Source organism: Dendropsophus ebraccatus, chromosome 5 (assembly GCF_027789765.1).
Source record: "Dendropsophus ebraccatus isolate aDenEbr1 chromosome 5, aDenEbr1.pat, whole genome shotgun sequence".
Taxonomy (NCBI): domain Eukaryota; kingdom Metazoa; phylum Chordata; class Amphibia; order Anura; family Hylidae; genus Dendropsophus; species Dendropsophus ebraccatus.
Window position 1 is genome coordinate 71,860,651 of NC_091458.1, and position 72,089 is coordinate 71,932,739.

The following is a 72,089-nucleotide window of genomic DNA, read 5'->3' on the forward strand; positions in this document are numbered from 1 at the left end:
CAACAGTCCGGGTCACAACAAACGGGCAGTAAAAGTACAAAATCACAATCCGAAGGCAAAGTCAATATACAGGCAGTATGGTCAGGGGCAGGCAGCAAACAAGAATGGTCAGAAAGGCAAAGCAGGGTCAGAATCAACAGAGCAAGAATAGAAACACAGAACCAGGCAGAGACAAGCTCAATATCCGGCAATGAGAGCACAGACTGGGTTAGTTATATAGGAGGCCAGGATTCTGGTCCAGAATGTAATTGGACCATCCCCCTGATCTCCAAGCACAGACACCTGAGAACAAGACAGATCCACTGGCAGGATGACCTGTCAGTCACAGCAGAACCCAAACACAGATTAACCATGACATGGCCAGACAGAATTCAGCAGGTGAAGTCGGGTGTGTCTCCCAACAAAGGTGAGCATATAAACCAGTGTTCACACACTGCAAACAAAACACAGAAACAGGATACAAGAAAATCAGTGCCTTCTCGGCCGAACAGCACGAGCCGAGGGGCGCATAATGCTCTGCAGAGATACCATCCTGACAGTATGTTCTGGCGTCGCTATGGGAGTTCAGAGGGGGGCCTGCAGCCCGGGATTACGGCAATTAGCGGCCACGGTCCTATTGCCATGCCCGCTAATTAGCCATTTAAATGCAGTTGTCAAAGCTGACAGCTGCATTTAAATGGCTGCTGTAATCCATACCTCGTGGTATAGTGGGGGAAAAGCCCCCCACCCCCCCCCCCCCCCCCGCACGCACACAAAGCAATCGCAGAGAAGTGGTCCTTCCATCTGAGTCGCGCAGGGGTCTGCGCCGTAATGGCCCTGATTCCATTTCGGCGATATATTGTTCTTGGCTGCAGCAAGCCAGGGCAATAGATTGCCTATCTATTTGATCTATGCAGTATATCTATACTGCATAGATCTCAATGAGAGATTAAAGTAGTGATGGTAGAAGTCCCCCAGGGGGACTTCTAGTTAGTGTGTAAGAAGAAAAAAAATGTTTTTGTTTTAATAACAAAAAATCCCCTCCCCTAATAAAATTTGAATCACCCCTCCCCTTTTTCCAATTTTATAAAAATAAATAAACATATTTGGTATCATCGCATGCATTATCGCCCAAACTTTTAAATTATCACATTCCTGATCTCGCACGGTAAACAGCAAAGTGCAAAAAAAAAATCCTAAGTGCATAATTGCGCATTTTTGGTCCCATGAAATCCAGAAAAATTGTAATAAAAAGGGATCAAACATTTGCATATCCATTCACTCTCCAAACATCGCAGTCAAGATGGTGGCTGCACCTGTTATCTTACAGTACTGTCACTTGGCGGGAGGAAAGGATTATCCATAACCTGTCTGTGGTTGCTGTGGGTGAAGTTAACACAATGTTCCGGCTCAGTGGAGTCCCTGCTTTAGTCGAATTACTGAGTAGTCGGTTCATGTAAATCTTTACTGCACTGTAAAACTAAAGTGACAAAAATATTATAAAAAAGATTTGAGTCCCCATCAAACATCTTCCAACCCTTCTCTAACAATATATTAAATCCCTTCCATTTCCATTCTGTGGCCTGTCCCATCTATTGAGGCACCAGCACTATCTCCCATATAAATAACTTATTTGGCTCCCTCTTCATTTATTTCACTCTCTCAAACATTCACATGCACACTAAACACAGCAAGGTAACCCAGGGGCGTAACTAGAAATGGCTGGGCCCCATAGCAAGCTTTTGATTGGGCCCCCCCCCCCCTCCTCGACCAACCACTATGCCATCAAAATAAAGCTGTAGTTTTGCAATAGCTGGAGAGCCAAGGTTCCCTATTCCTGCCCTACAGTATATGGTCCCCTCTGTGTAGTCCTCTTAGATGACCCCTCTGTATAGTCCACCCCCAGTGTAGTTCCCCTTATAGGTGCCCCCTAGTCCCCTTCATAGATGGCCCCTCTGTGTAGTTCCCCTTTAAGATGGCCCACATTCCCCATAAAGGTAGCCCCCAGTGTTGTCCATCCCCGTACCGCATATAGGTAGCCCCCAGTGTTGTCCATCCCCGCCCCGCATATTGGTAGACCCCAGTGTTGTCCACCCCCCATATAGGTAGCCCCCAGTGTTGTCCATCCCCCATATAGGTAGCCCCCAGTATTGTGCATCCCCTTCCCCACATAGCCCCCAGTATTGTGCACCCCTAGTCCCCACATAGCCCCAGTATTGTGCATCCCCAGTCCCCACATAGCCCCCAGTATTGTGCATCCTCAGTCCCCACATAGCCCCCAGTATTGTGCATCTCCTTCCCCACATAGCCCCCAGTATTGTGCACCCCTAGTCCCCACATAGCCCCCAGTGTTGTGCATCCCCTTTCCCACATAGCCCCCAGTATTGTGCACCCCTAGTCCCCACATAGCCCCCAGTATTGTGCATCCCCAGTCCCCACATAGCCCCCAGTATTTTGCATCCCCAGTCCCCACATAGCCCCCAGTATTGTGCACCCCTAGTCCCCACATAGCCCCCAGTATTGTGCACCCCTAGTCACCACATAGTCCCCAGTATTGTGCATCCCCTTCCCCACATAGCCCCCAGTATTGTGCATCCCCTTTCCCACATAGCCTCCAGTATTGTGCACCCCTAGTCCCCACATAGCCCCCAGTATTGTGCACCCCTAGTCCCCACATGGCCCCCAGTATTGTGCACCCCTATTCCCCACATAGTCCCCAGTATTGTGCACCCCTAGTCCCCACATAGCCCCCAGTATTGTGCACCCCTAGTCCCCACATAGCCCACAGTGTTGCCCCTCTGATTAAAAAAACAACAAACAAACTCATAACTCACCTAACCACACGCTCCCCCTTTCGGTCGCTGGTCTCCTCTTCTCTCTGCCTCCGCCCGATGAGCAGCCTTTGGTGAAGTCCTGGCAGCGTTATAGCTGAGCACTCAGTGTGCGCAGCGGCGGCTGGGACTTCCGGTACTAAGAACACAAATCGGAAGTCCCAGCCGCGGCGGCGCACACTGAGTGCTCAGCAAAGACGCTGCCAGGACTTCACCAAAGAGCTGCTCATCGGGCGGGACACTCTTGTGATCGCAAGCAGAACGCTTGCTTGTGGTCACAAGAATGATTGACAGGGCGGGAAGCCTATGGCTTCTCGCTCTGTCAGTCAGAACACTGAACACCCGGGAGGCCCGGGAGGCCGCCGGGTGTCGCAGGCGGTCATCTTTGGGGGGCCGAGGCCACGGACCCCCTGATGTTAGGGGCCGCCCCTGTGGTAACCTGCTTTTCAGGAACAAATGGCTGCTGGAAGTTGTTTTAGAAGGTTGGTGTATCACAGATAGAGGACATCATCCTCCATGATATATACCCCATAATGAATTTTTTTTTATAGCCCTTTACCACTCAAGAAACCATGAGAGCCGTTAAAAAGTCACACAACTTGTGAACTATTGTGTGACCTCTAACTGTCATGGTGATATTGTGAAAACCCCAAGAACATTTATCCGCCGGTCACCATGCGTGTCCATATAAATGGGACATGAATGCTACTATTCCTTGTAATAGGTGACAGTGAATAAAAACCCCATGGCTATCCTAACAAGAAGGAAAATATTCTCTTTGAGAATAGTCATGGGGATTTTTGTCTTAATAATACTGTTTTGGGGGCATGGATTACATGGTGGCTGAATGGTTGGATGACAACATTCACACTGACCGGCAGAGTGTCTTCCTTCCTGTACATGCAGTCGACAGACATCTCGCATCATCTGCCAATGGGTGACCTAGAAATTGCAACTCTGCGTAAATATGCCAGTATGCGTGATGAGGAAGTCAGAGATTGGCAATTTCAGTTGTTACAGCTAATACAGAATGTGGCGGAATGAGTTCCACCATGTCATCATCAGCTGATGTTGATGGTTTTGCAGTCTACTATTACATTCAATCTGTGGGAGGGTGTTAAATGCCACATACTAGAGTCTGAAGTGGGTACAACGTTTCTGCGCCATCTTCAGGAGATCCTTCAGTCCTCAGAAGAAGCAGAGGAACCTATCCAAAATCAGTTTCAGCACGTGAGCCATGGACAGAATATATGTGAGTCCTCCCCGCTGCAGCATTGACCCAATGTTCCTGGTGTTGTTTGTCACTATGGTAGACAAATGTTTAGGGGTCAGCCACTTAGATATGTTGTCCTCCATGGCATGAAGAAGTTCATACCCAGTATGGCTGAATTCACCCAGGCTGCACAGTTAGCCTGACAGTGCTGGGCATGTCGTCAGATGCCATGTTGGACCTAGACAGGGAGAAAGGCTGGTTTTAGGTGATTGCAGGCAGTAAATACCACAAAGCCCTTCTTAGGGCTACTAGAAGACACTGCACATTATATTCTGTCCGTATAAACAGTGAATCGGCTGGCTACCTGTACAGCAGCTACTTTATTTAGACAGACAGGCAGCTGGTGTGTATTCTGAACGTGCGTTAGTGGATTTAGTTGCTTCTATATTCTAACTGTTGCAGGACAATCTCAGTGATTGTCACAGTGTAGTATATAGTGCTCTGCGCACAGTTAAAAAAAAATGGCTACGTATCTGCTGGCGTTATACGTCGTCTTTTCTACCTATACTGTATATGCTAGTGTTTGCGTAGCTAATGCTACTGTTAGCTTACAGTTTTGCTCAGGAAGTATATCTCTAAACTTTAAAAAAACGAACTTTTGATAGTTTTCCTTTAATAGAAAATGTGTTACACTATAAGGCTATGTTCACACTACGTATATTTTCATATAACTATGGCCGATTTTGCCGATTGTAACAAAGGCCATGATTTACACGAAAATATACGTGCCACTGCCGCCTATGGAATCCCTGCCGGAGCATATACACCTAGTATGCTTTCCGTCCGAGATCCCTAGCGGCGCCACAAACAACTGACAAGACAGTTTTATGCAGCCGCTATTCACTGAATAGCGGCCGCAGAAAACCCTGTCAGTGCACACTATAGAGCAAGCAGCTAAGGCTGCTCCATAGTGTGCAGGGGGGAGTTACACAAAATGAGCTAAACCATTGGATCTAAAGGAGTTCTTGCGCATTACGGTTTCATTGTGTGTTTGTCTTTATGGAGATCAGAGTTTCCAGATAAACAGAGAAACTTGCTGCTGATCTGGCAGTAGGCCATCATGACAAGTACACTAAGAACTGCCGGTATATTCATGAGAAAGAATTACTTGATCATTTTTAATGTAAATATTATTTTATTATACATTGGCATTATCTCATACAAGCATTTAATTTTTTGAATATATTTTTATTTATATTGATTTTCTCTTTGTAAAGTTACATAAATGTTTGTCACCTAATTGTATCTTTCTAAAAATAGGGAAGATTGGTTGGTATTTTATGGATACACTTCTTTGTAATCTGTTAATTTAAACATTTCATGGAGCAGAAATCAATGCAGCAAAGAATATAATAGTTTGAGACACAGTGTAACATAATGATTGGAATTTCTATAATATCAATAAAGAATGATGATTTAGTTTTTTGGAGATACACGAAAGATTGCACAGCAGTTCATTTTGCCTAAGGCTTTCTTGAACTATGAATCTTTGGCTTTCAAGAAAGAAAGATAATAGAAACCTTTTGCAGGTGACATATTTTTATTTGTTGAATGGCATGACCCCACAGTTATTTCTTGAATTCTTTGCTGAGAGGCTTTGTATTCTGCAACACCTTGTTCTAAGGAAAGTGATACTGAAATACTGATATCTAGTATGTTGCAATCTTTTTCGTTGCTTTGTTTCTAAATAAAAGGGAGAATACGAGTTATAGCTGGCTTTGGTTTTATGTGATCTATATTATTTGCTCTGCTGCAAATTTATAATAAAATGCAAGAATGAAATATAAATAATTAATGATGTTATACAAAATATGTATTCATAGGAATAGGATGAATATATTTAGAAGACTAATAGAGCTTTGAATACACTGAATGTATTTATTTAAATTAGATATTTTAGTGATCATTTATATTTTAACAGTTCTTAACAGAAATATGGGAAATGTTTAAAGTTTTGCATTTATAATCCAAGTATTGCTTATTTTAAAAATAACTTGCCCACATTCTCCAAAACCTATTAGAGATGGTATCAATACCAAAAAGCGTAAATATTTTTTTTTACTGGATTCTTCCTCTTTTCTTAAATCAAGAAGATATATAGCATTGAGAGAGTTTTAGGTTATGTCATGTAACATATTTAAGAGGGAGAATAGGCATAACGTAGTTCAAACTCCCGGGAAAGTGCCCTGCTAGCCCCACCATGGCAGGGCAAAATCCACTCACCTGCTTTTGAATCCCTTTTGAGTGCCGTATCCTGCCTCATAAGTCCACAGATTCAGGATGAGTCTATGAACTAATATGCTGTATTGGAAAAAGTACCCCCCCCCAAAAAAAAAAAAAAAAAAAAAAAAAACAAGTTTAAAAAGAATAATGCCCACCTTGTCTCCCCCGCTCCCCCTGCGCACAGCAATAAAAGCCAGATGGTCTGAATATATAGCTGGTGAGAGCTTCCTTTAACTCTTTGTTCATTGTTTATACTACATGTGTTTATTCGGATTGAGCACCACCTAATACCGGACCCAGTCTGAGATACCGTACTGTCAAGTGGAGAGCCAGGCAGTGCCATCACTTTTTGGTCTTTTCTTGTTTGATTGCAAGACAGTATAATGTATAATAGTATTTGTATCATGGTTCAACCATCACAGATAAAAAAGGATAGTGCTAAAAACCAGTCATCAACTTATCTCTTGGAGTCTGTATATTCATGTGCTTTAACTATATACCCCACATAAATACATCCAAATAAAAAACATAGCCATTGAACAGTGTTTTTATACATATAAAGGAAGGAAATTTAAAAAAAAAATAAAAACAAAGATTATGAGTGATTGGATAAATTAATACCATATCCATAAATTGAGGACTAAAGGACCATGTGACCAAAGTTTCTGTGCCAAACAGGTACAAGTCATATACTGTGCTACAAAATGTGTGAACATAGAAGTAATAGTGCTCATGTTCCTGATGCCTGGAATGAAAAAGAGTATGTCTACTCAGAGCCATTACCAGACCATTCCTAACAGAATTTATTTTCATAACATCCAATTTTCTTCAGAAAACTTAGAACTTATTGAAAGTTGTAGCAATGCCAGCAATGTAATACCAACAGTAATGTAATGCTGGCAGTTGGCATCTGCTGGCATGGGCGTGTACTGGCACTAATCAGAGCTAATCCGAGCTTTCTCTTCTGGTCTCTTCTGCTTTCCCCTTTATGGCTGTAGAGCTCTTAGTGTGCCCCCTAAAGGCAGCACCCATGCTGGACTTAAAGAACTGTATCTGACCTGTGCCTTCTACTTCATCGGCCACACCTCCCTAGGGGGGTGACACCAGTTTTTTCTTTCCTGGCTCTCTAGCTATTATCTTTACTAGGACCATTCTTGTAGAAGCAAAAAGATCTCATTGAGCAGCAAAAGTCCAGCTTCTGCATTCTGGTGTGAGTTTGGCCCTAAATCATACTGGTTAGGCCATGTTCACATGGCGTATGAGACCGGCCTTTCCGTGGCCCGGCCGGGTCACGGAGCGGCCGGTCTCTGCAAAGATAATCCCGGCCGCTACTGCAGTACCGGCCGGATTATCTTTCCGGCTGCAGTGTTCTGATGCGGGTGCATCTGCACACAATAAAGCAAGAGGCTCGAGCCGCTCGCTTCATTTTGTGAACTGACAGGGTTTCCTACGGCCAAAATTCACTGAATTGCAGCCACAGAAAACTGACATGTTAGTTCTTTGCAGCGCCGGAGCATATACGATGTGTATACGCTCCGTCTGGGATCCTATAGAGCAACATGAGGCTAGTCCACCTGTACAAAGTATGGCTGTTGTTGCCGATGGCAACAACGGCCGTACTTTTACGTTGTGTGAACATAGCCTAAGGTAACACAGCAGATCCACACCCATTAAAGTGTTACAGTCAACACCAGTGCAAAACCTCAGTGTGTGAAAGCAACCATCGGAGCTAGTCTTAATGTTCACAGAACACAAGATGATGATAAGCTTGTAATTTACTAATATAAAAGCTTGTGTCCACTTCTTCACAGATTCTAAAGAATAATTGCATTTCATTGGAAATTCTGAAAATAATGTATGTTGTATGAATTGCGGCAATAATTTAAAATAGCCAAAATCCAAAGTTTGTATATAATTAAAGTTTTCAATATTTGTTTGTGCTTGTTACTTTTACTGTGTTAGGCTATGTTCACACAACATTTTTTCAACTCCGTTTAAACTGACCCCCGTCATTTTGAGTCTAAAATAACGGACATCATTTAGAAGCCTAGCCTCCTCTTAAGGTCCTTTTCCACGGACCGAACAGGACCCAAGCAATGATGTAAACGAGCGCCGATCTGCTAGATTGGCGCTCGTTTACTGGGCCTATTCCACGGCCTGACAATCATTTAGCGAGGGCTGCAGGGACATCGTTGCCGATGTCCTTGCAGCCCTTGTTTCATACATTACCTGTCCAGGCGCAGATCTTCTCCTTCTCCCTATCCCGCACCGCAGCAGCTTCGGAGTGGCCTGTCTGAACTGACAGACCGCTCAGCCAATCACTGGCCGCGGCGGTCTCGGCCAGTGATTGGCTGAGCGGTTTGTCAGCTCTGACAGGCTGCTCCGAAGCTGCTGCGGTGCGGGACAGGAAAAAGGAGAAGACCTGAGCCTGGACAGGTAATGTTTGATGTTTTAAAATCACCTGTTGCCCGCCGTGGACCGCTATTCCACATAGCGATGCGCGGGTGGCGACCGATGATTTTAGGTTTGAACCTAAATGAACAATCAGCCAATGACACGATCATCGGCTGATCGTTCTCTCTATTCCACAGAGTAATAATTGGCCAAATCGGCCTGATTCGGTCGATTATCGCTCTGTGGAATAGGCTCCTTAGTGCAATGATGGCTGTTTGTACATTACTAATTGGACTTTGGTTGCGGCTTAATTAATAAGTCTATTGAATTTAATAGTAAAAACTGAGAAAGAATGGCGACAAAAGAAACACTGTGTGTGAACCACTAATAAAAAATGTCCGCTGTTTGCAAAAGACGTCCGAAAATAATGATCATGTTAATTATTTTGACTTCCGCTGTAAAAACGTCCGTTATTCAATGCATTGTGTGAATTAGATGTCTGTCTTCCCATTGACTTCAATGCATTGCCATTGCAGCTAATTAAATTGTGTCAAAAACAGACATTTTTTTTAAATATCAAAATCGGCCACCTTTTCTTTATTTTTGACGTGTGAACATAGCCTTTCAAATATATTATTATAAATTCTTTTTCATGTGTTTGTGGCTGCATTTTATATGTAATTTTACATAATTAGGGCAGTGTAAACTTCATTTGTCAGAAATTCATTAAACACTGTTCCTTGATTCCTCCTTCACAAAATTTAGAATTGATTATCAAGGTTAATGTATATCTACAACCATTTATCTGTGTGGTTATAATGATGCAAAATTTGTTATGCACGGCAGTAATAGAACATCTAATTTATACAGTCATTTTGTGTTGCGAATGATGTCCCTTGCTAATGCACTAGGTGCAACTTATAATAAGCATTGTGTTACCTCATACATAGTAATACACAAGTGCTTTTTTATAACTTTATGAAAGTCTATGATAAATACAAATATAATTCATGAGTTTTAGCTGTAAATATTAAATGAGATGGTATTGATATAATTTGCAAATAGCTCTGAAATGACACCTCTAAATGGGAGACTTTTTTCATAGTTCTAAATGAGAAATACCATTTAAACAAGATGCAAGAAACACTAATAACACATAATACACTATTTAAAAGACTTTTTACCTGCATTATAAAATAATTACTGCTAAGGTTTATTCCATGCAATATTTAAAATGGAATGCGAGAATTAATAGATACTACATAAACTTACAGATAAATGTTATTGCTGTTAAAAAGTAGAGCATTTGTCTGCAGCAACCAATACATGGGACAGCTTTAGTTTAACTGGTATATCTGCTTAAAGAGAACCTGTTTTCAAAAATGACATCAGTGGAGAGCAAGCACCAAAATGTCCTTATTCGAGTTGAGAATTTTTCAACAGTAAAGTAACAAGTCCCAGTGAAATCAGTAGAAGAGTCGAGTCTTTAACCAGGTGCTCCCCACAAGTATATTTTCCCAGCCCCCCCCCCCCCCATGTGGTTTAAAGGGTACCTGTCACAATCATACTTTTCGCATCTTTCGCAAGCTAGTTGTTAAATTATTATCGTCTGATTACCTCTTCATATCCAAGAAGACTTGACGTTCCAGATTAGCAGAGGATCTGTCCGTTGATGCAGAAGGTCCAAATGTGACAGGTACACTTTATTAAGGCTGTGCTAATGCATTATGCATTTCCACAGTCTTAAAGCTTGTTGAAAGGCTAGTATTTAACCTTTCAACAAGCTTTTTGTACATGAGCACCCAAACATCATGCAGTACTTGCTTGAGTATCGAGTACTTTCAAGTAGCCCGATACAAAATTTGATAGAGCATGTTCACTCATCTCTAGTCATCATGCAGGGCAAAAGTTATTGATTGCAGTAGGTCTCAGCACACCCATTGTGATCAGGAAATATAGTTGAGGAAAGAGCATAGTGGCTGTGCAATCCATTCCCTGGCCACTCGCTAATTTTGACAGTTTCGCTTCATTATAATCTATGAGACTACATTGTTGGAATTGGTAAGCAGCCAGGGGTTGGATCAAAGGGACGCCGATCTCTCTCCTGGTTATATTTCCTAATTGCAGTGAGTCTCAACAGTGGGACTGCTGCAATCAAAAACTTTTGAAATGCCTGATGACATGTCAAAAGTTATTTTTTAATGACACTGACATTTTAACTGTATGTTTTTATGCATGGGTCCCAGCTTGCACGAAAATTGGCCATAATATGGCAGAGATTTATCAAACCCTGTGCAAAGGAAAAGTGGAGCAGTAAGGGGAAGGAAGGGAAATGTCCTCTTTGAGAAACATAGTCATGGGGATTTGTGCCTGGATAATACTGTTTTTGTGGTATGGGTTGCATGGTGCACTTTGTGGAGGCCTTGAGCTGCTGTAGATAATATATGCCTGTGTTGCAAATGATTTATTTGGTCTAGCCCATGGAACAGGGACAGGGCCTGGTAGCTGATTGCTGGCTGATGTTAGTTCAGTGGCTAGCACCTCTCCTCCTCCACAATTTCATACATCTTGGGCTCAGGTTCATATAGACTATAGCACTGCTTCCGTCTGCAATGATATTCCTCAATGCAGTCTCCATGACGTGAAGCGGGGGGAGGACATCATTCACACCATAGTCAATATGCACAATGCAAATGAGCCAGGGAGTTCACATTTAGTTTGTTATATTGGTTATTAGGTAGTGGGCATTTCATGTGCTGAGACATAGATGTAGTAGGGGTTTAAATCAAAACCTGACCCACTTTATGTACACAGATGCTGCAGATGGCTGCATGGTCTTTGCATTCACCAACATGGAAGGACTGTCAGACTGCTGATTGCAATGGGTCTTGACTGTCTGGGCCTTGCTGACATCTACTAGCTGATGCTGTAAGTATACCCCTTTTTCCTCCTTTTTGTTGTTTGTTTTCTGGCATTAGGTTATGCACAATGCAAAGTTCAGATATGGTAGGTTTGTTTTTTTATTTTTATTTTTTATTTTAATATAAGAAATAGATCAAGTAGAATGATACACGTGGGACCAGAAAATCCCTCTGTACACCGGCACAGATATGAAATTAATACAGGATGACGGCGTGCATATGTGTATACTGTATATGAAGTATCACGTAACTACACCCTTCATTTGTAATAAGCTTATTACTGAAACGTGTTTCGGCCAGGCTATTGCCTAAGCAGGACTTTCTTAGGCATCAATGAGAAAGATTTGCGAAAGGCCTGCTTATGTATTAACTGGGCCGAAACGCTTTGCAGTAATAAACTTATCACAAGTGAAGGGTGAAGTTATGTAATACTTGATATACAGTATACATATAGGCATGCCGTCACCCTTGTATGAATTTGACATCTGAGCCAGTGTACAGTGGGATTCCCTGGTCAGTTGATCCCACATGCATCATTCTACTTGATCTTTTTGTCAAGCTTCTCATAGGGTTGTGCCTATATCTTAGCACAATTTGACCAGGTGAGTGGGTTCAGTATATACCTCTCACCCCCTTTCTTCCACCAACAATATCACACCATGAAGCACCCGCTTCTTTATTTTTAATATAAGAAATACATGGCAACCAAATTAGCCACTTGTCCATTTATCATATTTTCCGTAAGGTAGGTGCTAGTGTAGTGCTGTCTTATTGTGATGGTTTTAGACAGCGACTGTTTTCTCAGAAGTGGTGGTGTTTTTCCCCTGATCCCGATGGAAGAGCAGAGGTAGATGTGGGGACCTACTGCTTCCAACCAAGGCTGCATAATCCTGACTTCAAGAGATGGGACTGTGCGATGATAGTTGCAGCCATTGTTGATTACAGGCAAGGAGTGGAGTCGGGGCCTTCCAGGCTAGCTATTGGTGTACCCCTTGGTGTACCCTGGGCCTTCCTGAATGCTAGGCTACCAACTAGCTGATGGTGTACCATTTTACCTCTGAAACCAGAAGTTGTTCTTGGGACCGTAAGCTGGCTTGGTGGAACAAACACATCTTTGTGCCCTGATCAAGATAACAACTCCTATGCTCCCAGGTTCCATGTGGGGTCTGCCACATCATCATCATAGTCAGGAATGAAAGTTTCCTCCTCAAGGCTGTCGTTATCCAGTGGCATGCCTTTCAATCCCATTGCTTTGTAAAAAGATTTATCTTCCTGGCTCTCTTGACCGCTTGTGAGCCTAGCAACCCTTGAAATTTCAACACTGCCTTCAAAATTCAAAGTCCATAACAGTCCAGATGAAGACGTGGTAGTTAGTCATCCTCAGAAACAGAGCAGAAGAGGGAGCTGGGGCAAAGACCCAGCATAGGGCCAGCGGGCAATACCTTGCCAGGTGGTGGAAAACGCGCCAAGGGATTGAGCACTCCCAAAGCACTTTGGAGGAACTCTTCAGCTTGGGATTTTTTCCATGAAATTGGCAAAGACGTTTAGGGTGGTTTACATGCTATGCTATGCTATGCCCTCAGCCGAGGTGTCAATGTTAATACCCCATCATCCAAAGTATGTCAAGCATGAGCTGCAGTGTATCAGAGACCCAAAAAGCCATAAAAAATCAGAGGCTTCCTCCTCTTCTGTAGTTTTGACCTCTACATCAGCACAAGGAGTGACAGGTCCACCTGTCTGCCCTAAAATGGAAGATGTCACAGCAGCACCACCAGCACTAGCATTACTGGCCATGTCAACATTAGAAATGAGCGAATTTGCCGAAGTTTGGGTTTGTATGAACCTGAACTATCGGCTTCTCATTCCCACCGTTTACAGCCTCCGTGAGCAGGGTGGATACAGCCTTACGGACCGCCCAGAAAACTGGGATACAGACATTGGCATAGGCTGTATCCCAGTTTTCCAGGCGGTCCTTACGCTGTATCCACCCTGTTAACAGAGGCTTTCCCTGGAGACACCATCTAGCAGATGATATACAGAATGTATGTATATTTATAAACATTGAAAAAAAACTAGAGACGGCTGAAAAATTAATGTGGTCATTATATGGAAGATCTGGTTTGTCTTTTGAACAAACCGTAAGTATGCCCATAAAGTATTTTGTTGGTATATAAGATTGATTCTTAAATAATAAAACACCATGTTTTGTTCAAGACATATTTGAAATTTCCACTGGTTGATTTAGGTAATAAATCCTGATAAGACCTTAACATATTAACATTTTCTGGAATAGAGGGTAAATTGTATATTATATCCTCAACCCATCAGGTAAACATCTTTTGATTTATACATTACAATAAAATAGAAGATGTCCTTTATTGCAAAATAGTGTGCCACAAGCAAGTGATTTAAAGAAGATCCCTGGGAGTAGATAAACAGAACCAAGAGAATATAAGAACATGCAAAGTGATCAAGTGTTGTAATGCATTATGTTTCAAGTAAGTCCTAAGCAACAATTTCAAGGACTGCAGCATCAGTTTGTTTACTTACACTTTTCCCAAGGAGATGGAAAGAGTACTTATGTTTATGCATTCATCCTCCATGAACCGGAACTTCTCCTCACAGCAACTTCCACAAGGTATATTTACAAGGTATTTGGGAACCAACTGGACACAGATGCTGTGTCATAAAATATAAAATAAGCAACTACAAATACAATAATAATTCTTGTAAAATACCAAAATACAAGCAGATAACAGAAGCCCAAAAATAAAGCTCTATGCATAAATGTTCATCTTCTATCACTCTGCACAGGACTTAAAGGGTCACTGTCATTTAATTAATTAATTAATTAATTAATTAACTAATTGATTTATTTATTTTTGCAGAAATCAGGTGATTTAAAGAAAGTTTGTAATTGGGTTTATTAGCTGAATATATGCATTTTTATCATGAAAAAGCAGTTTGAAGCTCTCCCCCGTCTTCATGGTTCTCTTATGGAGAGAGGAGGGTTAAAGGGAGATGAGGCACCAAAACAGGACAACAAAGAGTTAATTTACAGCTACATCAATGAGCTATCTCCTTTGAAGTCAGCATTGACCTCTCTGACCTCTGAATACTGGCTTTCACACAGGTCCTGCTGTGTAATCCTTTGTTCTCTTCTCTCTGCTGGCTACTAACCTCCCTCCTCCCCTCTCCCCTCTTCATAGGTTACACAGGGCCCGACTGATGTAAAAGAGTTAAGATTTTCTGATAATGAGCAGTAAATGAGGAAGAGGAGGGAGGGGGGCTGGGGAAAGTCCTTTTAAATGCATATAATAGCATATTTGCCCAATAAACCCGTTTACAAAGTTTCTTAAATTCGCCTTTGCTATTGATTTCTGCAAAAAAAAAAAAAAAAAAAAAAACAGAGACACTTTAACCTCTTAAGGACGGAGACAATTTTCATTTTTGCGTTTTCGTCTTTTCCTCCGTGAGTTTAAAAGGCTTTAGCACTTGCATTTTTTTTTACATAGAAACCCACATGGTCGCTTCGGACGCAGGCTGGAGGAAGGCTGGTTTGTCAGGAAGAGTGTTAGGCAGGGAATTAGTGTGTGGTTAGGCAGGAATCCGACACGAAGAACCCAACAGTCCAACAGAACCCAACAACCCAAGGGCTTAAATTTTTATTTTTTTTTTTTGCTACTCTTTACTGCTGGCTTGGACTTGTAGTGCCGCTGTCAGTTGTCAATTTGTCCTGTTGCTGACATTCTCTTGGCTAGCTTGGATCTGCAGCTCAGCAACACCTATCCTCACTGTGCATGCTGCCCCTGCTGTTTCCTGTCCATTTTGTGTTGTTTCCATCATTTTCTGAGGTTTCCAGGTTTTCACACAACCTTCCCTGTGCAGAGCTTTGGTCCCCTGCAAAAATGCTCGAGTTTCCTATTGACTTAAATGGGGTTCGTTACTCGAAACGAGCACCCGAGCACTGGGAAATATTCGTCACGAGTATCGAGCACCCAAGGATTTTAGTACTAGCTCATCTCTATTGATATTATAGATATGTTTTGTATATATGTATATTTATATTGTACTTTCTATCTTTGAACACAGAGTTATGGCCTAAGAAAGGTCTGGGAGGGCCAAAACATCCCACCACTTACTTTACTACTTACTGTAAATTAAAAAGAAAACAAAATCTCCTATCTACAAATAAGAGACTACTAACTGCCATGTCACTCAATACTAAGCTGATAGTGTAGGGTGCCATTAAAGTTATTCAAGGGAGCACACACATCTGTCTTGACTCCTTGGAAAGTATGATACGCTAATAATATAACTTCACGTTGTAGCATGCCTTAGTGGCTTCCTGATTTCCAGAAGAGATAAACACTAAAGAGCTATTGTTTTGTACTACCATACCCTAATATCCACACCAAAAAAACACACAAAAAAATTCTCACATATTATTTTATATATATGTTTTAAACCCTGTTGTTAAGGGAGTTCAGAGGGGGGGCGCGCGGTTTCGCATTGTACTTTATGCAAAAATTCACCTTGTCATTGTAAAGTACAATTAGTGGCGCAAAAAGTAAGGGCTCATGTGGGTTTCTATGTGAAAAATGCAAGTGCTGTGGCCTTTTAAGCACAAGGAGGAAAAAGCAAAAACGCAAACATGGAAATTGATCCGGTCTTTAAGGGGTTAAATTATAGTTACGCTTTAAGTCTGTCATTCCAAAGTACAGTTGGTGTCGCAAAAAATAAGACCTCATATGGGTCTGTAGGTGGAAAAATGTGTTATGGCCTTTTAAAGAGGAGAAAAAAACAAAAGTGCAAAAAGTGTACTGGTTCAACTAGAATGGTTGCTCTCTTTTTTTGCTGCCTGGTCAAGGGCTGTATGTCAGACAGCTTTGGATCTCACAGTTTTCCTAAATCGCAGTGTCCCAGCACGTCACCTGACTCCTGTGATTGTTTTAGTCCTGTTATATAAATAAAGCTGTGGCCATTTTAATACCAAAAAGTGTTTTTTCTGCATTAATTTCAGAGCAGAAAATAAGCGTTCATCCTAAAAAAAAGGGTCAAGGCTTTTGTTGGGGGCAGAGAGGTTTTTCATTTAATTGCCTTGGATTTCAGGGAAAATAATATGTTCACACAATGTCAAAAATAAAGAACAGGCAACCAATTTTGATATTTAAAAAAACGTCCGTTTTTGCCGCAATTTAACTGACTGCAATGGCAAAGCATTGAAGTCAATAGGAAGACAGATGTCCAATGCACACAATGTATTGAATAACGGCCATTTTTACTGTGGACGTTAAATTAATGAAAATGATCATTTTTTCTGGGCATCTTTTGCAAACAGCTGACTTTTTTTATTAGTTGTTCACACACAATTTTTCTTTTGTCACTGTTCTTTCTCCGTTTTTATTATTAAATTCTTTTTTTCTTAATTTCAATTATGCTACACTCAAGTCCAATTAGTAACCCCAAACTAGAATAATGTACCAACACCAGTCATTGCACTAAGGGGAGGCCAGGCTGCAAATTACATCTGTTATTTTAGACTCAAAATGACGGACGTCATTTTAAATGGAGTTGAAAAAACGTTGTGTGAACACAGCCTAAAGCAGTTAAATTTAATAACATCCCTGCTCAGACAAACATTGTGAAATTCTATGAAACGAAAAATTCCATCCACGGCTTCAATAAAATTATGTTAGCTTTATTGGGTCATCACAAAAAAGAAAACAAAAAAAATAATAATAAAAGATAAAAACACGCCAACGCGTTGCAGGGCTAGGTCCACACACACCTGCGCTAATTGTGGCTATCAAGGGTGAGCTGACATATTCTCCTTTTATTGTGAAATTGTAGAAAGTGTAGAACGCGTGTATTATATGTCTTCATTCACCCAACAATTATACAGTACATAGCTTCAATTTGCTTTTGCTAAATTCCTTTTATTTAAGATTAAAAGTTTATATTTGTAAGCATTCATTCACGTTTTTTCCTTAGATATCTTTACTACAATTTTCTTATCAGCTCTGTGAATTGCTTCCATTTCTGAGTAAGTAATAAAAATCCATGGAAACCTTCACCCCTTGTCAGTTTCAGTCATCACTTTGCCCTTTGCTTTCATTGTTTTGGGAACATGATTTGTAACCTGATACATTTAGAATGATAGTGACACTCTGACAACTGTCTGTTATTACAGTAGATGTATCTTCATATACCTCTTGTCCTTATGTTAGGAAATATCTTAGCTATGACATCTCTGTCTTGCTTTGCAACAATCTTGAATGAAGTACCCTTTCAGATTTCATATGTCTTAATATACACTTAATGAAGCATCAAAGTTTTTATTTTATTTTCATTTAATGTTTTTTTTTTTTTAATTACTATATTTACAAACAGGTGGTCTTATTTTAGAGAGATTTTATGACTTTATTTTAACCCCTTAACGATATAGGGCGTATATTTACGCCCTGATGTCGTTAGGGACGTTCAGAGCGGGGCCGAGCGGCGGGCGCGCTCTGAACCGCGGTGGTCCCAAGTGCCACTTGTAGCCCAGGACCGCAGGTGTTAGCGGGCACAGTCCGATCGCCGTGCCCGCTAATACAGTAATCAGATGCAGTTGTCAAAGTTGACAGCTGCATCCGATTACCGGACGCAGCGTCATCCCTGGTGTCTAGTAGGGAGATCGCTCCTCCGGGATGTTATCCCGGAGAAGCGATCTCCGTTACTGAAGCCGGCCGGGGACTGCTCCAAGATGGCGCCGTTCCCGGCTCGGCACTCGTTTACTTCCGGCTGCAGCAGCTTGAAGTAAACAAGTGCCTACCTCATGGATCTCTGCAGCATATCTATGCTGCAGAGATCTCTATGAGAGATCAAAGCACTTATACTAGAAGTCACCTAGGGGGCTTCTAGTATAAGTGTAAAAGTAAAAAAAAAAGTGTTGTTAATAGTAAAAAGCCCCCTCCCCTAATAAAAGTCTGAATCACCCCCCTTTTCCCAGGTTATTAATAAAAGTAAACAAATAAATAAATAAACATGTTTGCTATCGCCGCGTGCGTAATCGCCTGAACTATTAATTAATCACATTCCTGATCTCGCACGGTAAACGGCGTCAGCGCCAAAAAATCCCAAAGTGCAAAATTGGGCATTTTTGGTCACATCAAATCCAGAAAAATTGTAATAAAAAGCGATCAAAAAGTCATATATGCACAATCAAGGTACCAATAGAAAGAACACATCATGGCGCAAAAAATGACACCTGACACACCCCCATAGACCAAAGGATAAAAGCGCTATAAGCCTGGGAATGGAGCGATTTTAAGTGACTTATATTTGTTGACAATGGTTTGAATTTTTTACAGGCCATCAGATACAATATAAGTTATACATGTTACATATTGTTTTAATCATAACGACTTGAGGAACATGCATAACAAGTCAGTTTTACCCCAGGGCGAATGGCGTAAAAACACATTTCCCCCAAATAAACAAAATGCGTTTTTTTTTTTTCAATTTCACCACACTTTGAATTTTTTTCTGGTTTCGCAGTGTACTTTATGCTAAAATTCAGCCTGTCATTGCAAAGTACAATTAATGACGCAAAAAATAAGGGGTCATGTGGGTTTCTAGGTGGAAAAATGCAAGTGCTATGGCCTTTTAAGCACAAGGAGGAAAAAACAAAAAAAGCAAAAATCTAAATTGGCTCTGTCCTTAAGGGGTTAAGCAGCAAAAAAATTTAATTTCTCAGATAAAAAGCCCACATGTTACCCTTTAAAAAGAGCCCTAAATTTCTGGCTGACAGAAAGTGGGCGTGGCCTATCCCTTATCTTCCTGGCTGCGTCCCTCTATCCACTGACCAGCACCTTAGCAGATGGTATCACACACAGTGAACAGTGGGATTAAATAAAGCACTTTATCAGATGTATCACACATAGTGGGATCAGATAGAGCCCCAACATAAAGTATCACACAGTAAGATTAGATACAAAGCCCCCGCATATGGTATCTCACACAGTGGGATTAGATACAGTCATCTGCTCTCATAACACTAGGATAATGTCAGCCATGGAGGTGGGGGCACCTGCTGCAGACATCTTATAGTGAATGTTATATGTACTATGGTAGAACTAGAGCTGTGTTGTGCCTCAGTGACTCACCCACTCTCCCCCATTCAGTACATAGGAATCATGGCTGGCATGTCCCCCCTGGTTAAAGCACTGGGTACTTGTCCCTTCATCCATCTCCTCCCCTGCGCTGCTCCTCACACAACACCCTTAACTAAGTCAGCACTTTGAGGGGAGGGAGGACGAGGTTTTGTTTCTGTCTTTGTCAGGGCTGTTATCTAAAGCTGCTGTTAGAGTCCATACACCCAGGACGGTTCTACAGGGAGGGGCGTGTCCAGCAGGATTGCAGAAATAACACAGGAGCTGACACAGCTGAGAGCACATTCATCTTCATGTATTTAAAAAACTGTTCATTTTAGTTTATTAATGTATATTTCAAAAATTCTTATCATGACCTAAGCTAATTAAAACTGAATTGTCAAAATATTTTATAGTTACGCTTTAATTAAATTACATATTCCATAAAGTATGCTGCATAACTGGAAAACAAAAGTGCAGTGAAATTGATTTAAAAAACATATATATTTTTGGGCGGCATATCGTTTATGTTCCGCAAGTCAGTATGATGACAAGGATAGAAAATTTATATAACTTTAGCTTTTTCTTTCACTTAAAAATTACACTGCTAAAAAAAATTAAGGGAAAATTCAAATAACACATCCTAGATCTGAATGAATGAAATATTCTCATTAAATACTTTGTTCTGTACAAAGTCAAATGTACTGACAACAAAATCACACACAAAATTAAAGTGGATAAACACACTACAGGCTGATCCAACTTTGAGACAATGTCCTTAAAACAAGCCAAAATGAGGCTTCACTTACCTGTATGAGCTCTCTACAGCGCTTGGGCATGCTCCTGATATGGTTGCCAATGGTCTTCTGAGGGATCTCCTCCCAGACCTGGACTTTTTTTTTTTTTTACTTTTACGCTAGTGTACATTAACCAGAGATCTTCTGGCCACTGTTACAATACACTGCACTACAACTGTAGGGCAGTGTATTGTCTAAGTCAGCATTTTTCTTACAGGCAATCTACACAGACATGCCAAGGCTTATCCATGGAAACCCCGGATTGCCATAGAGATTGTCAGAAGCCCTCACATGGGACTTCTGATCAGGTGAGTATAGTAGCTCACCCTGCTAGAACCCGTTACAGATTAAACTCCCTGGAGTTGTGAAGTAGAACTCTAGGTAGTTGCAACAGAAAATACTGATATACTGACAGCTAGTCTTCTGTGATGGCTGAGTAAGAGCACTTCATGCACTTATCCTGACCCCACCGTAGAAAGCTGATGGGGTCAGTATAAAGCTCAGTAGTGACCATTGTAAAAAAGGTGTATGTAGTCAGCTGAAGATTGAAAGGTTAACTGGATATGAGAGAAGTGAAATCACTGTCACCACATTGCTAGGGTGAAGATAACGTCTCATTCCAAGAAATGGCAGGTCATATGCAGCGAAATATACAAAATTAATCAAAATATAAAAGGTAAATTTAGAGGTCCTTTCTTTGCGAATAGATAGCCAGATAGATAGATATAAAATTATTTCCTTCAGAATAATGTTGAGGATGGTAGAGCAAAGGTCAGAGATGCATCTTTCCCCTTCATTTTACACTGGACTGCAGTAATTGGATTTAGGAAAGGGCATGACCCAAACGGTATTTCGGTCAAACTAGATCTAGTAAATACCTATTCACTACATTGCCACAAGAAAGCATTTATGTGACAAGCTATATATTACAACTCTTATTTAAGGAACTCTTTTTTTAAGATATTTACTGATTTATACTATTTTATGTTTTTAGTTTTTAGGACTTTATTATTTGACTAATGCAAAAGTCCTATTGTATGTTCCAAATACCTCTTTCACAAAGATACTTAGGAGAACAGAAATCATTACAGAACATTATTGCAACTCTTTTAGAGGATCATTATTAATGCAAACATTTAATTTCTTATCGCTCAACTAATAATATATGGATCAGACCGAGTGCATCTTCAAAGACAGATTGGTGAATAATTATTTTTCAATTTATTATTTACAAAAGTGAAATCTAGGTGCTGCCTTGTAATAAGTATATTTATTGGTCAATTATACTTCTTCCTTTTGGACATGACAGAACTAGGCATGATTTATAAGGGTTCTCTGGTATAATTTTGTAATAAATTTGGAACTGTGATCAAAGACTGTTTGGAAATGTTAAACTAGTCTTAGGATGCTTCAAAAAATAATCTTATTTCTAAAATATATTGATAATTATTTGTCATTTAAAAAAATGAATTACTTGTGTAAAGGTCAGATAAGATCCTTCATAATGCAATTAAATTAAATCTAAACAAATATATGATTAAAAAATAAAGGGAAACAATCAGCATGTTTGAAGGATCTAACCTGCTGATATGAACTTATAAAATAAGGGATGACATAACTTGTTATTTATTTGTTTGCTAAAGAGGGTGTTTGATCTGCAGGCCAGTTGTCACCTAATAAATATACAGGCAGCACTCTGCAGTAATGAGAAGCACAGAGTTATTTCACTGCAAAGCATCGGGGGAATATTCACAAGGAGGCAGCAAGCGGGCGAGTTGATTGGTTGAAGACATGTTCTTACTCAGTTACCTGCCCTAAAAGTCCATATCAGCAAGTTAGATTATACTAACCTGCTGACAGTTTCCTTTTGAATAGTTATCCTTTAATAACAAAGCTTAAAGCGCAACTATAATATCAGTAGCCGAAAAATGAAATTCCTCAAATAAAAAGACCATGTATTACCTTTTAAAAAGAGCCCTAAACTGCGTTGATAGTGTGTACGTTTGCTGAGATATCCCCAGTTGTTTGGCTCAGAAAAATAAATGAATTTTTCTCCTGGCTGACAAAGTGGGCGTGGCCTATCCCTCATCTCCCTGGCTGCATCCCTCTATCCACTGAGCAGCACCTTAGCAGATGTATCACACATAGCAGGATCAGATAGAGCCCCAGCATACAGTATCACAATGTAAGATTAGATACAGAGCCCCAGCAGATGGTATCACACACAGTGGGATTAGATACAGTCATCTGCTCTCATTACACTGTAGGATAATGTCAGCCATGGAGGTGGGGGCCCCTGCTACAGACATCTGATAGTGAATGTTATATGTGCTATGGAAGGACTACAGCTGTGTTGTGCTGGGACTTGTAGTCCTCCCCTCAGTGACTCACCCAATCTCCCTCATGCAGTACATTGGAGTCATGGTGGCATGTCCTCCCTGGGTGAAGCACTGAGTACTTGTCCCTCCATCCAGCTCTTCCCCTGCGCTGCTCCTCACACACAACCCCCTCAGCTCTGCTATGTGATCTCTGTGAGGGGAGGGGGGAGAATTTGCTGCTATGAGGTCGGGGAGGAGGTTTTGTTTCTGTTTCTCTCTTTGTCAGGGCTGTTATCTGATCCTCCTGTCAGAGTCTGTACACTCAGGACAGATCTGCAGGGAGGGGGCGTGTCCAGCAGGAATGCAGAAATAAGTCACAGCCAGACAGAGCTGTAAGGGCATAATCAGCCTTATGTATTTAAAAAACTGTTCACTTTAGGTTATTAATTTATATTGCAAAAAGTCTTATCATGACCTAAGCTAATTAAAACTGAAAGGTCAAAATATTTTATAGTTGCGCTTTAAGCCAACCGCTGAAATGATCCCGTTATTCAGGCCGTAAGTGTTTGCATACTGAATAAATGCAGACCCATAGACCTATTAATAGAGATGAGCAAAGCGAATCTGACAAATTTTGATTTGCAGTGTATTGGGCATTAAATTCACTTCATAATGTTTCCCGAATTTGCCAGATTCATGTAAATTTCCTAAACATGGTGGCCGCAATGACGGCCGCTCGTGTTAGCTAACAGAGCTGTCTTTTGGTGGGAGCAAGGTATTATCCATAACCCCTTATGCCCCCGTCTAATCAGCTGCAAACCCCACTGTGATGTCAGCAACCCCCCCTTCCCCTGGCCCTCTATATAAGGTGATTCAATCCCTAGAGGTGACCAGTCAGCTATGTATAGTGGAGAGATAGCAGAGAGATAGGGACAGAGAGGAAAGGATGGTGTATTGTGGGTGGTTTTCTATGGGCACAGTGAAGCCATTGTCCAATATACCAAGTCACTGGGTGCTGGGTGTGCATTTTAGGAAGTCACAGTGAACACAGTGTCCATCTTAATAACTCACTGGTCGCTCATTTACCAATGTCCACTGCTGTCCTGGGAGAAATTGATATTATGCCGCTAATCCACCAATGTCCACTACTGTCCATGGCTATGTTCACACAACGTAAAAAAAAATAAAAAGGGAAAAGGCGGACACTTTTGCAATTTAAAATAACGTCTATTTTTGCTGTGATTTAACTGACTGCAATGGCAATGCATTGAAGTCAAAGGAAAGACGGATATCCGATGCACACAATGTATTGAATAATGTACGTTATCACCACAGACACTAAAATAATGTTCATGTTCATTATTTTCAGACTTTTGCAAACAGCGGACGTTTTTTATTAGTTGTCCACACACAGTTTTTCTTTTATCAACGATCTTTCTCCATTTTTACTATTAAATTCAATGGACTTTTAAATTAAGCCAAACCCAAAGGCCAGTTAATAAACCCAAACTAGAATAATGTACCAACAACCGTCATTGCACTAAGAAAAGGCTAGACAGATAAATGACATTCGTTATTTTAGACTCAGAATAACAGATGTAATTTTAAACGGAGCTCAAAAGACGTTGTGAACATAGCCCATGGCAGAAATTGAATGATTGACAGGCTGATTGACATTTTCCAATTTTGACACAGTCACAGGAACAGCTGTTAAAAAAAATTTCTACTCTATAATAGTCCCACTATTGTAGCTACTATAGTTTGCCTGTTTTAATAAAAAATCATTGGTATGCGATTTGCGAATATTCTCGAATTCACACAAATATTTGCGGACTTCGCAAAACAAATTTCCGGGTTATTTACTCATCTCTACCCATTCATAGTAATTTTTTTTATAATCATAAAAATAACTCTGTATTGAATCCATAGTTTTTATATATTTTTTAAAAAATGCTGCCATTTTTCACAGACCCATTCACTTCTATAGGCAAATTATTAGGACAAACACAGGCTTTATAAGTGCATGTCCTATGCTGCCATGCTGACAGCTGATCTGCGGTACCGGTGCTCCTGCGCTGGTAGCATTTATTCTGTCCCCGCTGTAAAAAGCTGACAGGGACGAAATAAAGCCCAGTAGTGACCACCATAAAAAGCTGATATGGCGGTCACTAAGGGGTTAAGCAATGCAGTTGAGCAATACAGATTATTTATTTTTTATTTTTTTCATAAATAGAAAATTAATATACATCATATCCACCTAAAAGATCCAATTTGATATATACAATACATTACCCATACAATGCTTATTACTTTTTAACCCTTTAGGCTCTCATCCCCCTCCCCTAAGACACCCAACCTGAGCAAGGAGAAAGAAAAAAAATATATATACACCAAGCTTCTCATATTCCTTCAATTTCCCTTATTCTCATACCGCCCAAAAAAGTCTACACACCTCTCTCCATCCAATAATGTTGGGTATTTTCACGGACATCCAGTTCTTTATTATTTGTAATCTTGCAACAAACATTAATCTACCAAGCCTTATTCTTTCATTTTTCTTTTCTACCTGCAGATCTTTCCCTAATGACACTACCTTAGGTGAAAAGGAAAGGTCTATTTGTAATTCCCTCTTTATTTCTTCAATAACAAAACTCCAATATTAACTAATTTTTGGACAATCCCAGAGCATATGCATCCAATACTCAGGGCCTCCACCACACCTGACACAATTAAGGACATCTCTCTTCTCTATTTTAAATAAAAAGGCAGGGGTATAATACAATCTATTAACTATGTTAATAGATTACCGTTCAATGAGACATACTTAATATTACATAGGACTCTTTGCCACTCTTCTTCTGTCAACAACCCTTGATCGTTTTACCAATTCCTCCTACAGTACTTTTAACCAGCACTTCCTCATAATCAAATTCTCTCAGTTTTCTGTATAACCTGGACAGTCTTTTTTCTTGTTCTCCATACCCAGCAGCTGTAATACCACTGGCAACTCCTGAACAATAAAGCCCTCCTTATTCTCTGTAGCCTGAACTGCATAATTTAATCTTACATACTCCAACGAGGCTCCACCCTTCAGATTATATTCTTGTTGCAACCCCTGCCAAGATTTAACTTCCCCCCCAAAAAAATCTCCTGTATTTTCTTTATACCTGCCTTCCTGAGGAACTGCACTTCATTCAGCTTGTATATCTTTATCAAATTTGTATTATCCCACAGGTATGCTATTTATAGCTTCAACCACTTTAGCAATTATTCCACAATCACACTGATGGAAAGCCTTCCCACTCCTTTCTACCCAGCTGCCCGGCTTCTAATATTTCCAACATATTCTCATAATTTCCTTCATGACATACTGTCTATCTTTGACCCCTCCCATCATAAATGCAATTGTGTAGCATAGATGTACAGTCTCAAATCAGGTTCTTCAAACCTTCCCTTATCCTGCGTCAGACAAAAACTCTTTGGCCCCGTTCACACTGAGCAAGAACATCTGTGATCAGTGTGCTGCTTCTAGTGGATGAGAGGGCGAGCTGCCGTCGTTCTCCGCTCAAACAAATGACATGTTTTTGAAAGTTGAATCATCTATCTTTTTGAAAGTTGAATCATCTATCTTTTTGAAAGTTGAATCATCTATCCATACCGGAGTAGTGTTAAAGAGATAAAGGAGCTTAGGGAGTATTATGTTCTTGATCAGCATTATTCTATTAGCCTTTGCTGTTACCAACTTTACCCAGATATCCACTTTCTCTCTAAGATTTTTAATTATTGGAGCTATATTTTTCTCTGCAAATTCCTGTACCTTTCCTGACACATATATCCCCCTAAGTATTTGAAACTCTCATTTCTCTGCAAGAGTCTTACCTTAACATGAGGGGGTCCCTGAAAGGGGCATCAGGGCTCCATTGCAAGAATAAATACATTGGCAACAGGGGACACCTCTGTCGGGTACCCCTTCCTAGCCCAAACCTCTTAGATGTTAGCCCATTTACTGTCACCACGGCTGACGCATCCTGATACAACAACTTAATCATTTCTATGTATTTCTCTTCTAAGCCAAATCTCCTCAACACCGCCCAGAGGAATTCACAATGCACCTTGTCAAACGCCTTTTTCGCGTCCAAAGACAGGATTGATTGGGAACCGGCAGCAGATCCCACCTGCATATTGTGATAAAACCTAGTAATACTGTACTTTATATTACATCCTGGCACAAACCCTCTTTGATCTGGGTGGATTAGGTTCTTGATCACCTTCTTCAATCTATTAGCTAGTATTGTGGCATACAGCTTTACATCCACGTTAAGCAGAGATATTTGGCCTATATGATTCTGTTTTATAGGGTTCTTTACCCTCCTTATGGATAAGAACTATACTGGCCTCCTTCATGGAATCAGGTAGCCTACCTTCTGTTATTGCTACCACCATAACTCAGTATAAAGCCAGGACTTATTGCTCCCTATACCTCCTATATGCCTCATAGGGGAGGCCATCAGTTCCTGGAGAAGTATTCCCTTTCACTTGCATTAGTGCCCTATTGAATTCTTCAATAGTAAGTGGTGCACCCAAAATCTCTCTTTCCTCTTCCGATACGACAGGAAGGTTAACCTCCACTAGAAACACTTGAAGTTCCCCTGAGTATGTTGATGTTCTGAGCTATAAAGCTTTTGATAATAATTAACTAAACATTCTAATATACCCTCTTGCGACCTTATCTCCACCCCTCCATCCTGAATCATCAACACATAATTTTTCCCGTTCTGATTTTTTATTATTGACATCATTTGTTTATTTGGCATCCCACTTTCTAAGTGCCATTTTTTCCCCAGGAAGAACACTTTGTATCATAGCCTTTCTCTCTAACATATCCACATATTCTTTTTGCGCCTTTTCCCACTTATCTTTACTCACTAAGGGTGCGTGCACACTACGGAAATGCCGCGTATGACCTGTGGCGTATCCCGTCGCTCGTACCCACACTCGGCGGTGCGCATCTCCATCCGTGCCATAGACACTATTCTATACACGGGCAGACATGTCACTTCTTTCGGCGGAATGCGGAATCCGCCCGTGCAAATTCTCTATTTTACAGTGCAAGATTCCCCTTCGTTATCTATTGAGAGTCTATGGGAGAAAAATGCTAATTTCTTGGTGACTTCCAAGTGGTTAAATGTAGGTTCTCAAGTTCACAATGACACCTCAGAAATTAATACACACACCTCTGGAATGCAACTGGTATAGCAGGGGAAGCATGTCTGGGTGTATCTAACATAACAAAGTTGCAGTATTACGCCACTATCACAGGTTCTTAACTATACACTTCAAACACAATATATGGTGCCAGGTGTTTTACTGGCCAATCAACTTCTGTGACAAATACTAACTACAACAAAATAGTCCGACACAAGTCTATGCAAAATAATTATAAGCTGTGTGACTGCCTTTCTGTGTCACTATCTGATATGCTGCTAGACAGTCTATGCACTGTGTATGGAGGAAGCAGCTATTTGCTGTCTGTGCTGTGTAGTAACCCTGATAAGGGCTTTTATGGTCTTTCATGCCTACAGTCTTCTGAAAATCCTCACTGTTCCTACTACAACATCTATCCACCCAACTACCTGCAACACTTAGGGTCCTATTCCACGGGCCGAGAAGGGCCCGATCAACGATGTAAACGAGCGCCGATCTGATAGATCGCACTCGTTTGCTGGGCCTATTCCACGGCCCCAATGATCGTTAAGCGAGGGCTGCAGGGACATCGTTACCGATGTCCTAGCAGCCCTTGTTTCATACATTACCTGTCCGGGCTGCAGGTTTTCTCCTTCTTCCTCCCGGTCACGCGGCGCAGTAGCTTCGGAGCGGGGCTGTCTGAACTGACAGACCACTCAGCCAGTGATTGGCTAAACGGTCTGTCAGCTCAGACAGACCCACTCCGAAGCTGCTGCGGCGTGGGATCGGGAGGAAGAAGGAGAAGACCTCCAGCCCGGACAGGTTATGTATGATGCTGCTGAAATCGCCGGTCGCCTCCGCGCCCGCTATTCCACCGTAGCGATGCATTGGTGGCGAACAATGATTTTAGGTCTGAGCCTAAATGAACGATCAGCCAATGATACGATCATCGGCTGATCGTTCTCTCTATTCCATGGAGCGATAATTGGCCGAATCGGGCCGATTCAGCCGATTATCACTCTGTGGAATAGGCCCCTTACACTGAAGGAGAAAGTTGATACACTGCAGCCTATTCTTGACAGAGGGTGGCAGCTGCTTCTCTGTATGAATAAGCAGATGTGCTGGTAGCCGGTTGGTGTGCTGATAATCGGCAAATAAAGGCTGTGCTGTATATACTTGTAGCACCAAAAAAGCACTTTCCTGCCTACAATCAGCTAAATCCCCACAGTCCCTGCTTCAATCTCTCTCCCTGACTACCTTCAAGATGGCATCTAAGGACAAGCAGGAAAAGTTCTTATACTGTGAAGATCACATGAGTAAGCCAGCCAATGAATGTAGATGCTGTTCTTATGATGCCAGCGTGCTCCTAGGGCCTGTTGTTATTGGCTAGAAAAAAGCACCAGAAAAGGGTCGGTTTTTGGTTGGATATTCAATCGAAAACGAGAATTTCGAATAGTGTAGTATTTGATCGAATAGCTACTCAGTATCAATATTTATTAATTTTTTTATACAAAAACACAATTTGGCAGCTGTTTTTCATAATTTTTTTGTATGCCGTTTACTATACGTTACATATGACATGTTATTGTTATTCATCAGGTAGGTACAATTACAGTGATATCCATTTTATATAGCTTTTGTTATAGTTTATGGCATTTATACTATACATACTGTTTGTGTCTTTCGTATTATAAGAAAAAAAGGAAAATTTTGGCAGCACATCTATGACTCTTATCACACTGCAGGTTGCACGCTGCTTGTGGCTGTCATGGCCGCGGCGGCGTCCCGTGCTCCGGGCCACCGCCGCGACCGCCCTCTATCCCACGCAGCTGCCGGGGTCCCTGTGCAGGGACCCGGCGCTGCGGTCTGTTCGGCCCCGGGGGGCGCCTCACCTCGTCCCGCTCCGGTCTCCGTCTGTGCCGGCCGGCCTCCTAGGGCGCGCGCGCCGGCTGTCTCAGATTTAAAGGGCCAGTCCGTCCCTAATTGGTAGTTGCACCCAATCACTCCCTATAAATCCCAGCATGCCCTGTCCCTCGTGTTGGAGCCTCTATATGCTTCCCATAGCGTTTGGCCCAGCTCCCTGTTGTTCCTGACCTTAGTCCTTGTCCCTTGTTCCTGTCTTCAGTCCTTGTCCCTAGTCCTTGCCCGCTGCCTTCCCATTGTTCCTGAGTCCTGTCCGCCACCTGCGAGCACGTCTACTATCCTCTGCCTGCACTACCTCCTGCCTACTGCTCCTGCCACGCCTCGCCTGCCGTCACTAGCAACCAAGCCAGGGGTAGCGACCTGGGGGTCGCCTGCCGCAGCAAGTCCATCCCGCCTTGCGGCGGGCTCTGGTGAAAACCAGCGGCTCCTTAGACTCCGCTCCCTGGTGAGGTTAGTGCCATCGCTGGTGACGGTCCAGTGGATCCACTACTCCAGGCGTTACAGTGGCTTATGTACAGACAAAAAACAGAAGGTGCAACAGCAAACCACAGGTGCAAGGGCTTACCGTATATACTCCTCCCAGCGTACACACGGTAAACACCTGCTCTGTAGATATAAAAAATTAAAATATATATATATATATTTTTTTTTTAGAAAAGTGAGGATCTTAGCAAACTATTTGATCAAACAGAGTGTACCATGTCACCACGTTAAGGCGTCCTCGAGACATGGTCCCTACTCACACTAGCAATGGCCTCTCCTGGGCTGAATAAGCCTACAACTGGGCAGATAGGAACCAAATGATCTCTTTTATAGCTGCCTTGGGACATGGGTGGAGTTCAAGCCAACAGGAGGTAGCCACACACCCCCACATTCAACTGAAAAAAAAGGGAAATTTTGCCAGCACATCTATGACTCTGCTCACACTGAAGGTTGCATGCTGCTTGTGGCATGAGTACAGACAAAAAACAAAAGGTGCAACAGCAACCCACAGGTGCAAGGGCTTACCGTATATACTCCTCCCAGTGTATAAACAGTAAACAACTGCTTTGTAGATATTAAAAAATAAAATATAAATTTTTGCTAAGATCCTCACTTTTCTAAAAAAAAAAAAAAAATATTATATTTTAATTTTTAATATCTACAGAGCAGTTGTTTACCGTGTGTACGCTGGGATGAGTATATACGGTAAGCCCTTGCACCTGTGGGTTGCTGTTGAACCTTTTGTTTTTCATATTATAAGGGCTGTAATATTTTTATTTTTTCGCCAATGGAGTTATGTGAGGGATTTTTTTTGCAGCATAAGCTGACATTTTTAGCGGTACACCTTTTGGGTACATATAAGGTTTTGATAGCTTATATCTATATTTTTTAGGGGGCGGGATTAACAAAAAAATTTTCATTTTGGTTAGTTTTGTATTTATTTTTTGAATGACGTTAATCTGGCAGTATAATTGATGTAACAGGTTAATAGACGGGGTCATTACGGACGCGGCGATACCAAATATATGTATCTCATTTATTGGGCATCATTTATAAAGGGGGATGGGAAATGTGTATATTTATTTTAATTATTTATTTATGTATTTATTTAATTTATTTGTTTTAATTATTTATTTATTTATGTATTTGTGTGTTTTTTACTTTTGCAGGTACATCTGTAATGCATTACAGCACATAAGCTGTGCTGAAATGCATTATATAGTGAATGAGTGTCAGTGTTACACACTGACACTCATTCAAATGATCAGGTCCCTGCAGCTGATTAAAACGATCAGTGCAGGGACCTGACTGTATAGCACGGGGAGGGGAGCTGAATGCTGGGGGGGGGGGGGCAGGGGACAAGAGGAGGGAGAGGAGAACGGGGTCCGGGGGAAGGAAGGAGAACGGGGGGTCCGAGGGAGGGAGAGGAGAACGGGGTCCGGGAGAGGGAGAGGAGAATGGGGGATCCGGGGGAAGATAGAAGAACGGGGGGTCCGGGGGAAGAGAGGAGACCACGGTGTCCCTGGACATCATATTGGGGGAAGGGGTTAATGAGATATATTTTTCTTACTTTTGTTGTAGCAACATTGATTGTATATGTATCCATGCACTGTTCTTTGTTGTGAGATCACTGGAAATGAAAAAAAAATTAGGACAAAAAATTATTCATTTTAGTATTGTGTCTGGATTAAAAATGGAAATGTTATTCATCATCTTGTCAGAAAATACAAGAGGTTCCAAGAAAAGTATGACACTTCCAGTGGTCTGCAGTAAATTACATTACAACAGAGAAAACAGACTTTTATAATTTTGACACCTTCAGTATTTTGTGTACATGTATGATGACATCAGCTCTGTAACAGTGCCTTAACACAAACAGTTTTCCAAAATTACCTTTGCCCTGATGCACGAATGTGTACTTAGCAGTAAAATGAAAGCAGGAAAATAGTCACCTTGCAGTTATGTGAGCAGGTGTTTAGTGCATCATCCTTTATACTAAAGCATTATGATTGAATTTGTCTTTGATAGACAAAGTCAGATGTCCGTGATCAGTTAGTGCATTGAAATGCAAACAATAATGTGTTTCAAGTATGAATTTGAAAAAAAAAAAAAAAAAAATGTACTGTTTAGATTTAACCAGTATTTCTCCAGAGAAAAAACAGACATGGTCGCACATCTATATACTTATCACTAGTGATGATCGAATAGTGAAATATTCGAATATTCAATATTTGTACGAATATCTCCTGAATATTCGAATATTCGATCGAATATTCAACCCCATTAAAGTCTATGAGAACAAGTATTTGATTATTGAAAAACATCTATTCGACCACTTGGAGGTAAAAAACGGAAGCTGGGGAATTTGAACGCTTATTGAATATTTTTCGAATATTCTGCGAACTATTTGATAATATTCGATAGATCGAATACCTTATAGATATTCGATCGAACAGTATTCGCTCATCACTACACATCACTGATTACTTTGCTTCTCAGCACTATATACTACCCTGTTTCCCTGAAAATAATAGTAAAGGATTTAAAGGAGAGGTTAAAATAAGGCATCCCCCGAAAGTAAGACCCCTGCTGCCACCAGGGTTATTTTCAGGTTATGCTGGTTTGTGATGACAACTACTATACAGTATAAAATAAATGTTCATTTCTTTTTGTTCAACAATAAGTGTTAATTCTTCTTCGTGGAAAAATAAGACATCCCATGAAAATAAAACATAGCACATCCTTGGGAGCAAAAAATAATATAGGAAACGGTCTTATTTTCAGGAAAACAGGGTACTAACATCAGGAGTCAAAAACATTTTGATTAAAGTGCTTAAGCCGACACAGCATGTCAAGGTTCCTGATATGTGTTGGTCCCTAACTAAAAAAAGCCCCATGTGCCAACCACCACTGTAACAACAACAGCGCAAGAGCAGGGAGTGACCCAGTCACCCAGCAGCCCCATTGCTGCTGGACATGGCCCCCATAGGTTCTGATTCACACAATCCAACAACACTTGCTGCCACAGAAATGGCCTATGCCTGGCTTCATTCAGTCTCTTGGCTGAAAACACAAGGTAAGCTTTTTTCCATTCTCTTTTTGCTTAGTGTGGTTCCATTGTCGGCCATTGCTGTGGCGGCGCGATGTCAATGGGTGGTGTGGCCCAGAGCCCAGGAGGGCTATGTCCAGCAGCATTGGGGTGCTGGGAGACTGGGTCGCTCTACCCCGGTGCTGTTGTTGTTGCAGTGGGGGTCACCATATGGGGCTGCACTATTTTTTAGTTAGAGTCTTACACATATCAGGAACTTTGACATAGTATATGGGCTTATGCACATTGATCAAAATGTAACTAACTACTGATGTTAGTAGCATATAGTTCTGAGAAGGAGAATAATTAGTGATAAGTATATGGATGTGCGACCATGTCTTTTTCCCTCCAGAGAATTATTTGATATATTCCGTCCCTTCTTTTTTTTGCCTTGTTCTAGCACTCCTCTCCCACCCAGGAGGTTTTAATTTGTATACATATACAGGGTCTATGCCTAGCTTAGTTTGATCTCTTGGCTGAAAGCACAGGGTAAGGCTTTTTCCATTCTGTTTGTGCTCTGCGTGGTGTCGTTTCATTGGTGTCCATTGCTGTGGTGGTTTGGTGGATGGTGTGGCCGAGTCCAGTGGGGGCTATGTCCAGCTTCTTTGGGGCTGCTGGGCAACTGGGTCACTCCCCCCTCTGGCACTGGTGTTGTTGCAGTGGTGTTGTTCCATTTTTTAGAGAAAAAGAAGAGAGGGGCAGGGAGAGAGAACATTGATTAGATAGAGATAGAATAAAGTTTGAGGAAAGTAGTTGTGTAATCTGTGTAGCTGTAAAATTGCTCCTGTCACTTTGTATGTCAATACATGGTGCCGACAGCTCTCCTGGGTGATTTTAACCCTTTGAATCACCTGTCAGGTGATAACTTCAGTGATTTCTTTTTTATCCTGCCGTGTCTGGCAGGATAAAAAACATTTTACTTCAGTAGTGATGAGCGAGCATGCTCGTCCGAGCTTGGTACTTGATCGAGCATTAGGGTACTCAATGGTACTCTTTAATCGGACAAGCATCTCGCGATAGTCGTAAAAATCTCAAAATCCCTTTCCTGTAAGTTTGGGCACTATTTCTTAGCCAATAAACATGCAGGAGACTCTATGGTACATCCTGCGATCACATGGGACCCATACATGTCAATAGCAGCGATTGGTTGGCCAAATCAGATGACCCTGCCTTATAAAAAGCGCGTCCGGTAGTGCTTGCTTTAGACGTATGCTGGAAGAGATTAGGGACAGAGCTGCTGCTGGTCAGGGAGAGCGTCAGTGTAAGATTTAGCGCTCCAGTAGGCAGGGAATACTAGCAATACAAACAAACAGCCCTTTTAAGGGCTTCAAATCTTTTTTTAATAGTATTACTACAGACTGCTGGATGGGACTTGCAGTGCTGCTACCACGATTTCACAAGCACACTGTGGTGATCGGCTGCTGGCAGAAAGGGGACATTAGGAGTTGCATACACACCCCTAAGAAGTGCTCAGTAGTCTTTAAGGTTTTTGTGGCTGGTGGTGCTGCTGTACTACATTGTATTGCTGGGATTTGTAGTACACCTGCATAGAACTTAACTGCTCATTGTAAGGGTGTTGACAGAGTGTGAATAGGTGCAGCCACTAGCAGATTGTATCCCATAGCCCCCAAAACTAGTGGGACCACAAGTATTTTTCCTGATTCCTGTATTTCATACGCAAGGTCTATCTAAGTTCACAGCTGCTTGAAGAGAGTAAAGGGGGTGTCACAGAGTGTGTATAGGTGCAGCCACTAGCGGATTGTATCCCATAGCCCCCCAAAACTAGTGGGGCCACAAGTATTTTTCCTGATTTCTGTATTTCATACGCAAGGTCCTCCTGGAAAAAGCTTAGCGCGAAACGTGCGTTACAGAGGGACGTGCACACATCCATATCACAGGTAATATTCAGCAGTACTCTCTTTCACCTCCAGTTTGGCCACAATGAAGAACTTGGGCATTATGCAATTATTACTTGCACTTTAAAGGCCGGGGGGTGTTGCAATGTGTCTTTTGGAATATAGTCAACTGTGTAATATTTAACTTAGATTCATTGCTCACTATTTATATCATACTGTTTTTCCATTCATTGATTGATTTACTTGTCCAGTGGGTGGTTGTTTCCTGTGTGTACGGCCATTGGCTCTTTTTTAACCAGTTCATTTGCTATATGTTTTTTAAAATTTTTTAAAATTTTCTGAATAATAAAGATGTTCATATAATGCAATTTACAGTTTGGTCCGTTTTGTAGGAATTGATAGTTTTGCAGCCAGGGACAGGCTGGTATTGGCCAATATAGGAGTTTATTTCAAGGCCTATCTAAAATCACAACTGCTTGCACAGAGTGAAGGGGGTGTCAAAGAGTGTGTATTGGTGCAGCCACTAGCGGATTGTATCCCATAGCCCCACAAAACTAGTGGGACCACAAGTATTTTTCCTGATTTCTGTAATTTATACGCAAGGTCTTGTCACGGCGGCGTCCCGTGCTCCAGGCCGCCGCCGCAACCTCCTTCTATCGCAGGCAGCCGCCGGTGTCCATGTGCAGGGACCCGGCGCTGCTATTAGCTCGGCCCCGGGGGGCGCCTTACCTTGCCCCGCTCCTGTCTCCGTCTGTCCCAGCCGGCGCGCGCGTCCCCGCCTCCTAGGGCGCGCGCGCGCCGATGTCTCAGGTTTAAAGGGCCAGTCCGCCTCTAATTGGTGGTTGCACAGTTCACTCCCTATTTAATCCCAGCATGCCCTGTCCCTCGTGTTGGAGCCTCTACATGCTTTCCATAGCGTTTGGCCCAGCTCCCTGTTGTTCCTGTCCGCTGTCCTTGTCCCTAGTTCCTGCCCGCTGCCTAGTCCGTTGTTCCTGTGCACTGCCTCTGTCACCTGCGGTTACACCTATTGACCACTGCCAGCACTATCTCCTGCCTACTGCTCCTGCCACACCTTGCCCACCGTCACTAGCAAACCAAGCCAGAGGTAGTGACCTGGGGGTCGCCTGCCGCAGCAAGCCCATCCCGCCTTGCGGCGGGCTCTGGCAAAAACCAGCGGCCCCTTAGACTCCGCTCCCTGGTGCAATTTATGCCATCGATAGTGACGGTACAGAGGATCCACGACTCCATGCGTTACAGTAGGCTCCAACCATGGATCCCGGCGAGGTGCCTGATATCTGTGACATAGCCAGAGTGGTCGTCCAGCAGGCTCAACAGATCCAGCAACAGTCACAGCAGATCCAGCAACTGACTGCCGCCTTACAGCAGCATACTACAGCCCAGCGCTCACCACCTCCAGCATCTTCTTCGAAACTTCGACTGGCTCTCCCAAGTAAATACGGTGGTGACCCCAAGTTGTGCAGAGGATTCCTGACTCAATGCACCATGCATATTGAACTCTTAAGTAGTCAGTTCTCCACTGAGCGCTCTAAAGTCGCTTTCATCATCAGACTATTGGAGGGTAGGGCCCTGGCTTGGGCCACGCCACTGTGAGACCGAGATGACCCAGTTGCTGCCAATCTCCGAACCTTCCTGGCCGAGTTTCACTCCGTCTTTGAGGAACCTGCCCGTGCATCTTCGGCAGAGACTGCTCTCCTCAGCCTCTCACAAGGGAGTTCCTCCATTGGCAACTACGCCATCCAATTCCGCACCCTGGCAGCAGAATTAGACTGGAATGAGGCCACTTTAGTAGCCACCTTCAAGAAGGGCCTTTCTAGTCGGGTGAAAGACGTGCTCTCCGCCCGAGACCTCCCTACCTTCTTGCACGATATCATTCTACTGGCTACCAGGGTCGACATCCGGTTTTCCGAGAGAGAGGAGGAGGTCCGGCAAGAACTACAACTAAGCCTGCCCCGTCGCCATCTCCCCGTCGCCATCTCCATCTCCTCCTGTCGCTTCAGTGCCCCAGCCGACTCCGGAGGTTCCCATGCAGGTGAAACGAGCTCGCCTGACGGCTGGTGAGAGAGCTCGTCGTCTGGAGCTGAATCTCTGCATCTACTGCGGTGGCTCTGATCACTTCCGGCAGAGATGTCCCCAACGTCCTAAGCGTCTGGGAAACGCTCGCACCTAGGTTCAGTGGGAGAGGTCTCCCTAGGTGTGAATGCCACCTCTCCAAGGTTGTCTATGCCAGTTTCCATCCAGACGTCCTCAGGACAAACTCACCAGACTACTGCCTTTATCGACTCTGTGTCTGCAGGCAGTTACATTGCAGCAACGTTGGTCCAAAGATGGCGGCTACCCGTGACCTGGCTGGCCCGATCCCTGACTATCTCCTCGGTCACGGGCAAGACTCTTACCGATGTTGTGCACTACCGGACTGCACCTCTAGTCCTCCAGGTCGGCGCTTTACATCAGGAGAAGATCTCCTTCTACATCTTGCGCCATTCCTCTTCCGACATCCTGCTGGATCTACCTTGGCTGCAATTACATACCCCTAAACTAGACTGGAGAACCGGGGAGATTCTCAGTTGGGGACTGGACTGTTCTAACCGGTGTCTGAAGTCCCCTCAGCCCAAGTGCTCCGTGACGTCACCTGACTTCGTCAAGCCTCTATCCGGCCTACCGGCGGAATACCAAGACTTGGCTGACGTCTTCTCTGCCAAGGAGGCGGACTCTCTACCCACTTACCGGACGTACGATTGTCCCATAGACCTCCTTCCTGGGACTTCTCCTCCACGCGGTCGGGTGTACCCTCTCTCCGTAGCCGAGACTGAGGCCATGTCCTCCTACATCCGGGAGAACTTACTGAAGGGTTTCATCTGCAAATCCTCATCCCCTGCGGGCGCAGGATTCTTCTTTGTGCAGAAGAAGGACGGTTCTCTCTGCCCATGCATTGATTACCGGGGCCTAAATAAGGTGACTGTCAAGAACCGATATCCTCTTCCACTCATCCCCAAACTATTGACCATCTCCGTGGAGCCCGGGTCTTCATCAAGATGGATCTCAGGGGAGCGTATAATTTCATCCGAATTCGTAAAGGTGACGAAAGGAAGACCGCCTTTAACACCAGGGATGGGCACTACGAATATCTGGTCATGCCATTCGGCCTACGCAATGCCTCGGCGGTCTTCCAGGAATTCGTCAACGACATATTCCGTGACCTCCTCTACGTCTGCGTCATCGTCTATCTAGACAACATTCTGGTCTTCTCCCCTGACCTGCAGACCCACGTGACACAAGTACGTCAGGTTCTACGATGACTACGGGCCAACCATCTGTACGCCAAGCTGGAGAAGCGCGTCTTCCATCAGCGCAGCCTTTCTTTCCTTGGGTACATCGTCTCCGACCGGGGTCTACAGATGGACCCAGCTAAGCTCTCGGCTGTTCTTCAGTGTCCACGCCCTGTGGGTCTCAGAGCTATCCAGCGCCTCCTAGGATTTACCAACTACTATCGGCAGTTCATTCCACATTTCTCTACTCTGGTCGCACCCATTGTGGCTCTCACTAAGAAAAAGGCAGACCCCAGACATTGGCCGCCCGACAGGGGCGTAGCTAGGATCCATGGGGCCCCATAGCAAAAAACTGAATGGGGCCCCATGAATCCTGTACGCCCCCCCCACCAAACACAGACAATGACGCACATATACACACACAGAGGCACCATTAACGTATATACAGATACGCCACTGACATACACACATATACAGTACACGCTGTAATGTGATTACACTAGTGCTGATGTATACACCATGAATAGACTGTACACAGGGAAATCATCTCAGTGTAATAAGAAATAATCAACCAGAAGTAAAAGAAAATGCAGCAGATATTAGTGGTGGGTTCTTTTATTAGAGCCCAGCATTAATAGAAGCTGCTGCAGAACATCTTTGGGAGCAAACCTGTCAATCACTTGAGACATTACTGACATACACAAACACACATATACACCAGTGCTACAGACATTGCTGACATACACACACATATAGCCACAGATACATACACATACTGACATATAAATATATACACAGATACATATATATATACACTGACATATACATATACCCACAGATACATATATACACTCACTGACACACATACACAGCACTTACAGCTCCCAGGCTTCCCCCTCCTCCTCCTGTAGTCCGGGCTGATCTTCACAGAGCAGTATTCAGGACCTTTGGGTCATGTGACCCAAAGGTCCTTCATCCCTCCTTTGTGCCGTCTGGCAGGTCCTGCTCCTCTGTTCAGCCCGCTCACCCGGCACTACAGTGAGGGGGCTGAACAGTGCAGTGGGGGTCCCTCTTCCTCTCTGGACCCCTGGGGGAGAGGGGTACCTACCATGAAGGCAGAGCAGGCTTCCTCGGGCCCCCTTCCTGCAGGAGCCCCATAGCAGTCGCCTTCCCTGCCTTCATTGTAGCTACGCCACTGCCGCCCGAGGCTGAGCAAGCCTTCACTGGCTTAAAGGCTGCTTTTGCTTCTGCTGCTGCTCTAGTCCGCCCGGATGCCACCAAACCCTTTTCACTTGAGGTCGATGCATCTTCAGTGGGTGCTGGAGCCGACCTTTCACAAAAGGACGCCTCTGGCAAGACCAGAACCTGTGGGTTCTTTTTAAAGACTTTCTCCCCTGCTGAGAGAAACTACACTATTGGAGACAGAGAACTTTTGGCAATCAAGTTGGCCCTGGAGGAGTGGCATCATCTCCTAGAGGGAGCTAGGCATCCGGTTAACATCTACACATACCACAAGAACCTTCTTTACCTCCAATCGGCCCAACGCCTCAATCCCCGGCAGGCCAGGTGGTCGCTTTTTTTTCCGCGTTTCAACTTCGTCATCCATTTTCGTCCGGCTGAGAAGAACGTGAGAGTCGATGCTCTCTCCCGAGCATCTGATGTCATGGGGCAAGAGGACTCTCCTCGCCACATCATACCTCCCGATCGTCTAATGCCAGTCGCCACCTCGGCTCTTCAGAGATTACCCCCCGGAAAGACCTATGTTCGCCCAGCACTTCGAAGAGGGATTCTGAAGTGGGGACATTCCTCATTGGTGGCCGGGCACCCTGGAGTCTAAAAGACCGGGCAACTGATCTCCCGCCACTACTGGTGGCCCAGCCTACTCCAAGATGTCAAGGACTTTGTGGCTTCCTGTACCAGCTGTGCCAAAAACAAGGGCCTACTACAGCCCTTGCCAGTTCCAGACCGACCCTGGTGCCACATAGGCATGGACTTTGTAACAGACTTGCCTCCATCTGCGGGAAACACAGTCATTTGGGTGGCCTTCCAGCATATCTTCCGCTTACACGGCCTTCCCCTTCACATCGTGTCGGACAGAGTCTCTCAATTCGTCTCAAAATTCTGGCGCGCTCTCTGTTCACAACTCCAAGTGAAGCTGGACTTCTCATCAGCCTATCACCCCCAGACCAACGGGCAAGTGGAGAGGGTCAATCAGATTCTTGGCAACTATTTGCGACACTTCGTCTCTGCATGCCAGGACAACTGGTCCAGTCTACTTCCATAGGCAGAATTTTCTTACAACCATCTGGACTCGAGTTTCACAGGCAAATCACCCTTCTATCTTGTCTATGGTCGTCAACCTCGTCCTCCTCTGCCTCTCTCTTTATCCTCCGAGGTTCCTGCCGTCGAAGAACTGGTGTCAGACCTTCAATCAATCTGGCGTCAGACTAGACAGTCTTTACTCAAGGCATCCGACCGCATGAAGGTCCAGGCGGATAAGAAGAGAAGACCTGCCACTAACTTCTCCCCTGGTGACAAGGTTTGGCTTTCGGCCAAATATATCCGATTCAAGATTCCCAGCTACAAGTTGGGGCCCCGATTCCTTGGACCTTTTGCGGTGCAGGAACGTATCAACCCGGTCACCTACAAACTTCGCCTGCCCCCTACAATACGGATCCTGAATTCTTTCCACGTCTCCCTCTTAAAACCAGTGGTCTTCAACCATTTTTCCAGTAAGTCTGCCATCACTCCTCCACAAGCCATCTCAGACGACGTCTATGTTGTGAAGGATCTCCTGGCTATGAAGACTGTCAGAGGAAGACGTTTCTTTCTGGTGGACTGGAGAGGGTTTGGTCCTGAGGAGAGGTCCTGGGAACCCGAGACTAACATCCTGGACCAAGATCTCATCAAGAGGTTCCTGCAGGCAAGAAAGAGGCGGAGGCCAAAGGGGGGGGTACTGTCACGGCTGCGGCGGCATCCTGTGCTCCGGACCGCCGCCGCAACCTCCCTCTGTCCTAGGCAGCCGCTGGTGTCCATGTGCAGGGACCCGGCGCATCTACTAGCTCGGCCCCGGGGGGCGCTTTACCTCGCCCCGCTCCTGTCTCCTTCTGTCCCGGCCGGCTAGGAGACGGGGACGCGCGCGCCGGCTGTCTCAGATTTAGAGGGCCAGTCCGGCTCTAATTGGTGGTTGCACAGTTCACTCCCTATTTAATCCCAGCATGCCCTTTCCCTCATGTTGGAGCCTCTACATGCTTCCCATAGCATTTGGCCCAGCTCCCTGTTGTTCCTGTCCGCTTTCCTTGTCCCAAGTTCCTGCCCGCTGCCTAGTCCGTTGTTCCTGTGCACTGCCTCTGTCACCTGCGGTTACGCCTATTGACCACTGCCAGCACTATCTCCTGCCTACTGCTCCTGCCACACCTTGCCCACCGTCACTAGGAAACCAAGCCAGGGGTAGCGACCTGGGGGTCGCCTGCCGCAGCAAGCCTATCCCGCCTTGCAGCGGGCTCTGGTGAAAACCAGCGGCCCCTTAGACTCCGCTCCCTGGTGTGGTTTATGCCATTGCTAGTGACGGTACAGAGGATCCACGACTCCAGGCGTTACAGGTCTATCTAAGTTCACGACTGCTTGGACAGAGTAAAGGGGGTGTCACAGAGTGTGTATAGGTGCAGCCACTACTGGATTGTATCCCACAGACCCCCAAAACTAGTGGGACAACAAGTATTTTTCCTGATTTTTGTATTTCATAGACACAAGGCCTATCTAAGTTCACAACTGCTTGCACAGAGTAAAGGTGGTATAACAGAGTGTGTATAGGTGCAGCCACTGTATCCCACAGCTACCAAGATTTTAGCAGCACACTGTGGTAATCGGCTGCCGACAGAAAGGGGACAGCAGGTGTTGCATAAAGACCCCTAAGAAGTCCTCAGTACTATTATATTATTATTACTATAGTATATACCACCATCTTTCACAGGGTAATTAGCAGTGAGCTTTGATGTGACTGCAGTCATAAATGAAGAGATAAGAAAATATACTGGACAGGTCACACTAGTTTCTGGAGGTTGTCGTATACAATCTGTGGGTAACTGCAGCCAGGGCCATTTCTACAGGTGGGCGGGCCGGGCGACCGCATGGGGCACCGACAGCTAGGGGGCGCTGGTGTCACTCCCGGCCGCCCGCCCCATCATCCCATCATCTGCCCCTCCGCTCCTCCACCTCTTGACAACATCACCTGCCCAGACTGCTGGGTCCGTCGCGCCCCCCGTGCGTCCGCCGTCCCGGGACGGTCCCCAGCTGCTTCCCTATCTGTCAGTATGGGTACCGGGTGCCGCACTGACACTGTCAGAGCGGGAGCCAGCATCTTGCCAATTACTCTTGTGGTCGGAGGCTGCATTCTGCCTCCGGCCACAAGAGGCCGCTCTCTCCCCCCAGAGCTCCGGCACAGAGTGACGTCACTCCTGGGCTTGTCCTCAGAGCGGGGAGAAGAGACACAGGACTTGAGCTCTGCAGCATTAGGTGAGTATAACTGTTTATTATTTTATACAGAAAGCCTGTGAAGGGGGGGGGGGCGATCTAATAGGGGATATGCCTACATTGGGGGGGGGGGGGAATCTAACAGGAGATATGCCTACACAGGGGGGGATCTAACAGGGGATATGCCTACATGAGGGGGAATCTAACAGGGGATATGCCTACATGGGGGGGGGGGAAACTAACAGAAGATATGCCTACACAGGGGGGGGGGATCTAACAGGGGATATGCCTACATGGGGGGGGGGATCTAACAGGGGATATGCCTAAACAGGGGGGGGATCTAACAGGGAATATGCCTACATGGGCAGGGAATTTAACAGGGGATATGCCTACACAGGAAGGGGATCTAACAGCGGATGTGCCTACACAGGGGGGGGGGATCTAACAGGGGATATGCCTAAATGGGGGGGGAATCTAACAGGGGACATGCCCAAACAGGAGGGGGGTCTAACAGGGGATATGCCTACATGGGGGGGGGGATCTAACAGGGGATATGCCTACACAGGGGGGGATCTAACAGGGGATATGCCTACATGGGGGGGTGGAATTTAACAGGGGATATGCCTACACAGGGGGTCCTAACAGGGGATATGCCTACATGGGGGGGGGGAATCTAACAGGGGATATGCCTACACGGGGGGTGGGGGTGGGGGATCTAGCAGGGAATATGCCTACACGGGAGGGGGATCTAACAGGGGAGATGCCTACACAGGAGGGGGGGATCTAACAGGGGATATGCCTACAGGGGGGGGGGAATCTAACTGGGGATATGCCTACACAGGGGGGGATCTAACAGGGGAGATGCCTACACAGGAGGGGGGGGGGGAATCTAACAGGGAATATGCCTACACAGGGGGGATCTAACAGGGGAGATGCCTAAACGGGGGGGGGGGAATCTAACAGGAGATATGCCTACACAGGTGGGGGGGGGTATAAGGGGATATGCCTACACAGGGGGGGGGGGGATGCCTACATAGGGGGGATCTAACAGGGGAGATGGCCACATAGGGGGATCTAACAGGGGGGTGGCTATATAGTGGGGATCTAAATAACAGGGGAGATGGCTACATAGGGGTTAAGGGAGGGCTACTTCTAAGTAACAAGGGGATGCTTACTTAATTACCAGGGTAGATGCCCTGGTAGATGCCCAGGTAGGTGAGAGGGCTAAACCATAGTGGGGATGCCTACATAGCAGGTGAGTGAGGCTAACCAACAGAGAAGATGTCTAAAAGAGGCAGGGGGCTAACTACCAGGGGAAGTGCCTACCATGGGGATGCTATCTGCTGGGGGGCTAACTAACTACCTAAACTGGGATGTCTCCTACATTGGGGGTTACTATATTTAGGGGGGATGTTTAACTATCAGGGAGATTACTTACAGGGTGTATGGCTAAATGCCTAAGGGGGTGGGGGCTAACTAACGGGGGATTACCTACAGAGGGAATACTACATACTGGTGGGCTTACTATTGGGGGGAGGTGGATGCTGCTACGTGCTGTGGAGACTACCTACAGGGGATTAGCTACACTGTGGACATTACCTATTGGGGGAGGGGGGCCAACCTGCACAGGACATTATTACTATATGAAGGCAAAGAAGGTTGCATTATTACTATATGGGGACACAGCAGAGGATCCTACATACAGGGGGCAACCCACGTACATACCTACTGACTTTTGGGACATGACTCAAAAAAGTAGAAGTTGTTGTAAAAGTGTGGAGCCTAAGATGTTTGTCTGACAGGTTCAGAAGAGATGAATTGTTGCTGCAAGAAATCATCATAGTGGTCCGGGCCAGATGGAGAGGAAAAGGGAAAGTGATGCCTCAGATCAAAGAAGACGTCACCTGTGAGTCACTGTATGACATTCTTTTTTGTCTCAAGTTAAAAAGGGTTGAATAACACTTCTCTATGCCATAATACACACACTGCTTCTCCCTAGCAACATACCCCCACCCGACATCACTTTGACATCACTTTTAGCAAGATTCGCCCTGTAGTTAAAATTACCTAGAAACGGCCCTGACTGCAGCTACAGTATATAGTATATAGTATATGCCACCATCTTTTACAGGGCAATTAGCAGTGAGCTGGTATGTGACTCACCACTTCTCCCCAAAGCTGATTGGATTTAGAGTTTGAGTTTTACTTGGAGGTGCTGAGCTGCCCTGCCCCTAGCGTGTTGTCAGAGCGGGTCTTCAGTGCAGCTGGTGGCATCATCAGTCACTAATAAACGCACCCACCTGTCAACTGACAGCGCTGACAGGCTGGCTCTGCAACTCGGCAGCCTCACACATTTACCATGCCTGGCCCCCGTCTTCAACCTAGTGTTGCCGCCGTTCCTTAAAACCTACCCCAATTTGGCTCACCAAGGTGCAGCGCATCTGTGCGCATTTCCGCAAGTCCAGGAAAAGTTACCCCAACTGCTACAGTCAAATTCAAAGTCAGATTAAAACTAAAAACAGCGGTGGGGGGAGAAGTGGGGAGTCAGATGATGCAGGGAATGTTACCCCAACTGCTACAGTCAAATTCAAATTCAATTTAGCATCCCTGTCTTGTCAATTTCAAACCATATTATGTGTGGATGTCATCTTACGGGTGTCCTCTGCCGTCCTTTCACCAGTACCTTGTACCTTTTTTGGATGTTGTAGTCGATTTGAAGGCAGGATTGACCAGGCCTTTCACCAGTACCTTCTACCTTCCTTGGATGTTGTAGTAGCCTTTATGAAGGCTGGATTGACCAGGCCTTTCGCCAGTACCGTCTATTTTCCTTTGATGTTGTAGCCTTTTTGAAGGCAGGATTGACCAGGTCTTTTTAATAGACAGGCTACCGCACTTGCCCTCTCTTAGAGACTCTTTAAAGGATTGAAAGTGTATTCGTTCAAATTCCGGGGCCTCTTAAGAAGACTGTATTGTTATTCTTCGTCCCTACCTCCAAAGAGATGCCTCTCACGCATAACTGCATGAGGGTGTGAGGCTAAATCTAGCCATAATCCAGCTATTTTAGTTTTCGGCGCAGCAGCACTGCCATGGGTAAGCGCCAACAGCCAGTGCTTAAACTGCTGAAAAGAACCTTCTATATTCCTTAGATGTTTTAGCTGTTTTGAAGGCAGGATTGACCAGCCTTTTACCAGTAGCTTCTATCCTTGCTTGGATGTTGTAACACCTGGAGTAGTGGATCCACTGGACCGTCACCAGCGATGGCACTAACCTCACCAGGGAGCGGAGTCTAAGGGGCCGCTGGTTTTCACCAGAGCCCGCCGCAAGGCGGGATGGACTTGCTGCGGCAGGCGACCCCCAGGTCGCTACCCCTGGCTCGGTTGCTAGTGACGGCAGACGAGGTGTAGCAGGAGCAGCAGACGTAAGATAGTGCTGGCAGAGGTAATTATGCGTAACCGCGGGCAACTGGCTGAACACAGGAGAGCAGGGACCAGGAACTGGGACTGGGGGCCAGGTATCGGACAGGAATCAGGAACAAGGACTAGGAATCAGGAACAAGGACTAGGAATCAGGAACAACAGGGAGCTGGGCCAAACGCTATGGGAAGCATGTAGAGGCTCCAACACCTGTAGTGGGGCAGGGCTGGAACTTATAGGGAGTGATTGTGTGCATGGACCAATTAGGAGCGCACTGCCCCTTTAAACCTGGGACAGCCGGCGCGCGCGCGCCCGAGGAGGCGGGGACGCGCGCGCCGGCCGGCACAGCGACGGACGGGGGCGTGGAGAGGTGAGGCGCCCGCCGGGGCTGAAGAAACAGCAGCGCCGGGTCCCTGCCTATGGACACCGGCTGCTGCATGGCTCAGAGGGAGGTCGCGGCGGCGGCCCGGAGCACGGGACGCCGCCGCGGCCGTGACAGTACCCCCCCCCTTTGGCCTCCCCCTCTTTCTAGCCTGTAGGAACCTTTTGATGAGATCTTGGTCCAGGATGTTAGCCTCGGGTTCCCAGGACCTCTCCTCAGGACCAAATCCCTTCCAGTCCACCAGGAAGAACCGTCTCCCTCTGACAGTTTTCATGGCCAGAATGTCTTTGACAATGTAGACGTCGTCAGAGACGGCTTGTGGGGCAGAGAAGGAAGACTTATCGGAGAACCGGTTGTGGACCACTGGCTTTAAGAGGGAGACGTGGAAGGCATTCGGAATCCGCATCGTGGGGGGTAGGCGGAGTTTGTAGGTGACAGGGTTGAGGCGCTTTAGCACCGAGAAAGGACCGAGGAATCGAGGACCCAACTTGTAGCTGGGAATCTTGAGTCGGACATATTTGGCCGAGAGCCAGACTTTGTCACCTGGGAGAAAATTTGTGGCGGGTCTTCTTCTCTTATCCGCCTGATCCTTCATGCGGTCAGATGCCTTGCGTAGAGATTGTCGAGCCTGTTCCCAGATTGACTGCAGGTCAGATAACAACTCCTCCACGGCTGGGACCTCAGAAGATGGAGAGAGAGGCAGAGGAGGACGAGGGTGACGTCCATAGACCACAAAGAAGGGTGACTTGCCTGTAGAACTCGAGTCCAGATGGTTGTAGGAGAATTCTGCCCATGGAAGCAGACTGGACCAGTTGTCCTGGCGAGCGGAGACGAAATGTCGAAGATAACTCCCAAGAACCTGATTGACCCTCTCCACTTGCCCATTGGTCTGGGGATGGTAGGCCGATGAGAAGTCCAGCTTCACTTGGAGTTGAGAGCAGAGAGCACGCCAGAATCTGGAGACAAATTGTGAGCCTCTGTCAGACACTATATGAAGAGGAAGGCCGTGGAGGCGGAAGATGTGCTGAAAGAACAGCTGAGCCAGGCGAGGAGCTGATGGTAATCCAGGAAGAGCCACGAAGTGGGACATCTTGGAGAAACGGTCAGTAACAACCCAGATGACCGTGTTACCCGCAGATGGAGGTAAGTCTGTGACAAAGTCCATGCCTATATGGCACCAGGGGCGGTCTGGAACTGGCAAGGGCTGAAGTAGGCCGGCCGGTCTTTGATGGGAGGATTTGTTTCTGGCACAGACGGTACAGGACGCCACAAAGTCCTTGACATCTTGGAGTAGGCTAGGCCACCAGTAGTGGCGGGAGATAAGTTGCCCGGTCTTTAGAACTCCCGGATGCCCGGCCACCATAGAGGAGTGACCCCATTTCAGGATGCGTTTACGGAGTGCGGGGCGCACATACGTCTTACCGGGAGGTAACCTCTGCAGAGTAGAAGTGGCAACTGGTACTAGGCGATCAGGAGGTATTATGTGACGAGGAGATTCCTCTTGCCCCATGACATCGGATGCCCGGGATAACGCATCGGCCTTGATATTCTTCTCGGCTGGACGGAAATTAATGGTGAAGTTGAACCGAGAGAAGAAGAGGGACCACCTGGCCTGCCGGGGATTGAGGCGTTGAGCCGATTGGAGATAGAGGAGGTTCTTGTGATCCGTGTAGATGTTAACGGGATGTTTAGCCCCCTCTAGGAGATGACGCCACTCCTCCAGTGCCAACTTAATAGCCAGGAGTTCACGATCTCCTATAGTATAGTTCCTCTCGGCAGGGGAAAAAGTCTTGGAAAAGAACCCGCAGGTTCTGGTCTTGCCTGATGTGTCCCTTTGCGAGAGGACGGCTCCTGCGCCCACAGAAGAAGCATCAACTTCAAGAGAAAACGGCTTGGAGATATCCGGGCGAACTAGAGCAGGAGCGGAGGCAAAGGCAGACTTTAGGCTATTGAAGGCTAATTCGGCCTCTGGAGGCCAGCGTCTGGGATCCGCCTTCTTCTTTGTGAGAGCCACCATGGGTGCAACCAGGGTAGAGAAGTGAGGGATGAATTGCCGATAGTAGTTGGCAAATCCAAGGAATCGTTGGATAGCTCTAAGTCCCTCAGGACGAGGCCACTGGAGAACAGCTGAGAGCTTGGCAGGATCCATCTGTAGGCCCTGGTCGGAGACAATGTATCCAAGAAACGGCAGGCTGCGCTGATGGAAAACGCACTTCTCCAGTTTGGCATACAAACGGTTGGCCCGTAGTCTTCGTAGAACCTGCCGTACATGGGACACGTGGGTCTGCTGGTCGTGGGAGAAGACCAGGATGTCGTCAAGATAGACAATGACGCAGACATAGAGGAGATCTCGGAAGATATCGTTCACGAATTCCTGGAAGACCGCTGGGGCATTGCATAGGCCGAATGGCATGACCAGATATTCGTAGTGCCCATCTCTGGTGTTGAAAGCGGTCTTCCATTCGTCTCCTTCACGAATACGGATCAAGTTATACGCTCCCCTGAGATCCAGCTTGGAGAAAACTCTAGCTCCACGAAGACGGTCGAATAGCTCGGGAATTAGCGGAAGAGGATAGCGGTTCTTGACAGTCACCTTATTTAAGCCCCGGTAGTCTATGCATGGGCGGAGGGAACCGTCCTTCTTCTGTACAAAGAAAAATCCAGCGCCAGCAGGAGACGTGGATTTACGGATGAAGCCCTTCTGTAAGTTCTCCCGGATGTAGGAGGACATGGCTTCAGTCTCGGGCACAGAGAGAGGGTATACTCGACCACGGGGAGGAGAAGTTCCTGGAAGAAGGTCTATAGGGCAATCATAGGGCCGATGAGGTGGTAGAGAGTCCGCCTCCTTAGCCGAGAAGACATCAACGAAGTCTTGATAATCCTCCGGTAATCCAGACAGAGGCTTGGCGGAAGCAGGTGACCTCGTAGAGCCCTTGGGTTGAGGGGACCTCAGACACCTATTAGGACAGTCCTGGCCCCAGCTGAGAACCTCCCCAGTTCTCCAGTCCAGCTTAGGGGTATGTAATTGCAGCCAAGGAAGGCCCAGTAGGATGTTGGAAGAGGAATGGCGCAAGACGTAGAAGGAGATCCTCTCCTGATGTAAGGCGCCCACCTGGAGGACTAGGGGTGCAGTCTGGCAGTGCACAGCTTCGTTAAGAATCTCGCCCGTGACCGAAGAGATTGACCGGGGTTGGGCTAGTTGGATCACGGGTAGCCGCCATCTTTGGACCAACGAAGCAGAAATGAAACTGCCAGCAGCGCCAGAGTCGATGAGGGCAGTGGTCTGGAGAACTTGCCCTGAGGGTGTCTGGATGGAGACTGGCATTAACAACCTTGGAGAGGTGGCATTCACACCTAGGGAGGCCTCTCCCACCGGACCTAGGTGCGAGCGTTTCCCGGACGCTGAGGACGTTGGGGACATCTCTGCCGGTAGTGATCAGTGCCACCGCAATAGAGGCAGAGATTCAGCTCCAGTCGACGGGCCCTTTCAGCAGACGTCAGGCGGGCTCGTTCCACCTGCATAGGAACTTCGGGAGACGACTGGGGCATAAGAGCAACGGGATTCTGGAACACCGGAGCCAGCCGGGGATGGCGACGGGGCAGACTCAAACGCCGTTCTTGCCGGACCTCCTCCTCTCTCTCGGAAAACCTGGTGTAGACTCTGGTAGCCAGTAGAATGAGTTCATTCAAGGAGGTAGGCAAATCTCGGGCAGCGAGCACATCCTTCACCTGACTGGACAAGCCCTTTTTAAAGGTGGCAATTAGAGCGGCCTCATTCCAGTCTAGTTCTGCAGCCAGGGTGCGGAACTGGATGGCGTAATCACCAACGGAGGAAGTCCCCTGGGAGAGATTGAGGAGAGCAGTCTCAGCCGAAGACGCACGGGCAGGTTCCTCAAAGACAGAGCGGAACTCGGCCAGGAAGACACGGAGATTGGCAGCAACAGGATCATCACGGTCCCACAGTGGTGTGGCCCAGGCCAGAGCTCTACCTTCCAATAGGCTGATAATGAAAGCCACTTTAGAGCGCTCGGTGGCAAACTGACTGCTTAGAAGTTCGATATGCATAGTGCATTGGGTCAGGAATCCTCTGCACAACTTGGGGTCACCTCCATATTTGCTTGGGAGAGCCAGACGTAGTTTAGCGGAGGCTGCAGGAGGTGATGACTGCTGAGCTGTGGTATGCTGCTGTACGGCTGCAGTCAGTTGTTGGATCAGCTGTGACTGTTGCTGGATCTGTTGAGCCTGTAGGGCGACCACTCGGGCCACTTCGCGGATATCAGGCACCTCGCCGGGATCCATGGTTGGAGCCTACTGTAACACCTGGAGTAGTGGATCCACTGGACCGTCACCAGCGATGGCACTAACCTCACCAGGGAGCGGAGTCTAAGGGGCCGCTGGTTTTCACCAGAGCCCGCCGCAAGGCGGGATGGACTTGCTGCGGCAGGCGACCCCCAGGTCGCTACCCCTGGCTCGGTTGCTAGTGACGGCAGACGAGGTGTAGCAGGAGCAGCAGACGTAAGATAGTGCTGGCAGAGGTAATTATGCGTAACCGCGGGCAACTGGCTGAACACAGGAGAGCAGGGACCAGGAACTGGGACTGGGGGCCAGGTATCGGACAGGAATCAGGAACAAGGACTAGGAATCAGGAACAAGGACTAGGAATCAGGAACAACAGGGAGCTGGGCCAAACGCTATGGGAAGCATGTAGAGGCTCCAACACCTGTAGTGGGGCAGGGCTGGAACTTATAGGGAGTGATTGTGTGCATGGACCAATTAGGAGCGCACTGCCCCTTTAAACCTGGGACAGCCGGCGCGCGCGCGCCCGAGGAGGCGGGGACGCGCGCGCCGGCCGGCACAGCGACGGACGGGAGCGTGGAGAGGTGAGGCGCCCGCCGGGGCTGAAGAAACAGCAGCGCCGGGTCCCTGCCTATGGACACCGGCTGCTGCATGGCTCAGAGGGAGGTCGCGGCGGCGGCCCGGAGCACGGGACGCCGCCGCGGCCGTGACAGATGTTGTAGTAGCCTTTTTGAAGACAGGATTGACCAGGCTTTTCACCAGTACCGTCTATCTTCCTTTGATGTTGTAGCCTTTTTGAAGGCAGGATTGACCAGGTCTTTTTAATAGACAGGCTACCGCACTTGCCTTCTTTTAGAGACTCTTTAAAGAATTGAAAGTGTATTCGTTCAAATTCCGGGGCCTCTTAAGAAGACTGTATTGTTATTCTTCGTCCCTACCTCCAAAGAGATGCCTCTCACGCACAACTGGATGAGGGTGTGAGACAAAATCTAGCCATAATCCGGCTATTTTAGTTTTTGGCGCAGCAGCACTGCCGTGGGTAAGCGCCGACAGGCGGTGCTCAAACTGCTGAACAGCACCTTCTACCTTCCACCCGGGGAAAGCAGCTCAACATGAAGATTCTCCTCCTCCTCTTTCTCATCTTGCATCAATTCTCAGCAAACAGCCAAGTCTTCTTTTGCCATGCTGTGTCTGGCCTAATTATTGGGAGGATCAATTGCTTCCTCACTCACTTCTAATGGTTCTCTGTGTCTTCACTGCCATGCTCTGACGTTACACTACGTCTGTGGAGGAGCGGCACTGGTTGCCGGGGGCCCGCCGATCGCACCCCTGCCAACCAGCCAGCTGTTTTATTTTTTATTTTTTGTCTAGTCGTAGCCGGGGCCTCACCACCCCCGGTCGAGAGGCATCAGGTGTACCCTTGATGGTGACGGACAGCTGGCCTATCCAGTTAGCTGTCAGCACCTAGGTTCGTGTCCACTAAAAATCCCAGCCCCTGGACTCACTCCAATTTTTGGGTGGGCCTGGCCTAATGTTTGGGAGGCTCACTTACTTTTTCACTTACTTTTAATGGTTCTCTGTGTGCTCAATGCCATGCTGCGTCTGGTATAATTTTTGAAAGGTTCACTGGCTACCACTTCTACCTTGTTCACTCTGTCCTCACCGCCATGCTGTGTCAGGCAAAATTTTGGGGTGGTTCTTCATATGCTACCTCTGTTTTAATATTTCCCTGTGTTCTCACTGCCATGCTGTGTCAGGCTGAGTTTTTGGGTGGTCTATATGCCTACCTCTGTTTTAACCAGGCTGTTGCACAGAATTAGGCATAATGGTGCTATTAGGCAGCCTCATAGGCATGCATACATGCTGCCCCTGCTGTTTCCTGTCCATTTCCGTTGTGTTTCCATCAATTTCTGAGGTTGACAGGTTTTCACACGACCCTCCCTCTACCGGACTTGAGTCTCCTGCAAAAATGCTTGAGTCTCCCATTGACTTCAATGGGGTTCGTTACTCAAAACGAGCACTCGAGTATCGGGAAATACGCGTCTCGAGTAACGAGCACCTGAGCATTTTAGTACTCGCTCATCACTATACTTCAGTCCACAGCTGCATGTTCAATTTAACCTTTTGAATTACCTTTTAGGTAACATCTTCAGTACGTTTTAAAAACCGTGTCTGGCAGGATAAAAAAATGTTTTAATGTTATAAGCTATTTAACCACCACTTCATGTTTGATTAAACCATTAGAATCCCCTGTCAGGTGATATCTTGAGTGCTTTATAAAAACAATGTCTGACAGGATAAAAAAAAAAACATGATTTTACATCAGTTATTAAACTCTCCCAGTTCAATTTAACCCTTTGAATCACCTGTCAGATAACATCTTCAGTGCTTAATAAAAACTGTGTCTAGCAGAATAAAAAACTTTATCATATGCCATTCAACTAACACTGCAGGTTAAATTTAACCATTAAAATCATGACATCTGGAGTGCTTATAAAAACTCATGTCTTTGAGGGTAAAAAATTTGATTATCCTTCAGTCATCCAACTCTCCCAGTTCAATTTAACACTTATAATCATCTGTCAGGTGACATCTTCAGTGCTTAATATAAACCGTGTTTGTCTAGATAAAAAAAAAAACATTATTATATTGTATGTCAATCATCCAACTCTCCTTGTTCAATTTAACGCTTTGAATCACCTGTCAGGTGATATTTTTATGTATTAAAAATCATGTCTTTTACTATAAGAATTATAATTTATATTATTTTATCCAACAGTCATTCAACTCTCCCAGTTTAATTTAACCCTCTGAATAACCTATCAGGTGACATATTCAGTGCCTAATAAAAACTGTGAATTTTATGATAAGAAAAATGATTACATGTAAGTCATCCAACTCTCCCCATTATACTTACCAGCCAGTTCCCATCGTTGTCCCCGGCCCTTCAATAATTTCAGACAATTGAGCCCAAATAACATTAACCCCGATGACTCCTATGAACGTTGAAAAGGTATTAGGAATCCCCTAGACTATAAGAGTGCTTAAAAAAGTCACAGATAATGGACTCAAGGTCCTTATGATGATGTCTCAGAAATGTACATTTTTACATTACATGAAACACTCTCCCCTAGATTCAGAGAGAGCAGAGTCTACAGCAACATTGACTGTTCTGCAACGTGCAGACACACTGGAACTCAGCCCTCCACATGTTGGGCCATCTGTATGAGCAGAGATCTTCAGCAATGGATTTCCTCAGGCAGATTTACAATGCACTGCAATTTTCAAGTCACCTTCTGGCAAAAGATGCGTGATGCCTATTACTTGCTCATACTGTACTTTTCGAGGATGCCACTATGTTTGTCAGCATGCACAACTACAGTATGAACATGCTTCCATTGCCTCATGTCCTGAAGAGTGTCCTGACAGACATTGTCATTGAGGAATCCAAGACCACTGCTCAGATTTTTAACATCACTTTGAAACCGAAGATGGAGGAATTAGTGGGGGAGGAGGAGAATGTTCACACCCAGCCTTTTCAGACACCATCGGGTGGCTTCTCTGAATGTGATGGATGAGTGGTGGTGGATGAGGAGGAACAAAAATCCCTTGGAAGTTTACTGAGGACAGTGAGGAGGAGAGGCGTTCATTGTCCCTGGTGCACATGGAACATGCCTGCTGGAGTACTTGCAAACCGACAGTTGCATTCACAGGTGGGATGACTATTGGCTGGCCACCCTGTTCAGGCTCAAAAAGCAGGACTTTCCACCATCAGAGAGAGATGCTATACTGGATACTACAGTGAGATACTGTGCAGCCACTTAATCACCGCTTATAATCAAAACAGGCCCCCAATAGCACCTCCTCAAGGGAACCCTATGCACTCCACACCCAAACATACCTATGGCATAGAGAATAAAATTAAATAAAAAAAAACAAAAAAACACAATTAAAACACAAGGTGGTGCCATATTTGGATTCACCCCCAACCTTAAATGAAGCCACCCTTGTACAATTCTGGGCAGAGAAACTGGACATCTGGCTACAACTGGAAAAATTCTCCTTTCACCTGCTTTCAGCAACCCAGCCACCCAGGCAGCAACATTACATTGGAGAGGGTTTTTAATGCAGCAGAGGCCAAGGGAAAAAAAAGTATCACCAAGGGAAAAAAGTGTTTTGACACAGTATGGGGAAACTTATTTTCCTTAAAGAAGAAGTCCATAAAAATAAAAGTATATATATTTTAAACATCTCTTATTATTTTTTAAAATCAACAAAAGGACTTACATCTCTCAATGTGAGTCCGTTGCAACTTGCATACAACAGACAAGAAACCCCCCCACCACGCTCTCCCCCCTTCTACGATTTTTGAGTAAGAGGGGAAAAAAAAACACAATTAATTCACCGCCTAAACAAAAAACTGAGATACCTTTATTTTCAAGCTGACCAAATTTTATTGTGTCTGCGGAGTACTCTACCTGATCTCTTTTTTACCATACAGTCTTTATATAACTTCCCCACTAATGCTGCGTTTACACAGACAGATTTATCTGACAGATTTTGGAAGCCAAAGCCAGGAATGGATTTGAAAAGAGAAGAGATCCCAGTCTTTCCTTTATGACCTGTTCCCTGTTTATAGTCTGTTCCTGGTTTGGTCTTCAAAGATCTGTCAGATAAATCTGTCTGTGTAAACGCACCATTAGGCTTTCCATTCTACCAACTCTGGGGCCTTCTCACTGAGCCATCTTCTAGAGATCAGTACCTTCACAATAGAGAACAATTTATTAATAAAGGAATGAACTCCTCCATCCTCTATAAACCCTCCAAGAACCAAATTTACCACCCTATCTCCAATACTTAGTCCTAGTAAGTTCTAAATATATTCCTTTACAGAATCCCAAAAGTGTCAGATCTTAGGGCACCCCCAGAGCATATGGAAGAAGTCCGCTTCTTCAACGGAGAAAGATAAACCGGAAATAATATCTTGCAAACCTGTATAATTCTAAGCATAATATTACCTGATGAGTTTTTAGAATTCCTAAGAATAGTCAGCCAAGTTACTTCACTGATCTCTCCTACCTGTGACTGTCATTTCCTTTTAATCTTATCTAAGTGTGTGCATCCCCTCTCTCTAATAATTTTTTTTTATATATATTACTGATAGGAGCTTTTTCCCCGCACTGTGTCTCATTAAAAAATCAAAAAAACTGTGCACCTCAATCAACCAAATCTCAGCTTTACCAGTGGTTCTATACGCATCTCTAATCTGTAAGTATCAAAGTTTTTGTGCTTCTTTAAGTGCTAATTCATTTCTTCATTCCTCAAAGGACAACAATTATCCCTACTCGGGTAATTTGTGCAATCTTTTTCACGTTTTTTAACCCAGAACTGTGTGTCCGTTATTTTAGTGAATTCAGTTAAATTTGCATTCTTCCATAAAGGTGTAAATACAAAACTCCCTTTCACCTTACAAATCTTCTTAAGCGACTCCCAAATTCTTGTGTACATAGCAGTAAATGATACTGGCCCAACCCTCCCCCCAAATTTAGCTTCGACTGCCTGGTAAATATTTTCATACCTCCATTCATACCAGGGAGGTAATCCACATTGCTAGACCTCGAGCTCCAATCGATAAGAAATAAAGCTGGAGGTCTGGCAAGGCAAGATCCCCCTCACCCCATAGCTGAGCCCAGAAGGCATACTTCACTCTTGCCTTCTTCCTTCCCCAAATCAAATAGTTCAGTTAAGTAGTAATTTTCTTGAACCATCTGTCTGGGATCCATATTGGAGAGCTGTTAAAGAAATATAGGACCTGTGGGAGAATTATCATTTTAATAATGCCAATACGATCAGCCGTTGAGATCGGCATTTTGGACCACACATCCACTTTCCCTTTTAATTTTTTAAGCAGGGGGTTCCCCATCACTCTCCTTCTTGGACAAATAGCCCTTACACAGCCTGGAGGTGTGTTTTGGGTCATTGTCCTGTTGAAAAATAAATGATGTTCCTACTAAACACAAACCGGATATAATAGCATGCCGCTGCAAGATGCTGTGGTAACTATGCTGGTTCAGTATGCCTTCAATGCCTTTTGAATAAATCCCTAACAGTGTCACCAGAGTCCATCTGTTCACCTTTTCTCTGTTGCAAAAACACACGGTGGTTGGAACCAAAGATCTCAAATTTGGACTCATCAGACCAAAGCTCAGATTTCCACTGGTCTAATGTCCATTCCTTGTTTTTTTTAGCCCAAACAAGTCTCTTCTGCTTGTTGCCTGTCCTTAGCAGTGTTATCCTAGCAGCTATTTTACCATGAAGGCCTGCTGCACAAAGTTTCCTCTTATTAGTTGTTGTAGAGATGTGTCTGCTGCTAGAACTCTGTGTTGCATTGATCTGGTCTCTAATGTGAGCTGCTGTTAACCTGTGATTTTTGAGGCTGGTGACTTTGAGGCTGATGAACTTATCCTCTGCCGCAGAGATGACTCTTGGTCTTCCTTTCCTGGGGCGGTCCTGATGGGAGCCAGTTTCTTCGTAGCGCTTGATGGTTTTTGCAACTGCACTTAGAAACACTATCAAAGTTTTCCCAATTTTTTGGACTAACTGACCTTCATTACTTAAGGTAATGATGGCCACTCATTTTTCTTGTTATAATACAAATTCTAACAGTCTATTCAGTATCCACCTGTATTCTGCACAACACAACTGATGGTCCCAACCCCATTTATAAGGCAAGAAATCCCACTTATTAAACCTGACACCTGTGAAGTGAAAACCATTTCCGGTGAATACCTCTTCAAGCTCATCAAGAAAATGCCAAGAGTGTGCAAAGCAGGAATCAAAGCAAAAGGTAGCAACTTTGAAGAAACTAAAATAGAATACATATTTTCAGTTGTTTCACACTTTTTGTTAAATAATGTATATATTTCCACATGTGTTAATTCGTAGTTTTGATACCTTCAGTGTGAATCTACTATTTTTATTGTCATGAAAATACAGAAAACTCTTTGAATGAGAAAGTGTGTCCAAACTTTTGGTCTGCACTGTATATACATATTTATATATTTATTGTGGCTTTCTTTCTTTGAATACTGCAAAAGATCATAGAATGTGCTTCTACTGCTTCCTCTATCAACAGCTTGCTCTTTCTTTACTTTTTTGCCTTCCCATAATTTTTGCCCTTTAAGTGACTGTACCACCAGGCCCAGGCTGAAGCACTGGAGGCGGACCTTAGTGGGAGGAAACCCTAGCCCCTCTATGTTGGGTTCCATTGATTCTAATGGAGTCACGTCATGGAGGGGCTGGGGTTTCTTCCCACTAAGAGTGAGTCGGCCCGCCTCCAGTGCTTCAGCCTGGGCCTGATGGTACAGTCACTTTAATGGGTAGTTGCATTAATTCTGGGGTTTGAGAAATCCATTTTGCACCAGAGACTAATAGCATTTTCTACATTCTAGAAGCACACATGGATATATAAAAGGTACCATGTGTCTCATTGACCGAAAAGCTATCTGACAGTTAATTAATTAATTAAATAATGTATTTATTTATTTATTTATTTATTGTTCTGGACCTATGCACAATTTGAATAGTTAATTAGTAAATGTTGAATACTATATTGCAGAAATATGTGCTCTAGCCATAGCAGTCATAAAATCAGATTTAACATAATGTGCTGCAGCTAAAATATTAAACATAAGACTGTCTAATATTGTCCATTTTATAGACTAAGCCAAACACAGTAATTCCAAATGCAGTGCTTGAAATTCATGTCTGCCAGCAACACAATTTATTTATAGCTTGCCAGAACACTTAATTAATTATGTAAATTATTTAATCACATTTTGCCGTTTGGCTATGTCACCTAACATTTTATGTTTAACAAGTTAGTACAACAACCAAGACATTTTAAAAAAAATTATATAGTGTTTGAATAATCTTTTTACTATGAGAATGTTTTCCAAAATCAAGCACAAGGTATGATTATCATATCATTTATACCGGTTTTTTTTTATATTTTGTTAAGATAATTTGAATGCTGAGTAATAATTTGTAAACAACGTCTGTCAGTTTATTTTAAATAACACATTTTAGTTGAATGGTTATTAATTTTCTAATGATTCCCTCTATGCCAAGAAAGAATTAGCTAATTATCCCAATATGACTTACTTTCATCATTGCTGTGTGTTTTAGTTGTAGTGTAGCATGTAACAATAGCAGATTACTCAAAAAAATCGAAATCGGCCAAATGTAGCTTTTTCTACATTTTAGCAAAATTTTAACATCCAAAAAAAAAAAAAAAAGATCTCTTGTGTAGTTAAAAGGATCAACACCGGCACTATATAAAGCTTTAAGATAGCAGCTGGATATTAGGGAGAGCCCTATTTGTCTCCAAAGATAGTGAGAGTACAGTACTAAAATAAAGTGTATACTGGTAACAGATGTGATACTCCCCCATGGTAGTTTAAAATAGGCCTTTATACCATGCTTGGGTCACGAAGTGGAGGTTTGTGGATGGGCGACGGACCGTTTCACACACCAGGCAGTATGCGCTTCATCAAGGTCCTAGTACACCACTCTCAGTACCTCCCCTTAAAAGCACAACAGCTTAGTTACACACATAGTTAAAAATTTAAAAGGACATATACACTGACATCAAAAAATCATCCGAGTCTCCTAAATTAATAATACTGTGGTGTTCGCCACCTCTTGGTGAGAACCCAATTCTCTTTAGTCCTATATAACGCATATCTCTAACACCCTGGTGTGCACTGTGCATAAGCGCTAGTAACTTTGGGCATCCTACTCCACTCCTAACAGACCTTAGATGTTCATTAATTCTCTTATAAAAGGGGCGTTTTGTCTTCCCAATAAATTATTGGGACAGCAGGGGAAGCATGCCTGGGTACATGAACGTAAAGTAGAAGTGTACCTTTTGGTCTAGCGGTACTTGCCTACGTATTAGGTGGTGTGTAATATAAGCGTATGTTTGTTTCTTGTTTATTCAGTACACTTGTGAAATACAATTTTTTGCAGAGTTGTATATTGCCCAGCCAGTGATGTGAATTGCACACATGCAAATCTCTAGAGTCGAGATAACAGCTATATTATCCCACACACTGTATACAGCCGTATACCGGATAAAGAATTGTTTTTACAACAATAGAAATAATGGGCTGGTCGGCCCCTTTACTGGACGCAGACTACACAAATTTGTGTTAGCAAGATAAAAGGTATTATCCCACAATTACAGTATACAGCTGTATACACTGTGTATACACACTGTCTGTCTCACAACAGCTTATACAGTGTATACACACTGCCTGTCTCACAATTGCTTACACAGTGTGTATACACTGCCTGTCTCACAACTGCTTAACAGTGTAGACACACTGCCTATCTTACAACAGCTTGTAAATGTCTGTTTTTATATAGTTTCAGCCCTAACAAGAGCTTTTGGGGGTCCCTTCCTACCTAACTGCACCTAAAATCTTCCTCTCCCTGCTTTACGGACTGTCCCTCTCTAGTTCCAAAAAGCAAGTGACACGAATCTCAAATCACTATTCTTTTATTCAGGAGGTCACATTTAGAGGGTTTTTTTTAAGTCCTGCCTACTCCTAGTGCCTGTCCCTACCCCCTGCATGTTTATTGGCTGGAAAAAAGCGCCAGGGGATGTGGGAGGGCAACTCGAATTTTTACTGCGTTTTAGCACAAATATTCGACCGCGATCGAATACCTCAAATAGCATACTATTCAATCGAATAGCTGTTCGATCGAATAGTATTCGCTGATCTCTACTATCCAACAGTCTACAATAAATCGCAAATACTAGAAAAAGTCTACCTAATATCTGTTGCATGCGTGTAGTAAGCAGAAGTCATAATGAAATTACTGTTGAAAGCCCTAATTTCAGTGTGAACACCTAGGTCAGGGATCCCTAAACAAGTGTTAAAAATGCTTGCATGTTTTCCATCTTTTCATTTTAGCTGTTCACCAATATCATTAAATTTCAATAGTTTGTACTACTACTACTACTACTACTACTACTACTAATAATAATAATAATAATAATAATAATAATAATAATAATAATAATATTCATTTATTTACATATTTTTATTTAAACTTTTATTGGGGAGGGAATTTGTAAACATTTTTATGTTGCATTAAGCATAGAATTTCATATATACAGTGGTGCCTCGGATTAAGAGCATAATTTGTTCCGGGACCGTGCTTGTAAAATCACTAATATGAAGATAATTGGTTTCACATTTACTCTGAATAACATGTAAAACAGATAAAACAAACAATAAGAAACAGCTGAATATCCTATTAGTTATAAACATGTTATTAGTTATAACCTATGTTATGCATAAACCTGAAAATACAGCAGCAGTTTGTAGATATAGAATGGAATTGCAGATACCCACAATGCCGTAGTGTAGTACAACAGTCTAGAATAGAGAAGCAGGGCTGCTGTCAGAGGTCTGTGTGGTCACATGACAGCAATGGGGAATGGGGGGGGGGGGGGGTGTTTAAGCATGGACCAGGAAGTGAGAATCACAAAGCTGTGCAGGAAAACAGTAACATAAATCTTTCTATACAGCAGTGTTAATGGAACATTATAGCAGGAATTGAGAGGATGGGAAGAACAAGGGTTGACTGAGACTGCAGGAAGTATGAAGGAAGGAGCAGAGCATTAGTTGGCACAGTATTGCAGCACTCTCTGCCTGTCCATAAATGTAAGCCCCAGCCTGAAGTGGATCTTCCATGATTTGGAAGGTGAGTAAGACTTCCTGGGTCAGATTACAGTGCTGTAGACTACCCTGGGCAGGTCATGCCCCTCCACCACTCCCACCCAGTACCGGGATCTCTTAAACCAAAACAATGCTCCTAAACCAAGTCATAATTTTGAAAAACTGTGAGCTCTTCTTGCAAAACGTTCTTAATCCAAGTTACTCTTAAGACAAGGTACCACAGCAGGGAAAATAGTGGAAGGTAGATATGTGCCAAGCAGGTTATTGTGTTCTGCGTGGAAGTTAGAAGCAGGTCAGGGTGGCTAGTCTGCTAGTACATCCCGCACTTTCGACTTACCTGAATTGCAGCAGGAAAACTACAATGTTTATGCCACAGAGGGCCTGGGACTCTGTGGGGGAAAGACAGCAGTTCGTGGTCACTAACAATAGGTTACTGACATTTGCATTTTAGTATAGCTGCCATGCGGCTAAAATGGGCTGTGTTTCTTGGAACAGCTGTAGTGTGAGTAGGAGGCCATTCCAGAGTTCCGGTCCAGGCTTTACTGGGCTTTTTAAAAAGCCTCTAGCACCCACTAATTAGGACAGTTAAATGCAGCTGTGAAACACGACCGCTGCATTTAAAAGTCCTCAATAGCCCCTTCCCTGGTGTCTAGTGGCTGGATCCCCATCCCGCATCAAATCTAGAAAAATTGTGATAAAAAGTCGCATATATGCAAGTAAGGTACCGATAGAAAGTATAGATCATGGCGCGAAAAAATTACACCTCACACAGCCCCATGGACTAAAAAATAAAAGCGTTATAATGATGGTAATAGAGCAATTTTAAGGAACTGTCAGGGCCCCTGGGAATAAAGACACAGGACAAGTGGGCCCTATGGCTAACAGCCCCCCACACTGTACCTACTTGCAGTGCAGGTCCTAAATGACCGTTCACAACTGAGTGGCGTTCCCTACATTGCAGTAAGTGTAAACACAAAACAAGACGAGACAAACTAACACAATAAAGAATAGTCGGCGGGCAAGGTTGGCAACAAACGGGCAGCAAAAGTACAGAGTCAAACAAAGTCGAGGTCACGAAATCGAGGTCAGAAAGACTAATAAACACGGAACTGAGATACAAGGAAAAGGTACAAGGAACTATGCGCAATAACAGACAGTAAACAAGGTACACGGTGAAACAGAAACCAGAGACAATAACCAGGGAACTAGAGGACAAGGCAAGGAACACTGAACCAAAAGACAAAGGCAAGAAACAAGCAAAGGGATCAGGAAAACAGACAATAAGGCAAAAGGCAGGATCTATCAGTGCAGACTAGCTGAACAAAGCTATCAAGAGCCCTGAGTGAAGAGAGAGGCACAGGAATAAGGGATCAGAAGTCCCGGACTCCAAGCTGATAGGTGGAGCAGGAGAAACACACAAGAAATCACAGAAAGCCAGAGGTGAGGAGACCTGTCCATCACAACACAGCAGACAACAATCAGAGAACAGACCACAACAAGGAAAATGCAGGGAGAACTAAGAAAACAAGGACTGGATCACAGAAGACATAAGCAGAGAACAAAGTAAAACCAAGAACGGATTAATGCCAAAAGCGCAGTCTTTGGCGCAGAGGTCGGATCTTCACCGCAGAGGGTGGCACTGATGCCTTTTCAGGCACGATCATGACAGGAATATTTAGTTTTTTTTTTTTAAAAGGTTTTAATTTTTTAAAAGCTGTTAAATAAAATAAAAGTTATGCACTAAGAATGTGGGACTTGATAATTATTATAACATAATTATTAGGGTGGCTGCAACTGCTATATTATATTTTATTTTCAGGCTAAACATACATCGCTGTCATTATATTTCATTATGATTAATGCACACTAAGTCATAAATTTTTTTAAGGCTGTAGGCCAGGGTTATGAAGTACAAGGTTTGCACACTTTTGCAAAAGCCACAGTTCGCACAAAAATTTGTTCTTTTTTAGCCACCAGTATCACCTTTCCACAAACTAGGTAGGGCTTAGAGGGAGAGGGCATGTCCTCCAGCAGCTCAGCATACTTGCCATGACTTAGGCCATAAATGGGTGTGACATAAATGAGTGCGACAAAATGGAAAAAAGAAATCTACTCCAGCTCATAATTAGATTAGATTTTCAAGACTTTTATATGAGCAGTGTGAGAGATGCACCTCTTAATAACTCTGGTGCATCTTATACTAGACTTTTATTTATAGTGACTGTACCACCAGGCCCAGGCAGAAGCACTGGAGGCGGGCCGACCTACCCTTAGTGGGAGGAAACCCTAGCCCCTCTATGATAGGGTTCCATTGATTGTAATGGAGTCACGCCATGGAGGGGCTGGGGTTTCTTCCCACTAAGGGTGGGTTGGCCGCCTCCAGTGCTTCAGCCTGGGCCTGGTGGTACAGTCACTTTAAGTCTAGTGTGTGAGATGCAGATCTTAATTCCTCTTATTAATATTCTTAAGAATGTTTAAATGTTTATTTTGGTTTGGAGACTAAAAGAGACTTCTAATTCTATGTGGTTTATTCATTCCGAATAAAATAGACAAGATATAGTTGGTGGCATTACTTACCAGAAGATATGAAGTAAGAAAAGATTGTAAGGCTTAAAGAAAATCTATCAACCAGTCTCAGAGTGTTCATATAGAGCCATATCAAGTCTACATCTTGCTTTATGCTCATTGTATCGTAAAATTGTTAAGAAAAATAGGTCTCTATCACAGCTGAGAATTTCTAAATTAAACTTTGGTGATTCTGTTTAAAGAAATGCTTGAATTTATACTGACTATCATCTAACAATACATGATATCAAGAGGAGATATCTACAAAAATAAAAGGGAACTTGTAATTGTACATTGATTCAGCAGCTTAATATTAAACTTTATTATTTTAAGAGGCATAGTATAAACAAAAAGAAAATAGAATCATAAACAAAGTCAAGTAATAAAACAGCAAAATAAGACTGCTGCATGTAAAAATATACTAAACATCATAAGTATTTAACCCCTTATTGACATCTATCTATCTATCTATCTATCATCAGAGGTTTGATGATGCGCACTGACGTGTGCGAAACAGCTGTAAGGGTTGTGAATGTACTGGCCCCCTCGCCACCTGCACAGCCAAACATGGCATTTTAAAGGTATCTACTAATAAAGCTGCAAGATTTTAATGGTAAGTGCCCTCTATGTTTCACTTTCTAACCTGGATTGCATTCAAGTATCTATATAGAAGTGAGAACCCCTTTCTATTTACTGTATGTGAAACTCTGTGAACACGGACTATATGCTCCGTCAAAAATATTGCTCAGTTCTTGATAGTCTCGGTTGCTTTGACTTCCTTTTTTGTAAAAAGAAGTAAATTACAAATTTATATAACTTTCTAAAACTAGTCGATTTGAAAGAAAAAGATTTATGCTGGATAACCTCTTTAATCATACTAGGGCGATGTGAGAATGGAAAGCTGAGCTGTGATGGGAAACAAAGAATACTTACACCCGTTGGCCACAAATATTCCAGGCCTACTAAGTTAAGAGTGGTATGAAATTTTGGACTATACAGTAGAAGAAGTAGAAGACAGTAGCTTCACAGGAGTATAATATGGGCTGAGAGTGGGTTGAATGTCCTTAAGAAGTAATAATAGTGATCTAAGATCCTGTTAATTTAGGTCATCAGACTAAAAAATCATGGCTATCATCTTGGGGGGAAAAAAAACTTTGAACATGAACAGGTCAAAAAAGTGTCACCCAAACAATGTATATAATTAATAAATGGTGTGTGCACATAGCGTGCGCCAAACTTTCTTGAGAGGGCTAAAATGTAAATGATTGATTGAGTAATAAGAAATTCCCTTAATGTGTGCACTGACAGCTGCTTTTCTACCAACTTCAATATAACACAATTTTAAATAAATTAAAAAAAAAAAAAAAATGTTTTTACCTATTTCACTTTTTTTTTTTTTTTTTTTTTTTACAGTATGTGAACTTAACCTAAAAAGTAGATAACATTTTAGACACTACATATTACTGTAGGGTAATATAGCATAACACATTGTATGTGCTTGAACTTGAAAGGGAATTGTAAAGTAAAAAGTGTAAATTATCAACCTTGTTTTATAGCATTAAAGCTAAATAACATTAAAGATCTTACATTTGGTTAATACGTGGACATCACTCAACAGCAGACAGTTGAATCAATCATTTATGTCAAATGGTTTGGTCAATACAAACATATTGTTAGCTTGTTAAGTTATTTAATTATTGAACAGCTACCCACCCCAGGGATAGATAGTGACAGACTAATGGCTCTAAAATCCTTTTGTTATATAATGCAGACTAAAGAATAAAACTTTAAATTGTCACTACTTTGTTAGGATTATGCATACAGTCATATGCAGAAGTCTGAGCATCTCTTGATAAATGTTGTGTACATTTTCTGTTGAGCTTTTATTCCTGCACTAAATTTTTGCTCCGTATTTTGGTCAGTATTGTGCAACCAAAACCAGGGTTGGTTTGAGAACACAGAAAGGTTATGTTCACACACTGTTGAAATTGAGTAGATGGTTGCCACACAGTTGTTTTTAAATAGTGTGTGTTATTTGTTATTTAGCATTAAATGGCATCCAATCACTCAATTTTAACAGTGTGTAAACATAACCTTTCTTTATTCTCAAACCAACCCTGGTTTTGGTTACAAAATACTGACTGAAATACTGAGCAAAAATAATGTGTGGGAACATAGACTTAGGGTGCATTTACACGTAACAGATCCGCTGCAGATTTCAGAATGTCAATCCTGTTGTGAGTATGGTTTCTCATAGAGATGAATGGCACTGGATTCGCAGCGGATTTTGCTGCTAATTTGCAGCATGACTATTTAACAACCTTTTAACAGTGACCTGGTGGTTGTTACATATAACGCCGGCTCAAGAGCCGATCTTGTGCTATATGCAGTGGGGGTCCTATCTGCAATGCTACCCGGAATTTAATCAGCAGATGGCCAATCTCAAAGGAGAGAGCTATGTTGTAGGGGTCACGATCAATCAGAGACAGGTGCTTATTTTGTCACTGACTTTCGGTTTAGTACTTTCTTTTTCTTTTCTGTTCATATAGTCTATTGTTATAGTACTATAGCACCCTGTTATTTGTCATTTTTTATTTTGTGGTGCCCTCCCTCCAACTAGTCTCATGTTTGAGGCCTGTGGCTTAGTCGGGTGACGCACTTCGGCCGCAGTTGAGGAGCAGGCAGCAGTTGATCGATTCCAGGCCAGTATTATTGAGGAGAGGCTACTTGAGCAGGAGGCAGCAGTTGATCGATTCCAGGCCAGTATTATAGAGGAGAGGCTACTTGAGGAAGATGAGGCAGCAGTTGATCGATTCCAGGCCAGTATTATGGAGGAGAGGTTACTTGAGGAAGATGAGGAAGCAGTTGATCGATTCCAGGCCAGTATTATGGAGGAGAGGCTAATTGAGGAGGAGGAGGCAGCAGTTGATCGATTCCAGGCCAGTATTATTGAGGAGAGGCTACTTGAGGAAGATGAGGAAGCAGTTGATCGATTCCAGGCCAGTATTATGGAGGAGAGGCTAATTGAGGAGGACAAGGCAGCAGTTCATCGATTCCAGGCCAGTATTGTTGAGGAGAGGCTACTTTAGGAGGATGAGGCAGCAGTTGATCGATTCCAGGCCAGGATTATTAAAAAAAGACTACTTCAGGAGCAGGAGGCAGCAGTTGATCAATTCCAGGCCAGTATTATTGAGGAGAGGCTACTTGAGGAGGAGGAGGAGGAGGCAGCAGCAGTTTATCGATTCCAGGCCAGTCTTATCGAGGAGAGGCTACTTGAGGAGGATGAGGCAGCAGTTGATCGATTGCAGGCCAGTATTATTGAGGAGAGGCTACTTGAGGAGAATGAGGCAGCAGTTGATCGATTCCAGGCCAGTATTATTGAGGACAGGCTACTTGAGGAGTATGAGGCAGCAGTTGATCGATTCCAGGCCAGGATTATTAAAAACAGACTACTTCAGGAGCAGGAGGCAGCAGTTGATCGATTCCAGGCCAGTCTTATCGAGGAGAGGCTACTTGAGGAGGATGAGGCAGCAGTTGATCGATTCCAGGCCAGTATTATTGAGGAGAGGCTACTTGAGGAGGATGAGGCAGCAGTTGATCGATTCCAGGCCAGTATTATTGAGGAGAGGCTACTTGAGGAGGACGAGGCAGCAGTTGATCGATTCCAGGCCAGTATTATTGAGGACAGGCTACTTGAGGAGGATGAGGCAGCAGTTGATCGATTCCAGGCCAGGATTATTAAAAACAGACTACTTCAGGAGCAGGAGGCAGCAGTTGATCGATTCCAGGCCAGTATTATTGAGGAGAGGCTACTTGAGGAGGATGAGGCAGCAGCAGTTTATCGATTCCAGGCCAGTCTTATCGAGGAGAGGCTACTTGAGGAGGATGAGGCAGCAGTTGAGTGATTCCAGGCCAGTATTATTGAGGAGAGGCTACTTGAGGAGGATGAGGCAGCAGTTGATCGATTTCAGGCCAGGATTATCGAGGAGAGGCTACTTGATGAGGAGCAAGCAGCAATTGATCGATTACAGGCCAGGATTATCAAGGAGAGGCTACTTGATGAGGAGCAGGCAGCAGTTGATCGATTCCAGGCCAGTATAATTAAAAAGAGACTACTAGAAGAGCAGGAGGAGGCAGCAGTTCATTGATTCCAGGCCAGTATAATTAAAAAGAGACTAGTAGAAGAGCAGGAGGAGTCAGCAGTTGATTGATTCCAGGCCAGTATTATCGAGGAGAGGCTATATGAGGAGGAGGCAGCAGTTGATCGATTCAGGGCCAGTATTATTAAAAAGAGACTACTTCAGGAGCAGGAGGCAGCAATTGATTGATTTCAGGCCAGTATTATTGAGGAGAGGCTACTTGAGGAAGAGGAGGAGGAGGCAGCAGCAGTTTATCGTTTCTAGGCCAGTCTTATCGAGGAGAAGCTACTTGAGGAGGATGAGGCAGCAGTTGATCGATTCCAGGCCAGGATTATTAAGGAGAGGCTACTTGATGAGGAGCAGGCAGCAGTTGATCGATTCCAGGCCAGTATTATCGAGGAGAGGCTACTTGATGAGGAGCAGGCAGCAGTTGATCGATTCCAGGCCAGTCTTATTGAGGAGAGGCTACTTGAGGAGGAGTAGGCAGCAGTTGATCGATTCCAGGCCAGTATTATCGAGGAGAGGCTACTTGATGAGGAGCAGGCAGCAGTTGATCGATTCCAGGCCAGTCTTATCGAGGAGAGGCTACTTGAGGAGGAGCAGGCAGCAGTTGATCGATTCCAGGCCAGGATTATCAAGGAGAGGCTACTTGATGAGGAGCAGGCAGTAGTTGATCGATTCCAGGCCAATATAATTAAAAACAGACTACTAGAAGAGCAGGAGGAGGCAGCAGTTGATTGATTCCAGGCCAGTAGCGGTGCGAAACGGCATTGGAGTGTGAGGTGGGTGACCAGTGGACTGGGACCTGGAGTACCTATTGGTAATAGTTGCCTGCATCCTGATATGTTTGTGCACATGGGCATGATTCTGAGCAGCGTACCGTAGCAGCTAGCACTGGCACTTTACTTTATGCACCTTATGCTGTAGGAATGTTTACATATGCTTTACAATTGTACCTATGTGGATGCATTGTCACTTTTATTACTTGTCCCAGCAATCTGGTCCCCCGCCTCCCCAGGTCTTGTTTTTAATGTTGCATGTGTTTTTTTCTGTGAATAATTTAATAAAGTGATATACATGTTATAATATACCATCTAGTCCTGAGTCCTTTTTTTGGGGGGTCTCCCTTCTCTTTTTTTCAGTGTGACATGATTTAGAGTAGATTAGGGGACGTGTACATAGTACATGATATATTCAGGTTGATCCTAATGATATAGGTGTTTTCAGTATAATTAAAAAGACTACTAGAAGAGCAGGAGGAGGCAGCAGTTGATTGATTCCAGGCCAGTATAATTAAAAAGAGACTACTAGAAGAGCAGGAGGAGGCAGCAGTTGATTGATTCCAGGCCAGTATAATCGAGGAGAGGCTACTTGAGGAGGATGAGGCAGCAGTTGATCGATTACAGGCCAGTATAATTAAAAACAGACTACTTGAGCAGCAGGAGGAGGCAGCGGTTGATTGATTCCAGGCCAGTAATTTCGAGGAGAGGCTACTTGAGGAGAAGGCAGCAGCAGTTTATCTATTCCAAGCCAGGATTATGGAGGAGAGGCTAATTGAGGACGAGGAGGCAGCAGTTGATCGATTCCAGCCCAGTATAATTGCGCTGAACTGGGTATTTGCGCCCAGTCCCATAGTACTGAAGGTGGCATAAAATCAGCCAATGATGCGCTGTGGATTTTAGCCAGCAGGTAACCACAAAAAAGGCTCCTATTGTAAAGGCACCTGTAAAGAAGGCAACATAATCTGCCTTTCAGCAACTGTAACTAACTGTGGTGGTTTTTTATATCACAGTTGAAGGACAGCAGCCTCCGTGATACATACCCCATAGACAGCCTCATTCCACGCGTGACTGCATGAGAGGCGTGAAATAATTTGCACACAGAAAAACCCCATCGGAATTTGCGGTGCAAGATTTCACTACTCTCAGTTAGTTCCCACTCACAAAACGGTGAGTAGTGTTCCTTGGCACGGGTGCCAGGGATAGAACCCCACGGCTATAGTTCACAAAAGGTGAAATCCACACTTTTTGAAGCATAGTCGTGGGGATTATTTTAGGGTTGCTACTGTTCTTGGGGTATGGGTTGGATGGTGCACTGTTGCAAGGCATTAATCTGGTGTGGAGATGTTAAATGGCCAACACACCATGGGCATCAAATTTGGAAATGGGGATCTGTTATTTCAAATGTATCCGAATTAAGTTGGGAATTTTTAAGGTGATTTTTTTTAAAAAAAATTGGGGTCTAAGGGGGGAACATTACTTAATAAGTTAAATTACAGGTTTTTACGTTGGGCACATATTTAGGATATCAAGGTCAAATTCTTGGACACAACACACGGATTGCCATGCAAGACGGGTGACTGATGACTTAGTCATTCACATCAGGCAGGGGGGTGGTATAATCCGATGTAATCCAGGCACGATTCATCTTAACAAAAGTGAGCATCTCCCCACTGTGGCAAGAGAGCCTCGTTCTTTGCACTAAATACCCTCTCTGACGCCACACTACTGGCTGGGCAGGACAGCAGAGCCAAGGCAAACTCTGCCAGTTGAGGCCAAATCTCGAGTTTTTCTGCCCATTACTGCACAGGGTCGGTGACACTTTGGGGCAGGGTAGAATCAAGGTAGGCAGTGACCTGGTGGCTGAGCTCATGCTGGTCCACGCCATGAGTCCGTTGCTGTATCCTTTCTTCACCAGCTGGCTGCATGAAATCGCTCATGAGGGCTTGCAGGCTGTAGCGACTTCTGATGCCTCCACTAGTGGTGGTGGGGGTGGAGCGCGCTGGTTCCCCCCCCCCCAGAGGATGTTGTCTGGGAACCTGGTTGGTCTCGCAGGTAAGTTGAGACCAACTGACTGGTGAGCAGGTCCCTGTAGTACACCAGTTTAGCCTCCCTCTGTGATGGCGGGAAGAATTCTGCCATTTTGTGGCGGAAGCGAGGGTCCAACAGGGTGTCCAGCCAGTATTGGTCCCTCTGGCGGATGTCCACAATCCGGCTATCATTCCGCAGACACTCCCGCAGACACCTTGCCATCTGCACCAAGGACAATGACCGCCTCTCCTCTCCACTGTCCTCGGTGTAGTTCCAGGGTCTGCTGAGGTCTTCCTCCTCTTCCTCTACCACCTCATCCTCCATCTCCTCCTGTGATGGAGAGGCAGAGAAGCCAGGTGGCGGTGTGCGGAATGGCTGGGTGTAGACATCTTCCTCCTCCTCAACCTCCATCTGCACTTCATCCAGCTCTGGGCTCAAGGCGATGTTCAGCCTTGGAGTTGTGGCCTGGGAATCCTTGCTGATTATGTTGCTCAGCGCACTTTCCAGAACATGGAGGAGTGGGATGATGTCGTTGATCCCATAGTCCTGCCTGCTCACAAAGAGAGTC